Genomic DNA, 60948 nt, shown 5'->3' on the forward strand with positions numbered 1-60948 from the left:
AATCATGTTAGCAGACAAGGTAAAGTAATAAAGTTTAATAAATGTTGTGTATATTTGTGGTCCTGAAATAAGTGACTGCTCGAAACAACCTAGTGGCTTGCTAGACGCTACACACTTCTTCTGCATTTGTCAAAGACTGTTATGTGGTTTCTACGTCAATAAAGATGGTAACAAAAGGGAACGCAGATTTGACGCCATTGATACTACTGCACAGCCCCTTGTCACTAATTAGAATGGAGATTTTCACAGTATTAACAAGTAGTTGAAAACTTTTTATATATTATGAGTACTCAGCTGAACAAAATATATAATACTGGCCTGGAGGTTTTTGGATATTTTACTGCAAAGTTGTTACAAACTTCACCTTTAACTGTCTTCTTTATCTTTAATTCTAATTTAAGAAAAGTTAATAATGTAATTTAAGCTTTCCTTTAGCTCAGTGGTATGAGCAAGGTTGTGGGTTCGATCAAAGGGGATTGCATATGTATAAATGTATAGGATAATGCAAGGTAATTCGCTTTGGATAAAAGTGTCAGCCAAATGCATAAATGTAAATGAATAGCATTGAAATGGTTTAAGTCTTATTTATCTGACCGTTTTCAATTTTCAAGTCCAGTACGGTTTACCACAAGGCTCAGTTTTAGGGCCTCTACTCTTTGATTTATACATGATACCTCTAGGAGATATAATAAAGCGACACTGAGTTAGCTTTAAGTGTTATGCTGATGATACTCAACTTTACAATTCTCAAAGCCTCATGAAATAATAAAGTTTTACATTGTAAAATTGTGTTTTTCCATTTTAAGGATATTTCTAAACTACGTCATATGCTGTCACTGTCAGATGCAGAGAAATTAATTCATGAATTCATGACATCAAGACTAGATTACTGTAATGCACTGTTAGGTGGTTGCCCTGCAGGCTTATAACTTAAACTCCAACTTGTCGAAAACAAGGCAACATTTCAAATGCTATTAGATTGTTAATGATAATCTTAAATCTATCATTTTTATTTTTTTATTTTTAGTTAGCCTTGTTGTGCAAGCACTGTTGAGCTTGTGCAGAGGCAGCAGCTTTTGCCAGAGGGGAACTGGAATCCCCTGGTTGGGCCTGGGTTCTCCTGAGGTTTTTTTATTCTCGATTGGAGTTTTGGGTTCCTCACCACCGTTTGCATATTGTTTTGCACTATCTGCCTGGCCGGGGGGGCTGCTTTAGAATTCAGAAGTTAGACATAATTAATATTGCATATAAGAATTTATAGTATGTTTAATATTTGACCAGTTGTTCTCTCTCCTTTATCTCAAATGTGTGCTTTCACTGTGTGTGTGTGTGTGTGTGTGTGTGTGTGTGTGAGTGTGAGTGTGTTTGTGTGTGTGTGAGTGTGTTTGTGTGTGTGTGTGTGTGTGCGTCTATGTCAATGTGTGTAAGTATGTATTCATATTGTTTGTGTGGAGCATTTGTATGTCTGTCTTTGTTGTTTTTCACCTTTTTCTTGTTTTACAGGTATATGCCTTTAGTTGTTTTTCTTGTATTCAATGTGTCTCATGTACAGCTGCTTTGTAATAATGAAAATTGTAAAAAGCGCTATATAAATAAAGTTGAGTTGAGTTATAAATTGCTTTGTAGTTGTGCACGAATGAACAACCTGAACACACCGTAATAAGAAATAAGCTCAATTTACAAGATAGCAAGTATATTTTTGTACACAAGACCTTTTCATATAGTAGCAGGATAGCTAGGTGTTCATCCATTTTGGCATGTTCTGGCTATTTCAGTTTGGGCGATGTTGTGTAAGCTTGTCAGATATTGATTTGTGTTTGGGTTTGTGTCTTATTATTCTCTCTGTTTTCCTCTTTATTTTTTTGCTGGATTTGCCACGGTGATGGTTTGGAGACTTGTGTTGAACTGGATTGTTTTGTCGTAATATAGGTGTTAGCTATTCTCAGCCTGAGATGTCATGCCCATGGACTGTTGGTTAAACATTTGTTTGCATAAGGCACACTTTTCTGGAAACACTTTAGCGTGTTTAAAGTAGTGATTGTTTGAATTTGAAAGGATTTCTGGGAGATGTGCGTCTGTCATTGTGTAATGGTCGGTCTAATCTGATCTAAGGTGTCGTGTTTACAATGGTTGCTACAAGAATTCATCAGGATTGACTAAAGTAACTTTAATTCTTAAAAGTTTGCGATATTTCTTATAATAACTTTCTTGTTGTTAATTTATGACACATTCGTGAATAAACACATTTCCACGTCCTTAAATGTAACGCAGATCAAAGCATGATCAGTGGGTTTACATGTCAGTTATATGGCTTCTTAGGTGGGCCTTGGTTAAAGAAAGGGGCGATTAATTGCAGACCTTGGTTATGCAAGATTAGCTGTTGGCTAACTTTACACAAGTTATGAGTGAAATGTGACATATGCTGTCAAGCAGATGATGGGTGGGGCTTGTGAATTTACCAATACACCAAAGTTACAAGTTTAATTTCACTTTATATAGTTTATATATAGCCTGTTTAGGGAGTAGAGGCAGTACAACTACAATTTAGAGAGATTATTTTAAAGTTGAGAACAGTCTAAAGTTGTTTTAAAAGCCTTTAAAGCATGGCTTTTTGTGGATTATGATTGACTCAATCCAAATATCATAAGTAGAGAATTTTGTAATATTGTCCATAAAAACATGACATATTGTAATGATCAGAATCTCATTTTTGATTTTATCAGCTAATATTTTGAGATATTTTGTAGTCAGTTTATGTTTAATGACATAGTTTGATGGTTTCTGTAAATTAGAATTTTGTGTATTTTGAACTAGTATATTTATCTTAAGTATTTTCAAGTAATTATAATAATAATTATAATCAAGTTGACATCATTTCCATATTAACAATGAATTAGACAGTAAAATTGCTTTCCATTCATTATTTACACTAATGTGGTCTGTTGCAGTAGAATTCTTGGCATGATTTGTCTTTCTAGTGAATCATTTTTATTATTAGAAAGTGTTTTCAAACTGTGCATTTTGTGAACAATCAGTTATGGTGAGAAAACGTGTGTTTGTAACAGTATATTAGATCTGTGCTTTAACTGTTAACTAATAGTGTCTGTGCTTTCTTGGATTTGTTTGAATTTGAGAAAGATCAGCGTGTCAACATTTAGGTTTGCAGTGAACATGGCGGCCCCTGCTGTTTAAAAAATATATTGAGATTCAGTTCACACTTGAACCGAATTGAATCTTCACACATTATAATCGATTTTCAACCGCCTCATGGTTAATTGTTACATCCCTACTTTTAATAACACAATAGTTCCAGTTGTTGTTTTTGTATCTCCAAAGTTAAGCATCTGTTCCTCACAACAATAACATTTGTATTTGTTTAAAACACCCTCAGGGCGAGTCAATGGTGACAGAATGTTTAATTTTGAGTAAACTAGGTTTTATATTACTATGTGATGTTATCCAGTACCAAAGTTTCACAATGTTGTGTGTAAATGAGAATAATGGTACACAAAACTTGCATTTGTAAGGATGCATACCTTTTCATCTACAGTCAGAGGAGTACATTCTTTAGGCAGTTTATGTGGGAATTGAACATCAGTTACATCAATTGTGCTGTCTCTTGTGATGAAGATGTCAAATGTGATGTCATCTGTGAGGCCTATAAAGTGTAAAACAATACACAATTACAACAGATAAAGGTAAAAAGGACTATTATTACTAAGTCAATACATTAATATTCTATGTAATGTATTATCTTAAATGTATTACTTTTTATTTTAAATATATCTGAAAAATAGTGTTCTTATATTTGAGGTATATGATTTTTAATTGTTATATAGCTGTTGCTTTAGGTAAAGTTAGGAGTGAAGCCACCAATTAAACAGATAACTATAACAGAAAAATGTAGTTTTGTTGTTCAGTTTTTATCATTTCATACCACTTCCAAAAGCACAATAAGTTTTCACTGAGACCAATTACATCATAATCTCACTTTTCAGAGAGGTGGAATCTGAATCATACATTTATATCTACATCTACATGTACATATATATTATTATTATTATATTATATTATTAATATTATAAATATTATTATTTGTTTATAGGAATTTAATCCACAACCTTTTGTGTTGCTAATGCTATACTTTACCAATAAGATATATGGATGGTACAGAAAGTTGTCCAGATTGTCAGGAATATATTTGTTTAAATAATTAAAAATAATTAAAGATATTAGTAAAACATTCTTATGAATATTTTAGACTTAAATTTACAAAATCAGCGCCTCCAAATCTGAGGCCATGGTTCTCAGTCGGAAAAGGGTGGCTTGCTCACTTCAGGTAGGTGGAGAGTTCCTGCCTCAAGTGGAGGAGTTCAAGTATCTGGGGGTCTTGTTCACGAGTGAGGGAAGGATGGAACAGGAGATTGACAGACGGATCGGGGCGGCTTCTGCAGTAATGCGGTCGCTGTACCGGTCTGTCGTGGTAAAGAAGGAGCTGAGCCGCAAGGCGAAGCTCTCGATTTACCGGTCAATCTACGTTCCTACTCTCACCTATGGTCATGAGCTGTGGGTCATGACCGAAAGGACAAGATCCCGGATACAGGCGGCCGAAATTATCTTTCTCCGCAGTGTGGCCGGGCGATCCCTTAGAGATAGGGTGAGAAGCTCGGTCACTCGGGAGGAGCTCAAGAGTAGATCCACTGCTCCTCCACATCGAGAGGGATCAGCTGAGGTGGCTCGGGCATCTTTTCCGGATGCCCCCTGGACGCCTTCCCGGGAAGGTGTTCCGGGCATGTCCCACCGGGAGGAGACCCCGGGGAAGACCTAGGACACGCTGGAGGGACTATGTCTCCCTGTGGCCTGGGAACGCCTTGGTGTCCCCCCGGAAGAGCTGGAGGAAGTGTCTAGGGAGAGGGAAGTCTGGGCATCCCGGCTTAGACTGCTGCCCCCGCGACCCGGCCCCGGATAAGCGGAAGAAGATGGATGGATGGATTTACAAAATAAATACAAATCACAGTAACCCATATGTTAGGGTATTATTTATTCACAGCTGTCATTCAAGCTACATTACATTGTATGTTGTATTTGGTGGAAATTTGATTAAAAATACAATATTTCAATATTTTTTATTACAAATTCTCTGTACTTTCATTTAGTAATATTGTTTTCATCCAATAAGAATAGTGATGTTATGTTTGTGAAATTATTTTTCTTTTTGAACTAATCTATTTAGTGAATGAATTGTACTCATATGCTCAAGCACAGCTAGAGTCTTAGTTTAATAGAGCGTCTAAAGCACAAACTAATGGTGTTCAAGTCTGAGCTTTGGCAGAGTATATGTGTGGTTAAATGAATGAATATGTCGTTTACTGAAAAATGCAGCTCAAAAAAGCTGCTGTTTTCAATTTGTACATTAGAAATTTAGTTTGAAAATGAACAAAGGGATTTGTTGTTTTACATTCGTGAATGACATGAACGATCAGTTAGCTGTTTTGTACACAAACTGATAGGCTGCTGTGAATGAAATTAAAGATGAGATTCCTTGTTAACAAGTACAGAAATGGACACAATGCAATGATTGTTTAGAAAATTAAATCTTGTTGGTGTCATGTGTCTTGTTATTATGCTAATACAAATGTTTGTACTGTAAATATCATGCTTATATGAATCAGACATCTTGTTTGTGAATGAGGTTGTAGTGGAGTAGGTGGGGCGAGACTGTCGTTCGAGGCCGGTGAGTAATTGTTAATTAGCGCCAGTTGTGCGCGCACAGGTCTCGTATCACGCAGGAGATTGGGAGCATAAGAGAATGAGCGACCGGACCGTCGATGAGAGAGGACCGGGCCCGGACATGTTTTACGTTTGTATTTATCTTTGTATTTATGTTATTTCGCCGGCGGTCGTCCGTGAGGGGCCGCCGGCTGTTATTGTTTATATTAAAACTTTATTTTAAATGTCTGTCGGTTCCCGACTCCTTCCTTCTCTACTTTGAATCTTTCTACAGAGGTTATGCTGACCAAATATATATGAGAAAGCATGTTGATCACTTAATACTGCACATGGTAAACTCTTATTCACAACACCAACAGATGTTATCTTGTAGTGTAATATGCATTACCATTATACTTATGACTTGTACTATATAAAAGGCATGGATTTTCCCCACCATATGCATTTAATATAGGATGAAATGGTCACTGAACCAATAAGTGAATGAGTCTTAAGGAATCATTCCATTTAATGAATTGACTACGACAAATCAATCAAATAAATCTAAATTCACACCACTTCATTAAAGTTATTTGAGTTATTAAAAAGGGATCAAATTAAAGAGTTTGGTTAGGAAAAATGTAACTACTTAGTTTTTTCCTGGCATTATGGACTTTAATGGGCATTCTGTTTCTTTCTGCCAATTTGAGTTGTTCGTGTTTATCTGGTATGAAGACCACAGTGTTCTGATATTCATGTCTGTCGGTTTGAAGTATAGCTTTGAAATATCTGTTGCTTTTTAGATGTCTTCACAGGTGAGACACAGTGGAAGAACCCTGTAACACTTTCCCCAAGTCTGTTGTAAACAGCGGTTTTAATATCCATGGTTTAATGTTCCTCTTGATAATTCTGAAAAGAATAGATAAAATACAGAAAATGAGTGAAGCATAACTATATTAATTGAAACAGAAGTTCATGATAATATATGGTGTCGTGGACATGATCCCTTGTTTCCAGTTGAGAGAGAGGCTTTTGGGCCTTTTTGGTCACATCTGGGGCCTGTACCATGAAGCCGGTTTAGGTGGCTAGCTAGGTAAGTTAAGGATTACTTTGCGCCAACCCTGGGTTTTAGGTACCATGAAAGTAACTCAGCTTTAATCGCTGTTCATCGCCATGGTAACTTACACTGCACGGCTAACCTGCTCCGGAGCAGGCTATGATCTAGATTAGAGATCTCACACCGAAAATAAACCAATCAGCGGCGAGCAGATTTACATATAAGTGAAGCAACTAAGGCACAGTGCGTGTTACAATAGCTAGTTATTTTTAATAATGTTTAATAAAATAAAAATACTAACATAAAATGATGTAAATATATATTACAAATATAAAATCAAATAATGGTGACTATATAAGTAAAATCTGATTTTAGAGATGACATTTGCTGGCTTTCCCTTACACATGAAATTAAATGTATTTATACTGTTATTGTACTACATACAATATGTATTTCTTTGCATTGCATTTTTTACAATCTTGTCTGTGGTGCAGAACATTTAGGAACACTTCCAGTTTCACTGTGTTGGGTGAAACATTTATCTTCTTTGTCCAATGAAGAAACCTTCTATTAAACAGCTACAGTAAGATATAGACAAAACCATAAATTCACCGGTGACATCACATATTTTTTAACACTGCTATTTTAATCTTTTTGTTATCAAGTTAAACTTACAATGAACCTAAATAATGCATCATACAGTAAACCTACATTTTTAAATGTATAAGACGTTTTTAATACTTCTAATGCCTACAACATTCCCTATGCATCTGTGTTTTTGTCAGTGCTTTAAGGAAGGTAAAGTATAACAGGGCTGTTTGATAGCCTGTTGGTGGGAGACGGGGGTCCATATGTATGCCAGAGGTTTTTGCTATCCTGACCGCAGAACCAGTTCAACATGGCCCTCAATCAAACCAGATGTCATGAACTCTCATATGAGACATGGCGTGAGAACCCAAATGCAGGCAACACGGGGATGAAGGGGTTTTAACAGGGGTTTATTAAACAATAACAAGACTATAAAACACAAAACAAAACCCACGCGGGGGAAAACAAGACAGGAATATAAATATAAACATTAACAAGGACAGAACACTGACTAACTAAACTATAAAACAAACACTGGTAACAAACACTAGACTAAACTCACTTAGACACGGGAAACAGGAACAAGGTAAGACGAAATGGCAACGGCAACAGGAACATGAACAGCAAACAACTTGGTAGCATAAAGCAACATGTATTCACATTCAATGCACGAGCAACGAGACAGAGAAACATGAGGGCTCTTTATAGGGGAAGGTAATTAACACTAACTATGAAACAGGAGGGTAGGGCAACGACGACGCGACTGGGGAGAATATGGAAAGCCACAAGGGTCAAAAACATCTCTCCCCACATAAAACCATCAGGCAATGCCATGGCTCCACTTGAGACAAGAATAAAACATGACATGGTAGTGGAACCATGACATAAGCCCCCCCTTTAATGAACACCTCCAGGTGTTCATCAAGGGGTCACTAACAGGACAAGACCGACTGGGAAACAGACAAAAACCAAACAGACAAGGTGAACATGATCAAGGGCATACAAGACAAGATAACGAATGGGTTGGGATGAGATAACAAAAACAACAGACAAGGGAGGGGGGGTGGAGGCAAACGAGGAAACTTGGGAAGTCCAGAAGGGGGAGGGCTGGGTGGGAAAGTTCCAGCCCTTGGGGACGCGCCAGGGCGCGGAGCCCCAGGGGGCTTGACAGGGGTAGTCCTGGGGGGAACTGTTCTTGTCCCCTGCAGGACTGCAGGGCTTGATGGCGGCTGGGCAGCCGGACTGGACGGCGGCTGGGCAGCCGGACTTGACGGCGGCTGGGCAGCCGGGCGTGGTTCCGGCTCCTGGAACGGGCTTGGTTCCGGCTCCTGGAACGGGCTTGGTTCCGGCTCCTGGAACGGGCTTGGTTCCGGCTCCTGGAACGGGCTTGGTTCTGGCTCCTGGAACGGGCTTGGTTCCGGCTCCTGGAAGGAATCCGCGGCCGGAACGGCCACTCGGACCTTCACCTTGCCACGGCGCCCCCCCAAAAAATATTTAGGGCTGGATAATTCCGGACTGGATAGCTCCGGACTGGATAGCTCCGGACTGGATAGCTCCGGACTGGATAGCTCCGGACTGGATTGCTCCGGACTGGATTGCTCCGGACTGGATTGCTCCGGACTGGATTGCTCCGGACTGGATGGTGCCGGTGGCTGGACCGGACTTGGTGTCGGTTGATGGGGAGAATCCGCGGCCGGGCTGGCCGCTTGGACAGTCACCTCCCCACAGCGCCCCCCCAAAAAATATTTGGGTAATGACACCACAGGACTCGGGACCACAGGACTCGGGACCACAGGACTCGGGACCACAGGACTCGGGACCACAGGACTCGGGACCACAGGACTCCTGTCTGCCCTCCGTTGTCTCTTCTTGTTCAGCCGAGCCACCCGTCTGGTGGTCGGCTGAAGGAAGGACGTGAAGGGCAAAGCTGGTTCGGGGTTGGAGGCCTCAGAGGAAGACCCCGAAGAAGTTCTCCTCCCCCGCTTGCCACGGAGACCAGATGGTGGTGGTGGAGCTGCTGCGGATGAGGCGGAGTGAGCGGTGAGGCCCATAACCCCGACCTGCAGGGTACGACCCTCAGGGATAGCGACCAGCGGAGATGGAAAACAGGACTGAACTGGGACCCTGGACTCCGACCTGTTCGTGGCATACCGCCACACGACATCGAAGTCCAGCGGTCTCAGCATCCTCATCTCCGCTGGTGACAGAGGATCCCTGAGGCCGCGGCTGAACAACACCGCCAACTCCTCCTCCCCAAAGACCACCTCCTCTGCGGCATCGAGGAACCTATCGACGTAGGTCCCCAGGTCGTCGTTACCTTGGCGGATACCGCAGAGGTGGCGTGCCTGGCGGGACCGCAAGCAGTTCACCTCTACTGCCTGCTGGGTTCGGTTTGGCTCGTGCATTCTGTCATGAACTTTCATATGAGACATGGCGTGAGAACCCAAATGCAGGCAACATGGGGATGAAGGGGTTTTAACAGGGGTTTATTAAACAATAACAAGACTATAAAACACAAAACAAAACCCACGCGGGGGAAAACAAGACAGGAATATAAATATAAACTTTAACAAGGACAAGAACACTGACCAACTAAACTATAAAACAAACACTGGTAACAAACACTAGACTAAACTCACTTAGACACGGGAAACAGGAACAAGGTAAGACGAAATGGCAACGGCAACAGGAACATGAACAGCAAACAACTTGGTAGCATAAAGCAACATGTATTCACATTCAATGCACGAGCAACGAGACAGGGAAACATGAGGGCTCTTTATAGGGGAAGGTAATTAACACTAACTATGAAACAGGAGGGTAGGGCAACGATGACGCGACTGGGGAGAATATGGAAAGCCACAAGGGTCAAAAACCTTCAGGCAATGCCATGGCTCCACTTGAGACAAGAATAAAACATGACATGGTCGTGGAACCATGACACCAGAGTCATGATTGAGATGACCATCGGATTTTAAAATGAACACTTCAACTGACAACTAAGTTCACATACTGGTATTTTTTTTATTGAACCTTCTTTATTAAGAGTAAGCTTCTCTAGTAACAAAATACATGTGTTACTTCTGTAACCTTTGGAGGTAGACACTTCAGTTTCTGGGGAAGGTTGTGAAATGTCCTACAATAACAGAGACACCAGTAACATAAAATATAAATCCTCACATTCACACTTGTGCCATAATGAATAGTACAGTACATTTATCTCTTTAACTTTGTCAGCACACAGATCGTTTCACTTCATCATGTGCTTCATCCTCATTAATAAAGGTAAACTAAATGATAACTAATGTTAGCAGGATATGTTCATCCACTGTGGGGGCACACACACACATAAAACACATCATATTACATTACTGTAATATTTGCCTTACTACAGTATACTACAGTAAATGTGTGTACTATATAGTCGTTCAACTTGTGCATTAACTCAATCAGCAGTGTTTCTGAAACCGTTCTCTCTTGTGTAGACAGCAGAATCAGTATAACTCCGTGGCTGAAATACATTTTTGTGTTACTAACATTCGCGCATAATTATTTCCTAAGAAACCTACGGAACTCCCTCTATCCATGTTGAACGCGATTGGTTTAGCGATCCCGACGTCACTCGTTCATGTGCACGCGCGCACAAACTAATCTTAGCTTCAGGATCAAAGCTTGAGTTGACAAAGAAACTCCTGGAGCTGCTTCATGGTACCAACAAAGCTTGATCACTTTGGTTTGGTTTTGACAACTCAAAACCAATCCTGTAACCCAGAGTTTGTTCAACTACCATCATGGTACAGGCCCCTGGTCTCTCTCTGAGTCTGTGTTTCCCGCCCTTTCGTCTCATTGCTGATTGTTTATTAGTTCATACCCTGCACATGTCCCTGTTGATTTTTACCCCTTTAAGAGTCCTCATGTTTCTTTGTCCAGTGTGCCGTCATTGTTCATGTTGTTTATGGATACCTTATACCTTCTCGTGCATTTGACTTTCTGTGCATGTTATTTACCTGTAACTTTTTGCTTGTTAGCCTTGTCAGGCTCTTATGCAAGTTAGCATTTAGCTACTTTGTTGTGTTACCTGTTCGTGTTCCTGTTACCCTTATGTTTGGATGACCTTTCCCGGTCTGGATTATTTTGGTTTCCTGTTCCTGTCGTCTATGATGTTGTCCAGTAAGTGTTTAGTTTATTTGAAGTGTTGTTTATGTCAGTCCATTGATAGTCAGTCTAGTGTCGTTTTATCTTGTTCTTATTTTCTATCGTGTCTTGTTTATACCCCCTCGTGGGTTTTTGGTTTGTTCCTTTGTTTAAATAAACATCCCTGTAAACTCTGTTACCACTGCTGGCTGCATCTGGGTTCATCTACCTCCCGTTTTGTGACAATATAGAATATTTTGTATCATTAAAGTTGTAGAAATATAGAACCATACATATAGAAACAACAGTCTGAATTACCATGTGGTTATTAACAGTTGAACAGTGTTTTAAATTAAATATTCATTATAAAAAATCTGTTATATTGTCTTGAGTATATGATTAATCTTTAATAAAGATAAAGTACTTATGTTAATATTAAATTAATTCTTTGTATACTTGATTAGTAAAAAAAATTCTGCTCTCAACTTATTTCTCCTTTCTGTGAGCTTAGTTTGTCTTTGTCTTTGTCTTTAATAGCGGATCCCAATGAACATAAATACATGCATATCGCCACCTAGTGTTTCAGTGTTTCAATCAGGATTATAACATGTAATTTAAATAAAATACTTTCTTATACTGCTTTTTGAAATACAAGCATAATGGCATTACTTAATGTGGCAATGAGAACCTGCTAATGTATTTGCAATTTAAGTCAAATCAGTAGAAGGACATGAACATAATATTTACTATGTGCAGATAAAGAGTTTAAAATATGATATATTATGTTACTATTCTTAAAGTTATACTATTTTTATAGCAGCTTTTTCAGGTGTTATTGTAATCATCATTTGTATCAAAACGTTTACGTCGGAAGTAAAACATTGATTTAACATCGATACTATCTGATCGGAACCATAACCTTTTTTGTAAACTTGGTGGGGAGGAGTAGGAATCCTGCGAGTGCAGACTATACGGCTAACCGTCACCGGAGTAACCATCTGGGGCAGGGGTGTCCAATCTCGATCCTGGAGGGCCATTGTCCTGCAGAGTTTAGCTCCAACTTGGCTCAACACACCTGTTTGGAAGTTTCTAGTCTGCTTTGTGAGACCTTGATTAGCTGTTCAGGTGTGTTTGATTAGGGTCGAAGCTAAACTTTGCAGGACAACGGCCCTCCAGGACTGACTTTGGACACCCCTGATCTGGGGTGAGCAATATGGTTTGATTTTACATCGTTTTTATACTTTAATATAAAATATTTGACCATTATTTTGTTGTTGGATTAATTTGTTATACTGTTTAGGATTTGGAACGTTCTTGTATTGTGAACTTGTAATATCAACGTGTTAGCAGACGGTCTGTTTGAGGTGAGCCGTGCTTTTGGTGTAACTCTGTCTAATATTAAACATGCATGTAATTAGCTAATATCGTCATAAATAACTAACATTAAACCAACTTGTTTTTTGTCTGTTTCTATGTTTTGTGAATGAATATTGAAAATATATGTGTAAACCAATCATTGTGTTTTAGCATTAATGTAACGTTAATAACATTGGTTAGCATTTTCATTTTAAAACGAAATAAATTGTAATTTGTGTACAGTATGTTTGGTGTTGTAATAGTGTTAATAGTTCTGTTTGTTAGATGGTTAGAAAGTATGGTAAGGATTCAGTGCGTCACGCGTTTTTTGTCCGTCGTTGTAAATAACTATATTTTAGTTTTCAGGGATAGTTCATATAAGAGATTTTTCATTTAATCTCCCTCTTTTATATTCTGATGGCAATGAGATTTTTATCAATAGACGTTACTATACACAAAAAAACTATTCATTGGTTGAACTCGATTTAATTGAGGGCAGGCTTTCCATCCAATAAATACATGTTGGTCAAACTCAATTTTAAGAAATACAGTTTCGATAAAACTTACAGACTTATACAACTTGATTTGGTCAAATAGAGTTAAAAATGAAAAGTATGTTCATGATCTTTAATGCCTGATAATTCAAATAAAACACTAGAAATGTAAAATTGTGTGAAATTCTTTTTTTATTGTTCCACTTTAAAGACAATTATGTAAACCAGCTTTAGCTTTAACTTTCTGTAACAGCATAAATGTACACATTTTAAGAAATGTTTAAATGCTTGTCTGGAAATTTGTAAAACGGGTAAATATTAAACTGTACAATCTTTTACAAAAGTAGCTGTGAAAGTACACATTGTAACAATTTTCAATGGCATGTCAGTTAATATGTAAGTTGAACAATTCATAAAACAGGTGTACAAGTTAAACTGTAAAATGTATTAAAGTACCTATGTAAGTACATTTTTTTTTTTAAATGCACGACTGAAAAACTATTCATAGTTTTTCATAAGATAACGGTTAAACTGTACACTTATTTAACAAAATAAGCTACATTATGTTACAGTCAAAGAACACATTTTAAAACATTTAAAACGCCTCTGTTAATTTCCAGGTGACAAACATTAACAAACCTGACAACAAAAGTCAAAATAAATTTGACCATCAATAATAAAACTAACTTCTGTAGCCTAATGACTTGGACTTTAAACAACTATAAATACCCGTTCATGTGGATAAACTAAAGTACAGGCAATAAAGTACTTATTCATATATATGAAAACATGAAAAAACCAGCAAGAGCAGTTTGTAAAAGATGAACCTGGATTAAGGGATTGTTTTTGTTATCATGTACAATATTTAAAATTGATTCAATCTTTCCTATACAACCATTTCTTAGCAGAACTGTAAAACTGTTGTGTTTGTATTCCTTTCCGTATTTCTCTGTTGTAAACAGTTGTCCATTTACAATGGCTCTGTCATAAATCTCTGCAGAGTGCTCATCATTTTCAGAGAGATTACAGACTTGGAGCATTAAGAACCTATCCTTGTGATCCAAAGTTTTTTGTCGAGAACAACCCAAAAAAACAACACCTTCCATCTTTTGTGCCCTAACAACAGGAGGATAATCACCTAGCCATTCATTGACAAGTTTGTCCACTATGTTTGAGACATCAGCATTACTCTTTGTTTGCTTAAGTAGTCTAGGAATGGACTGACGTATGTTAAAGTGGCGTGCAGTTTGAGATGGAATGTAATTCGTCCCATGACATAACCTCTTCAGTTTTTGGTTGTGACCCTCAAATGAAAATGCAGATGTACACCAAAGGGGACCAAACATCTTGACAGAGAAAGGCAAGTGCGTGAGTTGATGTATGTTGAAAGACATATTGCACAAGTCATATGTCTTTGGAATCTCCTGCACAAATGTTGCTATTTTAGATGTTGCAGTTGCCATGTCACTGTCTGTGATGATGTCTTTAAGAAAGCAAAAAAGAGCAGTGGCTACAAGTAACCAATGTTTCAGAAATGTTGCTGGAAGAATCTTGTGTATAACAGGCCCACTGTTAAATAACAGCCAGCTTCTGCATTCTGCACTCCATCTCTGTGCTACTTTCACACTCCGTGGCACTCTTGGTATATCAGATTGAGGTTTGATGGTAAGCAGCCTTTGATCAACATGTTTCTGTGATGTCCCAATATACCAAGGGCTTTCCTGGTACTAGCTGTTAAACCACAAGTCCAAGAATTGCTTTGTCAACCCCAGCAGAACACAGTGCATGTAGTCAACTGGAAAACTATTGACAATGTCAAAACCAGTGGAGGGATTCAGAAGGACTAGAGGTGATATTGTCTTCACCCCACACACATGATCAACCTCATTCTCAATGGCCCTCTGTCCACAATCAATGACATGACAATGAGTTATTTTCTCCACCTCAGTGGGTGGATACACTCTGGCATATCTTCTTCCCTTTGGCACAGTTTTTCCTTCATCTAAGCAATGGCCACATCCATATGCACCATTGAACTGATGTATACCTTGAAGCACACATCGGGCCACTGCATCACATGAGCATATGATAGGTAAACTTTAGACACCACAGCTGTTTTAAAAAGTGGATGCATCCATTTAACGCCATTTGAATTTATTTTTAGAATGTCATCAACAAATTGTTTAAGGTAGGTAGACATGTCAGGTTTGCCACGGCCAAACCAAACACCAGCGAGTATTATGTTTTTGAAACGAACATTCGGTTGGAGCTCATTAATAACACATCTGATGGGCCACAATGAGAAAGATGAAGATTTAAACATCGGAATGCCATCACAGTTCCAAAGCAGAGATATGTCGTTTGCTGTGAAATTAGGGATTGTCTGATACATTTCTCCCATTCTTACATCATTCATTCCATTTTCTTCAGATTGCAATGCACGTTCTTCTTTTTGTAGAATATTTCTTAGCTGATCCTCAATTGAGAGACTTATATAAAAACTGCCTTCTTTTTGGGTCATTTATCTCATTACACTCTGGACAGTCACACTATATATTAATATTTTTGTAAAAAGTAGCAAAAAAGACAATTCTTGGTCTGCTTTTATAAGCTTTACTCTTCGGAATGTTACTAGCCCGTTAACAGTAACGTTATCTGTTCTCTTTAAAAAATAATAACCTAAGTAATTATTGCCAGATACTTACACAACACGTAGAAATAGTGTCTATTCGGTTCGTATACGTTTTTATTAACTTTTAACTCCTAAGTACCGACTAAGTAATAACTAGTTTAGCTTCTTGTGAGGCAGAATGGCGGTAAGCGCGCGCCGGTACCGTTGTCCTGACAACAGATAACGGTTGATTGTTATTATGAAGGGAATAAGACATTCCAACACATCTGTATGGGCGATAGGTCGATAACGTTTATTACTGTGCATTTTTACACGATATCGATAGAATGGGCCCCAGAAAAAAACTTAACTGAAGCCGAAAAGCTGAGATAAACCAGCTGACAGTGAAACTTCATACGACATGCTATACTGTTTATTAGTCGTTTGTATTAACTTCAGAATCTTTAGTGGTTTTCAGGTTTTTAGTATATGTGCCTCTCGAGGATCGAATCCATAATGGTTTTGTTGCCAACAACTTAATATTTTTATAGCAATGTCTCTTTTAAGATATATATATATATACCCACACAGAGGGAAAGTATGTATCTTTTTATCAAATATCATATTGAATCCATATATGCCCAAATAGAAGTGGTCCTGAAGAGGTAAAATCATTCTTGGTAATCCTATAGGAATGGTTCCAAAAATAATATCAATTCTTATTAGAATCTAGTTCAAATTTCTTACAGGAATCCTATAGAAATAGTTCCAAAAATAATATCAATTCTTATTAGAATCTTCAAATTTCTTATAGGAATGGTTCCAAAATATGATAGAAATTGTAATTACAATCCAGTACACATTTCTTATAGGAATCCAATAGGACTTTTTGACAAGGGTCAATTCATGCAAATGTCCTCAAATGTACATGTCATTCAAACACCTTCATTTTAAGCTGCTGGGTCTTTGTGGTCAGTTTATGTCCATCCAAGTTCATTAGGATTTTCTAGATAAACTCAAAGGTGTTCTTAAGGTTGTCGGGAAAGCTTAGGTCAAGAGCATAAATTAGACCGCTCAGCATGATGAATGCCAAAATCACACAGTCTAGGTTGCTCAAAACCTTGATGCCCTCGATCACAATTCCTACATCATCTGGTTTTGTAGAACCGTCTCCTCGGATTGTGTAAATCCCCATGACAGTGCTTGCAATTCCCTTTTCTGCATCCTCAATGGCTGAGGCCTAGACAAAACACAGAACATTACATGACAAGGTTAATTTTGATACAACAGGTAACTCTAGTTTACATTAGGGCATCACTTTTTTGCTTAAAATATATTATGGTTTTCTTTCGTATAAACATAGCATTTTGTTTCAACGTTATGCAACACCACTTCATAAACTAAGTATAAAGAGAATTTTAAAATGACATGACGACAAACACAGATGCAACATTTCCTTTAACAGCAGCATGTTCTATACATCATTACATGATTATGTCACTTCGACATCACCTTAAAATACGAATGTAATTTAATTTAATTAATTGTTAACGTGTCCGCCACTGTAAGGTGAACTGAATGTGGTAACTTAAGTTACTTCTCCATGCCGCTCGCGGTACAGAGTAGGCCCTGAGAAAGAGATCCGTCCGGTGGGAAAGCAAGACCTCGCGCTCGCGGGGCAGTACTGTCAACAATTTCCTGCTAAATGAAGGCTGAGGTTTATCCAAAAAACACGCTAGATTTGTTGCCATGCGCTTCTTCTGATCAAATTTTGCTAAAGGGGTCGACAAAGTAGCTAAATCTTGTAAAAGAGACTTGCCAACACTGGCGGTACAAAATATTTTATGGAAAACATGGTGTCATCGAAAAGCTGCATGGGGATTTGAGCACTCTGACACTTCAAGTCCGTTGGTTTGAGTTTATCTTGCTCATGCGCAAACAGAGCCTCCAAAACCAAATTAATTTGAGTTGGTCAAACTACAATAAATCTCATAGTTGACACTATTTATTCATTTAATGTCAGGATAAATCAATATTAACACGTATTGCTATTAATTAAAACAATTTTTTAATAAAGTAAACTCAATTTTAATGTTTCTTGTGAAAGACGTGCTTGAATCGTTTTTTCAGTGTATCGTGTACCCATGCAAAGTTGGTTAGACATTTGATGTTGTATATTTATGGAACGCGAACGGGGACAATAATTTTAACACGAAACACGTGAAATTTGGATGCTTCAACACAATCATTTTGTACACGTAAATACGAATGTTAATTTCGGGTGTTCGCGTCAGACTGTTCACCAGCTAATAGCTTTGCTCTGTTTAAGATTACATTTGTATTTGTGATGCGATAGCACGTTGCTATACACATATATAAACATCAGACGACAATTATTTGCGTGAGGAATGATGCGCTGTTAGGTAATCAAATACATATGCAAACGTCACACGTAACATTTTGCGAACGAGATCGTTATTGTGCGTTGGCATGTATGTGGGCAAATGTATAAATTCTGAGTGAAACGTTGGTTGTGATGTCAGTACTATGCCATGGCCTGTCTGTCATCTCATCTTTACGTCCCAGAATCCCCCTTTTAACTTTAGCAGTGTTTATCTCCTCATGTGGAAAAGTGAATTGCTTTTCTAAAATGGCTCTTAGAAGTTTTGTGATAGTTGTTTAAGGTTTTCTTGTTTGTCCTGGTCCATTAAACTGTTCACTGGTCTTTAATTTTTTAGCATTTTCTGCATGTGACCAATGTCCAGCTGTGACTATACAATGTAAGATTAATCTTTACAGACTGACAACAATCACTCATACACAACTCTTATATGTCAGAGTGTAAAGATAATCTCAACATCAGAGTTACTGCTGTACAGAGGTCAGACATGCAGAAGATGCTGAACATCAGAATGTGTAGGACCTGGAGGATTTCTATAAAGATCAGTGTACAAGTTAAATAAACAAAAACTCTTAAACAACAATCAGACAACAAAAAAACTATAATTGATTGTCCAGGTACATCATACAGTATTATATGAATAAACAATATGAATAACTTTGAACATGATTTTTTTCACAACTTTCTTTATTATTCTGTTTTATGGTGTATATGTGAAATTATTTGTTCAGGGCAGAACTAAATTAAAAACAAATCTTCAAGATTACATTTCTTTGAATAAATTACATTTTATTAAAACATTTTCTGGATTCTGCAAGGTGTATGTAAACTTTGGGCCGATGTGTACATTCCATGTGTTATCATACAAGTAATTACAATGACATCCGAACACATTTATTCCTTTATTCTGTACAATGCAAGAAGCTGAAAGTTTTTAAGACTATGGGGGGAATGGTTGTCCTTTTATTGGCTGTTTATCACTGCTTTCTGAGTCAGTACAAAGGTCTCTTTAATGTCCTTTGGTATTCTAACCGTGACTTTTATTGTTTCCTTATCCACATATGTGCATGGTGGTTGAAGCATGAAATACATAGTTTGAACCCTTTTCAATAAATACATTTTATTTAGGAACATCTGTAAAATTCAGTTTTAGAACTTATATAAGACATAAGTGATGAAATATGCTGTAATACACAGTGTTTGTGTGCAGTGACCTTTAAGTTGTATATAAAAAACGTAAATATACATATATTTATATTCTATTTGTATGGTGTATAACTTATAAGTGTACCACAAAAGACGCGAGATTAAATAAATTCAAATCACTAATTTAATGACTTTTTTTGACCTAACTAAAAGAGAAAGATTAGTATGTCACGCAATAAAATAAGAGTCAAAATATTACACGCTCAAAAATGACCTGTTTACACAGAAATTATTTTTGTTTAAACACAACTAAAAACACGGCTAAAAATATTGTGTTATGGCGATACAAACGATCGTGTCTTTAAACAAAACGCCCGAAAACTTTGTCCAAATTACACGCGTTTCGCGTTCCAAATATTGTCCCCATTCGCATTTTTTCAAGATCCCACATAGGACTACATGAGTGGCTGCTAATTATTTACAGGTAAGTAACTTTACAAGATACCAGTCCAAATTATAACATGATGATTGTACTGTGTTCTATGGTCACACAATATGTATCAACAATGAGGAATTGTAAAGAGAAACATTTGGATATCAAAAATGTACAGGTTTGAATTGCATCAAGTTGTGATTCTTTCGGATGTATGAATACAACCCCGCCTGAATTAAACTTGTATATCGAAGAGTTACAGACTATTTAAGATGGCATGAGCGCTAACATATAACCAGACATTCAGATACATTTATATGAAAGGACAGTTTAATCACATACGTTCCTATTGTCAGAGAAGTTTCTCTGGTTAGCCTCAGATGTTGAGTAAGAGGTGAGACAGACACGTATCATCAATGCTTTGAAGCTAAGGAGTCGTAAATATCCCACAGAGGAACCAAATGCTAATCACACTATCGGTACGAGTTCCAAACGCAAAACCAGACCCCATGGACCCAGGTCTGCTATGGTCTTTTGAAGATAGTATCTAGAAACGAGATCAAAAGGGAGTGACAGGTTTTATGGCTTTTCTCACAATGATCCAGTCACTACACAGCTCTAATCCCCCATTTACTGCCATAGTAGGCAAAATAAATACTATAGGAGTCAATGGGGGATAAGATCTGACATATTCAGATCTCAAAATATCTTCATTTGTGTTCAGCAGAACAAAGAAACTTATACAGGTTTGGAACATCTGAGGGTGAGAAAATGTTGAGCCTGAGAGCATCTCACGACTGCAGCAGAATACGATACGTGTTCGTGGCATAAGGGACACAACGTCTCGTTCCCTCCATCAAGGAACTGAGGTTACAGACGTAACCAAGACGTTCCCTTTCTGTCGGTCTCTCGACGTTGTGTCGAGAACGACAGATGGGGTTGCCTATGGAAAACGCCACAACGCTGTATCGCGTCACAATCTCTAGCGAAGCGACGGTATCAGGCCTGGGCGTGTCAGCTCGATGCTTTCGCCGAATTGTAATCTTCCAGTGTGATGGTCGAGGGGGTTCCAGAGCTTTCTTGGAGAAAGATGGGTACAGCCCTGACCGGTAACCTTTAACGGATGGGGCCTTAGCTCTCTACTGGCGAGAGGCCGTCTGGCTCGGGTTTACACCGGGTAAGCGCCACCTCCTTAATCAGGGATGCGCTGCAGAAGCCACCTCCTACCCGTGGGGAGGAATATGGTGGATATAGGTATGGTCTCGTCCTTGGAGGAGAACGCATGGAACGTGCGGACTGAGTAGTTAACCGCGAGGTGGAGGCCGACCTGGGGAAGCTCATGGGTTACCAGGAGTGGGAACCATTCTCATGAGGATACATCAGACGGAACACCCCATGGAGGGGGTGTTACAGAAGTCCGGTAGCACTAGGTCCGGTTAGAGCTATCTGTGATAGCTCAGATGGTTTCCCGGCCTAAGGGGGAAGGCTGCTCTGCCCAGCCAGCCCCCAGGGGGTGCATGTTTGGTGATGGATGGAATGCCTGTTCTTAACCAGTGTTTGGGTAAGAAGGGAGGTTGGTGAGGTACCAGTATCTTAGCCATGTGTTTGGGTAAGAAGAAAGGTAGATAGCACACTGACCCAACCTGTTAGAGGGTGGAAAGGTGCTTTCGCAGGCATACGCCCCCCCGGATACCAGTCCTACATGTCGCCACGCAGGACGTGGAATGACAGCGGGTTTAAGTGAAGGTTGTCAACCCTTGCGAAGGTGTTTGGGCGTAGCCCAACCCGCAGCTCTACAGATGTCTGCTAGAGAGGCGCTTCTGCCAGTGCCCAGGAGGTGGCTAAACTCCATTGGGAGATTCTGAGATCGGAATGTCATCGTAACGGCGTCCACGACCCAGTGCGCCAGCCTCTGCTTGGAGACAGCCTTCCCCTTCTGCTGTACTCCAACAGACACGGAGCTGGTCAGATTTTTAGAGCTCTGCGTGCGATTCAGCACGTACTGGACACAACACTAATCGGGTTGGGTCTTCCTCCCTGATGGGTAGCGCCTGCAAGTTCACCCCGGAGGGAGTAGTGGGAACTTCCTGGGCACGCATCCGGGCCTGGGTCTCAAGATAACGTGAGAGTTTCCAGGGCCGAATTTAAGGCAGTCCGGGGACACGGAGGATGCTCGGCGGTCCCCTACCCTCTTGAAGGAAGTGAGCGCCGTCAGGAGGGGTGTCTTACTCTGTGAGGAAGATCGGAACCTCCGAGGGGCTCTTGGGAAGCCCTGAGATTCCCCAGGACCACTTTAGGGTCCCAAGAGGGAATGGAGTGGAGATGAGGCGGATTCCGCCCTCTCCCGCCCCTTAGGAACCTGGTGACCAGGTCGTGCTGCCCTAGAAACTTTCCATCGACTGAGTCGTGATGAGTGGCAATAGCGACTACATACACATTCAATGTGGAGGGGAGATGTTAGTCTCCAGTCTGGTGAGAAGGACAACACAATCCTGATCGAGCACCTCAGTGGGTCTTTCTCATTGAGAGAGACACCAGGACGAGAAGAGGCGCCGTCTAGAGGCGTGTAACAGCCTAGTAGATGGGGCCCTAGCCTGGGTGATGGTCTCTGCCATAGAGGGGGAGTAACCATCTCCGGATCTTCTCGTCCCGTCTAGAGACCAGACATGGGTGTTCCAGAGGTCTGATCTGGGATTCCAGAACATGTCCTTCCCCTGATAGAGCAGGTCCTCTGTCAGGGGAATGGTTTAGGAGGAATCGCTGTCCAGAGCATCACCTCTGAAGCCAAGTGCGGTTAGACCGGTGTGGTGTAACCATTAACACTTGGTGTTCCTGCTCCCTAAACTTGCACATTGTCTGTGAGGGAACGGGTCACTTGTTGACTCCACCGGACGAGGCGTTGAGCAAGTTGTGTTAGCTGCTGTGAGCGAACGCCACCCTGACGATCTGTGTACGCTACAGCTTTAGTGCTGTTCTCGGACCAGCACGTGCATGTCTCGCACGAGAGGTCGTAGCCTGCTCAGTGCAAGTAGCACAGCCCACAACTCTTGGCAATTAATATGCCAGCGCAGGCGGGGGTTCGTACAACGCCCCGCCTGTGTGCCCGTTACACACTGCACCGTACCCCTGCAGGGAGACTTCAGTTGTCACCACGACCTGTCTCATAACCTCCCCAGAGGGACCTGAGACGTCGAAAAAGTCATGGAAGACTAGGGGTTATTGTGCGTCGGCATCAGGGCGTCATCACCATGTGCCTTCTGCCGGAGTGCCACCCTCTCCTCGGAACTCAACTCTGAAACCAGTGTTGGAGCGGTCTCATGTGCATCAACCCGAGGGGTATTAACCCACGAGGACGCCATGTGTCCCAGGAGCCTCTGAAATTTTTCAGGGGCACCGCTGTCTGCCTGAAATGTTCATTTCAGACAGTTCAACACTGGTTGGGCGCATACTGGGACAGTTGCGCCAACATGATGACAGAGTTGAGTTCCATACCGAGAAAGAGGATGCTCTGCACTGGGGAGAGCTTGCCCCTCTCTCGGTTGACCTGGAGTCCCAATCGGTCTAGGTGCCGGAGCACCAGGTCCCTTTGTGTACATAACAGATCTCGCGAGTGTGCCAAGATAGGCCAGTCGTTGAGATAGTTTAGTACCTGCACACCTTCTCCCCTCAAGGAGAAAGGGCGGCTGGGACAGGGACAGACCGAAAGGGAGGACCTTGTACTGATATGCCCGTCTCTCGAACGCGAACCATAGGAACGGCCGGTGTCGAGGAGGATCGAGACATGAAAGTAAGCGTCCTTCAGGTCGATTGCCACGAACCAATCCTGACACCTGATAGATGTCAGGATGCGCCACTGCGTGAGCACCCTGAACGTCAGCTTGTGAAGGTGCTCTGTTCAGCGTACACAGACCTATGGGGCGCAACCCACGGTCTTTCTTGGGAACGATGAAGTGCGGGTCGTGACCCACTGAACATCTTGGTTTTGAGGGACGAAGTCGATGTCTGCTTTGCCAGAAGGGCGGTGACCTCTACCCGAAGTATGGAGGCGTCCCTGCTTCTGACAGAGGGAGAGATGATGCCCCGAAACTTGGGAGAGTCTCTCGCAAACTGGATCGAGTAACCAAGACGGACCGCCCTCATTAGTCAGCGAGACAGTGTGGGCAGCTCTCGAGCTCCCAGGGACTGTGACAGGGTGACTAAGGGGACGGTCTGCTTAATCATTCCCACGGTGAGTCGTTTGTCGGCTGGGGGAGCTAAACATCTGTCGCGGGGGTCCCCGGAGGAAAGGAAGGTTGGCTCTGCCTTTTTACATGCCTGGCGGGACAGCGGCACGCACTGTCGGTTTGAGAGTGGTGACAACTGTCGTATGTGTACGACCTCACGCCTCGCCAGGGTGTGAGGTCAGTTCGACGAGCACAGTCCAGTGGAGTGTGCGATCGGCTGCAAGTACACCCGGGGAGAACGAAAAAACTCTGGGCGCCAGGCTCTGAAAAGGGCCCGGCTTTGGTGACAAGGCAGGAGTCGTCCCGTACCGACCGATCAGCGCCGTGGCTGTGAAGGTTCGGGCCCGATGTTGTTCTCCCTGGGGCCTTACTGTCAGTGTCCCTTCTCACAAGAAGGTTGCTGACGGGGTGGAGGTTTCCCCCTCGACCTCTGCTACCGGGGTGCCGCCTGTGGGGGCACAGGAACCGGAGCCGATGTCGAAGGGTTCCTGGGTTGCAGGGAAGCAGACGTCACGCGGGATCTCGGAGGCCTGTAGGCGGCCGAGTCGCGGCGTGAAAAGATGTGGCTAATTGCCACTGTCTGCTTCACCATCAAAAACTTCTGAGCGCAGTCCTCGACGGTGTTACCAACAACCCACCCTGCGAGATGGGTGCATCAAGAAAGCGGACCTCCTGGTGTCACTCCTCTGCACAAGGTACAGCCGGGGATGTCTCTCCTGGACCACTACCGTGGACATCGTCCGACCCAGGGCCCATGCCGCCGCCTTGGTCGCCCGTAGAGTGCTGTCAGCGGCGGCACGGAGATCCTGCATTATACCCGCGTCGGCCTTACCCTTGTGGAGCTCTCTCCACGCCTTGGCCTGGCGGACCTGCAGGATGGCCATGGCGTAGAGAGAGGAGGCAGCCTGGCCCGCGGCATCGCAAGCTTTCGACTCCAGTGATGCCGAAGTCTTACGCGCTTTGGTAGGTAGGCGTGGCCGATCCCCCCAGGTGGTAGCCGTCCGCGGCACAGGTGCAGCGCGGGCGGACGTTCCACCTGGGGATCTCGATGTAGTCCTTGGCTGCCCCACCATCCAGGGAAGTAAGGGAGCCGGAGCTGGTTTCACTGGAACAGTCCGTGAGTGGAGCGTTCCAAGTTTTACAAAGCTCCTCATGCACCTCCGGGAAAAACATGGCACCCGGGGTGGGCGCGGTTTGCACTGCGCTCCGACCTCAGGAACCACGTATCCCCGGGTTAGCACGGATGACATCACTTCTGCTTCCCCCTGAACTCGACCGCTGGGGGCAGACCTCGGATTCGTCAGAGTCGGATGCCAGTCTCCCTCTGATGCTGCCAGCGACATCTCATCTACGTCACACATCGTTTCCGAGTGTGTGCGTGAGGATCCGGACGGTATGCCACCGCCGGTTGGGGAACGTTCAGAAGAGCGAATCGGGGTGCGATCGGCCCGTGAGCACTTGGCTGGCGGGTTTACGTTCGCAGAGTTCCCCATATCACTAACGCTGCTAACGTGGGTGGTCATCGGGGCCGTAGCCACAGATGTCACAGCCCAGGTAGCAGACGAAATGGTGGCTGGTTCCCGTAGGAAGACAGTCACCCGTGACCGCAACTTCTGAATGACAATCTGCCCGCAGTGTGGGCGGATGTGTCAACGAACTCTGCTTCAGCGTGCTGGTCGCCCAAACACCTAACGCAGCGATCGTGTCCGCCCCCCTCCTCGATGAGGGTGCCGCACCCAAGAGAACAGCGGGACATGCCGTGCTGGAGAATGCTCAGTCAGTCCTGAAAAGGACTTTTAGAAATAAATCTCTAACACCTCCGGAACCGCCGAGACGCCCAGGGGAAGGTCGCTGCAGGTAGGGACGATCCGCTGCTCATCGTCGTAGATCCGGCAGAAGAAGAAGAATTCATTGAATTCGTTCTGTTGGGAGTCATGAGCGAAGGCTCTGAAGAACAAAAGGTAAATGAATGCTGCACGCCGACTTCCTTTTATACCGGACATCCGGGGGCGGAGACCGGCATGCAAATTTCATTCGCCAAACTTAATTGGCCTTTTCTATAGTAGTCTAACTTCAATAACGGCACTAACTCATCTAATACACTGTAACTGTATTATCTGCATCTACTCATGTATTGCACTATAACTTCAATAACTGCATTAACTCATGTACTGCACTGTACCTTTAATAACCGCATTAACTCATTTACTGCACTGTAACTTTAATAACTGAATTATCTCATCATTCATAGTACAGACCGACTGTCATATTTTCATAGAACATTCCTTCTGTAAAGTATTTTCATAGTACATGCCCATTGTAAAGTATTTTCCTAATATTGTATTATGTATTTATTAACACTGTATATCCTGCACTTGCTAATTGCACTTCTGGTTAGACCTAAACTAGTTACACTGTACTTGTATATGTGTAATGACAATAAAGTTGAATCTAATCTAATCTAATCAGAGTTGATTGGTTCTCAAGGGCGAACCCCATCTGTCGTTTTCGACACAACGTCGAGAGACCGACAGAAAGGGAAGTTGTATTCTGACAGTATAACCGTGGACAGTTTGGCTGCACATGGGCAAGACAAGGATGGGTCTTTGGTCTGTTAAAAGTACACCACAGTAGCCGAAGACCTATTCTTAAGGTGGTCCCATCACGATCACGCAGAACTCAGATTCCAATCATTAAACATTAAACGTGTGAAGAGGTTCAACAATTTACAGCGGTTCCTGGCGGGCATATGTTCGGTCCCTGACTATACAAGGATATCGTCACTATCCAGTTAACCACATAAACAACTTTGTGGATCCACATACTGGCAGCCCCCCACATATTAAGAGGTGTTGGGAAACAATTAAAGGACAAATTTGGAGACTAAGGGGGAGCCACACACAGAAGATGCCAAAAAGTCACCTGAATTTTATTGAATGGACACACTGGCTGGGAAAGAGAAGCAAAAGCATCTTTGGAAGGCCCATTACTGACATAAATCAAAAATACAAAGTGTGAATGGATAAGGTGAATGTGTATATTTGCTAAACTATGTAAATATCTATTGTTTTCAGGATTTTTAAGCAGAAATAAATTCACATTGACTTTTTTATTCAAAATGTACACTTAGTGTTTTCATGCAGCAGGATATACCTGTTAATTTATCATATAATTTTAGCTCTGTACTATTGAGATCATATTTTTTATTGCAGTGGCCACAAACTCAATCAAAACTCCTGAAGTCCACTAATCTACACAGTTAACCAGCTCCAACTCACACCTTCTTGGAAGTTTCTAGTAATCCTGAAGACATTGACTAGCTAGATCGAATCCAAATCAAATCTCTTTATTGTCACTCAACCATATACACAAGTGCAACTGTAGGTGAAAAACTTGGGAAAACCGATTAAACAGTCTTTCCATATAGAAACAATCAGAACTATCAGCAGGCAGTGGTCCTTTGCGTGTGAAAATAATTCTACAGTGATTTAAATAACTTGTCTCAGATCCGTGGCACATATATTTGTTAAATGAATCTTTGACTTAACCCTCGAACACTAAACCTTTGTCAGACAAAATTGCCATGTTTAGTCAAACAAAAACTCACATTCGGACCCACTCCTCCATGACCAGGAAGAACCTGACGAGTTAAAGATAGTTTATGGCACATTGATAAGAATGCAGTCCAAAGTCTCAAACACCTTCATCATGTGGCAGATAAAAGTCAGTTCAAAATCGAATGTAAAAACATCCATGACGGTTCGCCATTTCAAAGATTAAGACTGTCGTCAAAAAAACACAAACTACACGGTAAGAACTAAACCATAAACTTCACTTCAGCTTCTGATATAATGTCTTTATATGTGTTCATGTTTTTATTTCATTGTATAGTTAATCGATCTGAATACTTATTTAAACCGATGAGATGTTGAAGAGCTCGAGGATTATCATGAAATCAAACATCAGATCACATCTGAAATAAACACATGATACTAGAGTGTTTGATGTTATACTAAATTATTCAAATAATTGACTTTGTTTCATGGTGTTTTGGGGAAAACTATTAAAGGTGCAATGTGGAAAAAAAGAAGGATCTATTGACAGAATATAGTAATTTACATACTGTAACTATGTCTTCAAGGGTGTACAGTAGGGATGCACTGATACCATTTTTTGAAGACCGAGTACGAGTACCGATATTTTTTTTCTGGTACTCGCTGACACCGATACCTATAACCGATGCCTGTATAATGTACAATTATGTTAATAAACCAGTATCTTACCGGTACATTTTCTTTTGTTTTTAGGTCTACTTAAATGTAACTAAGTTCAATTCTTTTATTGATAAGAAGCAAAATTTTACTAGCACATTTACTTCAGTTTGCTGAAGTAAACAATATACTCTGTGGTCGAATTATTAAAAATTCAAGGGGGTGTGGTAAAATGTGAGTGTACTATAACTTGTTCAAGTCAACCGGACTTTGATTTTGATGGGACGCCTCACAGGTGTGTCATTACGAGTACGAGTACATGAGCTTGGCATCGGGCCACTGTGCTTCAAAGGGAGTGGTGAGCGGTGGACTGAGCAGGTCGGTTGCCATTTAGATGCCACTAAAATCTTCACATTTGCTACTTTAATATTATACTATGAAAGTAGGCCTCGTGATCATGTGAACAAAACAGTTATATGATGTGTTATTATTTTGTCATTGTAATTTCTTGTTCTATGGACTCCCTTTACCCAATCCTTAAACAAACATTCTATTAGTCACTCTCTGACAATGAAGAGTCTCCACCACTATACAACTGTCATGAGTCTGCCTCATCATGTCATGTCTATTCTTGGTCTGGTGGCAGATTCATGACGAAGCCTTATGTTTTATGTGAGAGAGAGATGTTGACCCTATCGGCCTTCGATACTCTCTCTCCGGTCCTCGTCTTTGTTCCCGCCATCTCGTTCCTCGTTACCTTTCCCTGAGTGTTTCATCCCCTACACCTGGCCCTTGTTAATTATCATTTGTCTGTCTCCCCATAAAACATCCTCATGTTCATTGTTTTGTGGTCGTGCATTGTATTTTGTGAACCTTGTATACGGTGTACCGCCGGTCCTGTTGAGCTTTATCATCTTTCCAGAATAGTAATTGTTCTGTCTAGTTTATGTCAAGTGTAGTTTTAGTTAAGTGTAGTTAGTCCTAGTCCTGTATTGTCTTATTATTATTATTACCATGTTCTGTTGTCATACCCCCTCGTGGGTTTTTGCTTAGTTTTATTGTTAAATAAAACCCTTTTGTTATCCCGTACGCTGCCTTGCAATTGGGTTCTCCGGAGCGATCCGTGACAACAACACAACCCCTTGGGAAGATAATTTTTCAAAGAACTCTGCGAGTCACCTTTTATGGTGCTGTTTATCTTGTCTTGAACTGTGTTAAAGGTCTAGAGTGGGATTTATAGCGGCCAGTAGCGCTGATTTACAACCAATCTCTCAGTCCATACACAACGGTGGCCACCACAGTACAAAAAGATGTCGTCGACTGAGACCGCTTGTTTTCTATTGTTGACACAGGGAAGAGATCATGCGGCCATTAGAAAGACTGTAGAAAGAGCGATGTCTTATTTATTAAGTAAAATAAAGGGTCTGTGGATTTTAAGTATTAGTTTTTAAAGGCATGTGCTGAAGGCCTTATCAAGTTAAAAAGTATGTCTAACCAGAATTATTTTGGATTACCAGGAGAAGAAGCGTTACTTGGCTAAACTTATATACAACAAAGTTACACGACCCATTCAACAAATAGTCTAGTTGATTTAATCAAATGAATATACAATAAAATACAACAGATTGTTATTTCAATGGAATTATTATTAGTGTTTTCAATCGATTAAAAAAATAAGCTGATTAATCGCACATTATATTATTTTAATATACGTTTACATTCTGATAAATTCACATTTAATTTAAATTAATTTAGAAACAACAGATTCCTTTACCAGCAGCATTTTATAAATGAAAGCCAACATTCTGATACTAGTACTGTAACTGATTTTTATTTTTTTATTTAATTGTAGCCATTCAAAAGTAAAATTGAGAGCTATCATTTCTATAATGTAGGAAGATACAGAAATTGAATAGAAGTTTTCAAACACTTTACAGTCTTTAATAATATATTGCAAATGAAATACAGAAGAATTCTCAATAAAGCTACAAAACAAATGTAATTCCTCTTTTCTTTTGTTTTTTTGATTAACATTAGTGACAGGAGTCACAGCAGTAGATTTAAGAACGCGGCCCCTTTAAGAACTGTCTCAGCACACCACCCTTATTTTTACAACTCTGCATTCATTAAAAACTTGATTTAACACCTTGAAGTCTGTGCTTATGAAAATGCTAGACAAAACGAGCTTTCTGTCATAATCGTGTGTGGTTTTATTAATTCAAGCACAAAAGAGACCTTAATGCTGGTGCTCTGCTGTCTGACAGAGATTCACTGATGTAGCCTTGAGCAGTGACTGTATACACCAGACTGGTTGACAGTTGCGTTCAGTGTTGCCAACTCTTTTCAAAGGAAAGTAGCTAAAGCCTGCCCGAAAGTCGCTAAATGTTACTAGATGACGTCATCACGTAGTATCTGACAAGCTAAGCGCTTCAGGTCTGCTTCATATCTCTACTCTCTAAGCTGTTGTATATAGTATTATATTAAAACAATACAATAAATGACCAATAAATAGGTTATTAAGTTCTATAATTACAACAAAAACTATGTAATAGTGAGTGAACTCGACCCCTTAAAACAACAGGGCACTAGTTATTTTTGTTGAACAGCTAAAATCCGTCTTTTTTTTTGTTTACATGTCCGTTTCATCACGTTTCGTAATCATAAATGCTCAAACAAGTTCAATAAATGATTAGTTCTTTGAAACACTGTTTGTACATGAAAACTGCGAATCTCCTCCACGCGTCAGTCCGGTGTTCAGCTGCTTCTATCTGGTGGGCGCTCACACTGTACAGAGTAGACAGAGAGGCAGTAGAAGTGAAACAGAATGTTTTCTTAGTCGCCAAAGCTTATTCAGAAAGTAGCTAGATTTGTCGCTAGTCGATTTTTGAAAAAGAAGTCACTAAAGGGGTCTGAACAATCACAAAATATAGCGACAAAGTTGGCAACACTGGTTGCGTATTGCCGCGTCCAACAGCTAGAACCTCTCCGTCTTTATGGAACGCCAACGGGGACAATATTTAGAACGCGAAACGTGTGTAATTTGGACGCGTCATCGTGACTATTTTAAACGTGACTTTTTGTTCCGTGTAAACGCGAAGTTTTCAATCGTATTTATGTGAAGTTTTTGGGCGTGTTTTTTAAAGACACGATCGTTTGTACCGTCATAACGCAATATTTTTGGCCGTGTTTTTTATTGTGTTTAAACAAACTTTTTTTTTTTGTGTAAACAGATCATTTTTGAGCGTGTAATATTTTGACTCTTATTTTAATGCGTGACATACTAATCTTTCTGTTCTAGTTAGGTCAATAAATAAATTCAAATAACTAATTTAATTGCTTTTTATCTCGCGTCTTTTGTGTTACACTTATATTTATATTCTATTTGTATGGTGTGTAACTTATTTGTATATGTACGTTTTTTATATACAACTTAAAGGTCACTGCACCCAGACTTGTATATTACAGCATATTTCATCACTTATGTCTTATGTAAGTTCTAATTAGTGGTGGGCTGTTATCGGCGTTAACGTGCTGCGTTAACGTGAGACTCTTATCGCGCGATAAAAAAAATGTCGCCGTTAATCTATTCTCAAAGTTGGGTTGGGAGCTATGGAGGACCAGGAGAGTCTTGTGTAAAGTAATAAAGCATTTCATTGTTTAATAACGTATTCTACAATAAAAATAGGCATTAATCCATTTGTTTTTAACTTCATTTTTTAATTCAAATATAAATAGACGAAATTATAAAGTCATTTATTATATAATGTTTTAATGGGCAATAAAAATCTTGATTTTATTAATCCATCAATAAATACTTTAAATTAAAAAGGGATTTTTAAAAATAAACATAAAGCACAAAATAAATACATCATTTTAAAGCGCATTAATGAATTCCTTTATAAATAGTGGAATTTCAAAATCTATTTGAAAATGCAATTTAAAAAGAGGAATAAATAATTGGAATTACAAATTGAACTAGAAATAAAAGTTTAAATCCGTCATTTAAAAGACTATTTCTTTAACCATTTGCATTTCCATTTATCCGCTTTTTTTCTTTTCCGATTTGCTATTCGATTAGCTTAGTCATTTAGCTTTTCCTTTTAGCCTCTCTATTTACCCTTTCCCTGACACTCTGGGGCCTTGCATTGCTAAAACAAGGTTAAACAATGCAAATTAGCTACGGAGAGAGACATGTTACAAGCTCTCTGATTGGCTAGTTCCTTGTACGTCATGTTCAGAGGTATGTCAGATGAGCAATGGAGAAGACAGGATAGTCTATTGTTCACTACACGTGTAACCAGCGCGTTATCACCACCTGCTTATTATCTAACAGTGGGAGATGGTGGTCTAGTGGGTTAAACCACTGAACTGGTAAATCAAAGGTTGCTGGGATGTGGAAGGAAGGAAGCGCCGGTTCGTCGCTGGTCGTCGTTGCTATTGTGGAGCCCTCATTCCCGTTCCGGGTGGAGGAAGAGGCAGCAGTATAGCGAGTGGACACAAGAAGAGTGAGTAAAAGAACCAGACCATTCAATTTGGTTGAAGAGGAATAAATGCTGTGGATAAGGATCTAGTAGAAAACGAAAACGGATGTGAACGGATGCCCCCCACGTATGAGAATACTCCCTTCTGCTGTGTTTTCCCTGGCGATGTGAAAGCGAGAGGCCGACAGGAGCATTGCTCTATTATATCAGAGCTTCATCCTGTCTCGGCTGTGTGAGAGAAGAGGAGCTAGCGTGGCCGGTGGGCAGATTTGCATGTGGTAGTGAATTAGTGAAGTCAATGTGGTTTCTATCTCCTTACTACTATCAGACACTTCGACTCCAGGAGACGGGTCTCGGTCAAGGCGGCAGAGTATAAGCCCTACTTAGCTGTGAGTACTTGGATTTCAGTTTGTGTGTTTGGGATAAATTACACGTGTGTATTGCAGCGGATTGGTTTAACTATTATTGGAGTGTGTGGAGCACCTGTCTTGCCGATGTCCGTACCTGTGACCGTGAGTATCGTCTACTTGTAGAGCTGAAGTTCCCCACTAATGACCTGGAAATAGCTATTACAAGAAAGCCCTGTCTGGATCTTCCATTGTTGCTTATATAAGGAAGCCCTTTGTGTCGACCGCTGTTTGCCCATGTTGGAAAACCTGTCTGCATACTTACCATTGCTACTTGCATATGAACGTCTCTTCTGCTTCCACTACTGTGTGTTTATGAACAAAGCCCTGTCTGGATGTCCATTGTTGCTTATATAAGGAAGCCCTTTGTGTCGGCCGCTGTTTGCCCATGTTGGAGAACCTGTCTGTATATCTATAACTGTTTGTGTACACAGGAAAGCCTTTTGGTACCCATTGTTGCTTGCTGAAAAAGGAAAGTTTCGTTCACATACCTATTGTTGCTCTCTGAGAATCCCCCCCTCTAGCCTACCGGTCGCTACGTACCTGCCAAGGGAAGTCCGCACCGTATACTTACTGCTGCTGACCTGTAAGGGAAGTTCCCTCAGCATATCTGCTACTCTACACCTGCCAAGGGAAGTTGATCTGTATACTCACCGTTGCTGATCTGTGGAAGAAGGTCTGCTTTGTAGACTCACCGGTGCCGACCTGTAAGGAAAGTTGGATTTCCTTACAGGTACCACGAGGTGGTACTGGTGTCCGGGGCTAGAGTAGTGGTGGTCTGCCCCGACCTGCGACATATGTGTAGCTAGAGATGGCGGCAATTTTACCTTACCAGTTTGAGCCCGAGTCTGACGAAGAAACATCCGAAGACGCTAATTTACAACGAATTTGTGGATTAGCCAAACATTGTGGGTTTGTTGAAGATTCAACATTGTTCAGCATTAATTTGACGGTGCAAAAGGGATATTGACCATTTTAACATTGACTCGATGCTTGTTTACTATTGAGGTAATTAATGTTTAGTATTTTGTTCTGTTTGTATTTTTCAAGGTTTTTGGTACTTTGGTATAATACAATTATTTATAAGTGTTGCTTTGATCAGAAGACATTATATCGGTAATGCAAATGCATTGATTGACTGTTGTTTTTATGACAACTCTGAGCATTGAGCAAAATGTAAAACAACAGCTACAGTTGGTTTAATGGTAAATATAAGTTATTAGCATAGACAGTATTTGTTAAGGTTGGTCCAAAGTTTTTTTCAGAGATAAAATCGGTATGACCCACTCCTGTCTTTGAAGAATGTATTATAATCTGACGTGTTTGTCTTTCATTTTGTTTCTGTGCAAAACAACCAGTCGACTGTGACTGTAACACAAAGGATCTCTTTCTGTGCTGATAAATCACAGACATTGTTCTGTTCATTTGAAGTCAGATTATCATGAATTTTGCTCTTGTGTTTTGTCATCGTAAATGTTAAAAGCATCACCCAATTGCATAAATGTAAATGTATGTAACCCTGTATGACAGGTTTAAGTCTAAAAAACCTTGTTTGCTGTTTATTAGTTTACTTCACAAGTCATATTTTGCAACAGTAAACTTTATTCTTCAGGTCAGTCATTCATTTGATCATTTGTGTCCAGCACTCATCATGTCTACTCACAATAGAACACAGTTTCATTAGGTCTATAGTCACTTTATGATGTGTGGGTCAGATCAGACAGAGAACACAGGTGTAAACTGAACTCAACTTTACTACAGTATTTGATTTATATCATCAAATCTCTCCACCATCTGACAAACATGTTGAATGTGTTCATTATGAAGAGACAGAAACACATGCAGAACATCAACAGCTCACTGTTGTCTTCAATGAACCACATTCTTGGTTTGTAATTTACACAGTAACATCATCTGAGCTCCAGAAACTGACTGAGATGTTTTTCTTCTCGTCCTACAGAAGTGAGTGAGTGCTGGATGATGGCGTCTGTTAAAGAGCTGCTCATAGACTCACTGGATGATTTGGATAAAGCTCAGCTGAAAAGGTTTCGGTGTTTCCTGAGGAATGATTATAAGTTTCCAGATTCTGTACTGGAGGGAGCAGATGTCTTAGATACAGTAACTAAGATGGTGGAGCGTGAGAAACAAGAAGGAGCTGTTAAGATCACACTGGACATCCTGAAGAAGATAAACCGGAATGACCTGGTTGAAGAACTAGAGAACAAACACAAAGAAGGTAAAGAAAAAGAGTTTCATCTGATGTTAAAGTTCATGAGTCTGTTATTCTCTCTCCTTTATTTGACTGTGAAGCTGTTGATTGTGATTAAAGTGAGTTCAGAAACAGACTGAAGAAGATCTTAAAACAGAAACATGAGCGCTTATTGAATGGTGATGTAGAGACTGGACTGTATCAGTCTGAATAATGTTTAAACTGATCTCTACATGCTGGAGAACAAGACTGATGGAGCAGTGACATCTCACATACACACATCACATTATTGTTCTGTCGCATCTTCAGTCCACACAACCAGTTTCCCTCAGATCACATACAGTAAAGAATAACAACCCTTAGATGACTCAGATCTGGATTAAACACACACATGAGCCACAACTGAGCCAAATCTCAGCCGAGAGATAATTTATAACTGGACCAGAACAAACTGAAATGAATTCTCTTTCAGCAACAGATGTGTTTCACTCAAGCCATTCTCACAACTCTCAGAATAGATACATGTATGAAAGAAATATTTAAGTTTAATTTCAATGTAAGATTCATTCTAATAAAATAAACTTAAAACTAAACCAAAGACAGCTGACTAAACAGCTATAGACTGTAGGTGCTGCCTACTTCTATTGTCCACGACTACAATGCAAGTTTGAGTTGTCTTAAGTGACATCTCGTGTGGTTCTGTGTGATTTGGATGACTTCAAGTTTACACCCCAGTCTTTCAGTCCACTCGTTTAAAAGGATAATTCACCTGAAACTCATTTACTCATCCTCAGATTGTTCAAAACCAAAACTGTATACATTTCTTTATTCTACAAAACACAAAGAAGAGATTTGGAAGAATGTCAGTAAACAAACAGATCTCATGTTAGTATTTATTTTCTCTACTATGGTAGTCAATTTGTACTTTTATTTTAAGACTGTTCCGGACACTCTTCCAAATATATTCCTTTGTTCCTGCGCTTTCCGTCAGGTGGTTCTTGCCTTCCACATCGTGCATTAAAATCATTTTTATTCACGGCTAGCCCTGCATTAAAAGATTACTTATTATAAGACCGTACAGAAGAAGTGCTTTTTGTGTACATGTGGTTTCAGTTGTCTCAAAATGTTTCGTAAATTCAGAATACATTTAAAAACAAATGTTTTGTTGAATGATGATTTGTTCTTAAAACAGTTCGTATTCACATTTCAAACTTAATATCTAAGCTGTGAATGAGACCCAATGACTTGATCCCACCTCTGATCTATTGTATATAAAACATCTGAACAATAAACACAAAACTAACTGAGAAAGTAAGATTCTGAAGACTGGAGACGGGACAGATATATAAACACATCAGATATATATATATGACTCATATTTTCTCACTTTTCATTTCGCTTAAATACATTTTATGCCCTATTTATTTAATCCTCCCAATGTTATGATGTGTTGAACTGTTCCATGTGAGATTTGTTTCATTTGGTCTGTGATCCTCCATTAGATGAATTTAAATGTGTGAATAATGATGAACATGCTGGTGTGAATAACAATTGTGTTGAATCATTTCTCTTTTCTTCTCGTCATTTATAATAACAGAGACTTTAGGACTGAAAGAGTTTTTCAGAAGTCATAAGATCTACATGAAGGAGAAATCAAAACGTATTTTTGAGGGTAAGAAGGAAAATGAAGTCGATCTGAATGAGATTTACACAGATGTGTTCATCACAGAGGGAGATATGAAAGAAGTCAACTGTGAACGTGAGATTCTGAAGATTGATGATGCCTTCAAAAACACAACCAAGACATCAAAGGACAAACACATCAAATGCAATAAGATATTTCAGTCACTGAGAGACAAGAAGAAGATTATTCTGACCAAAGGCGTCGCTGGAATTGGTATAACAGTATCTGTGCAGAAGCTCATTCTGGATTGGGCCGAGGGAACAGCCAATCAGGACGTAGACGCCATGTTTCTGTTTCCATTCAGAGACATGAACCAGATTAAAGACAAACACATCAGTTTTCATGAGTTTCTGCAGGAATTTTATCCTGAAATAAAGAAACTTGAGAAAACAACTGTAATAGAGTTAACAAAGAAATATAATGTGGCGTTTATCTTTGATGGACTCGATGAGAGTCGCTTGAATTTGGATTTTAAAAGCAAAAAACTGTTGAGTGTTGAGGAAAGATCATCTGTAGATGAAATGATTATAAATCTGATCAGAGGAGATCTGCTTCAGTCCTCTCTCATCTGGATCACATCAAGACCAGCAGCAGCCAATCAGATTCCTTCTAAGTTTGTAGGTTTGTTCACTGAGGTGAGAGGATTCACAGACCAGCAGAAAGAGGAATACTTCAGAAAGAGAATCAAAGATAAGAGTCAAGCTGATCAAATGATCAAACACATCAAGAGATCTCGTAGTCTCTACATCATGTGTCACATCCCCGTCTTCTGTTGGATCACAGCCTCAGTACTTCATGACATTCTCATCCAGAACAATGAAGAAAACATTGACACGACGCTCACTGAGATGTACATTCACTATCTGCTGATTCAGATGAACATGAAGAACCAGAAGTATGATGAGAAAGATCAAGAAGACTATAAAAAGCTATTCAAATCCAATAAAACCACCATTCTGAAGTTGGCTAAGTTGGCGTTTGAGCAGCTGATGAAAGAGAACATCATCTTCTATGAGGAAGATCTTGAAGAATGTGGTATTGATGTGAGAGAAGATTCAGAGTTCTCAGGAATGATCGCTGAGATCTTTAAGAAAGAATCTGTTCTTCACGAGACAAAAGTCTTCAGCTTTATTCATCTGAGCGTTCAAGAGTTTCTGGCTGCGCTGCACGTCTTCATCTGCTACATGACCAACAACATGAAGGACCTTGAGTTTTTCATGACACCTGAACAAGACACAAAGATTTCTCTTCATGACATTCTGAAGAAGGCCATTGATAAAGCCATGGAGAGTGAGAGAGGACATCTGGATCTGTTTTTACGCTTTCTGATGGGCCTTTCACTGGAGTCTAGTCAGAAGCTTCTCAAAGGTCTGCTCACATGCACTGAAGACACCAGAGACAGCATCACAGAAACAACTCAATACATTGAGCAGTTACAGGATCATTACAAAACCTCAGATGAAGCTAAAGTGAACCTGTTTTACTGTTTACTGGAGCTGAAGGATCAGTCATTATATGAGAGAATCCAGAAATACTTACATCCAGATGATTCAGATTCAGTCATATATCTCTCAGATTCAATGTGTACACTGATGATCTATGTGCTGCTCATGTCAGAGAACGTGCTGGATGAGTTCAACATGAACAGATATGATGTAGAGGATTACGAGAGACTTGTTCCAGCTGTGAGATGTTGTAGACGAGCGCTGTGAGTTCATTCAGTGTTTTTACGGCTATCAAAATAACAATATTCACTCTGTGAAAGTACAGGCTGTGAATGAACACTGGAATATAATCTAGATCAATCTTCTTCTGACAGATTCTCTGGGTGTGATCTGACTGCTGAGTCCTGTGAAGTTGTGTCTTCAGCTCTTCAGTCCTCTGAGTGTCCTCTGAGAGAGCTGGACCTGAGTAACAATGATCTGAAGGATTCAGGAGTGAAGCTGATCTCTGATGCTCTCAACACTCACAACTGTCAACTACACACACTGAGGTCAGACACTTTCACCGAAAATACTAAAAAATAATATATGATCCTGTCTGTCATACACTAGATGTTCTTTATTCACTTCAGCTGAAATGACTGTGTGGTTTACTTTATTATATTGGTGTAAAAGAAACTTACTGTTTGTTTTTAAAAAGTCTTGTTTGACTTCAAGCATCAGTGGTTCATTTTGAGCTTTTTTAAACTTTATCCTCTTCTGGGTTTAAAAATCTATTATATATATATATTAAAAAATTTTTTTTGTGAAATACAAACATGTTATTTGTGGGGGAAGGTCTTCTTCACAGAGAGTGATAAATACATGACAGATGGGGAAGGCCAACTGGAACTGCAACTTTTTTGCGGTGGCCGGAGCTCATGTGGTTAAGTTCAGCTCAATGTGTCTCATTTAGAACACAAACGGCTGAAGGGGATGTGTCCACCGAGGTGTATTTACACAGCTGAAAACAGCAGGAGCTCGGCTGAAAACACTCGCTGCGTTTCGATCGCCGGCTCCGATCGTGGGAAAAAACACATAGCACCAGCGCTGAGCGGAAAAAAACACGCCGGCCGCAGTCGTAAACGCCTGAAGGGTGAGAACAGACACAGCGGGATCCATGAACACTGGGATGAGATCACGAGCAGGCGGATGGGAACCCTGTGTTTGGTTGAAAATTAACTACTGACACATAAAAACTGTCTGTATGTAACAACCGTTTTTTGTGGGGGGGCTTTTAGAAAATGGAGACATGTGACTTGCTCATGAGGGCTGTGTGATTGTGCGACCGTGACCTGAGGACTTTTCATCTCTTCCAATGCAGTAACGGTCATTTTTGAAGTATATCAGGTTTACTGGTCTTTTGTCAAAAATAACCTCATGACCTCATGACCCTTTAAAAGCTCATTTCACTCCCCTTGAAATGAAAAATGAAAAGACACAATTTTGTTGAAGGTTTATTTTTGACAACAGAGGTTTATCATGTCACATATGATGACATCACATTTGGTTGATAATGTGATTTAGGCTGAGTTCACACATCATTTTAGCCCCAATTCACTCACCGACAGGTTTTGCGAATTCGACGACAAATGGTCGACACTGGAGGTACATCAGTGCTCATTCACATGAGTGATAATAACACAGTGTGAATTATCAAAGACGTGATCTGAGAGATCAGGTGACAAGATGGTGACAAGATGGCGGCGCGTGAACATCGCGAGGCTCAGCATCTCTCCAGTTTTAGCAATTACATAGTGTTTTTCTTGCTCATCTCGGGCCTGTTCGTTAAGAACAGTTGTGCATTCACAACGTACACCCAGCATGAGCTTTTGGATATCGGTTTGCGCATTCCCGGAAGTTATATCAGCAACATTCAACTCGTCCCTGAGATCGCCAAAACCCCGATGCTACGCACCCCATACGGCCGGGCGGAAGTGCTCGCCGGCGGCGTCGAGATCGTAAGCAAAGGCGGGGGAAGCACGGAGGGCTAAGAGCTAAGCTACAGCTAACACCACACCGGCTCTCTTTACCCAGCATTTTCCTTGCTAACTTACGATCATTAGTGAAAAAAATGGATGAGATTCGACTCCGCATCATCAACAACAAAAGACTTTTGAACTGCAATGTCATAATCTTCACGGAAACATGGCTACACTGCGGCATACCGGACAACGCTATTGAGTTAGCGGGCTACAACACACACCGCGCGGATAGAACGGCAGAGGAATCCGGTAAGACAAGAGGAGGTGGACTGTGCATTTATGTCAATAAAGCTTGGTGCACGAACTCTGTTATTGTCGGGAGACACTGCTCGGCTAACCTTGAGTTTCTCATGGTTAAATGTAGACCGTTTTATCTGCCACGGGAATTCACTTCCACTATTATAACGGCAGCTTATATTCCACCGGATGCTGATGCCAAGCTTGCTATGAAAGAACTTCATGCAGCCATCAGTAAACAACAGACTGCTCACCCGGAGGCTGCTTTTATTGTTGCGGGAGATTTTAATCCCTCTAATTTAAAGACAGTGCTCCCTAAATTTCATCAGCATGTTTCCTGCCACACAAGAGGAAACAAAACTTTAGATCATGTCTATACAAACATGGCTGAAGCTTACACCGCAACCCCCCTCCCCCACCTGGGTCAATCTGATCACCTTTCTTTGTTCCTCACCCCCAAGTATTCACCTCTCATTAATCGTGTGAAGCCATCAGTGAAGACCATCAAGGTGTGGCCTGCGGGGGCTGACTTTACACTCCAGGAAAGGTTTCTACACACAGACTGGAGTATGTTTGCTTCTCAGGCCACCAGTGGCTCTCACACGGATATAGACATAGGACCTGTCCTGGACCACCAACACCTCATGCCTGGTCAAGAAGGCTCACCAGCGTCTCTTCTTTCTGAGGACACTGAAGAAGAACCAACTGTCTTCAACTATCCTGGTGAACTTCTATCGCTGCACGATAGAGAGCATCCTGACCAACTGTGTCACAGTCTGGTAAGGGAACTGTTCTGTTGCTGAGCGCAAGGCACTGCAGCGGGTGGTGAAAACAGCCCAGCCTATCACAGGAACTACACTCCCTTCCATTGAGGACATCCAGAAGAAACGCTGTCTGCGTCGAGCTCGCAGCATTCTCAAGGACTCCTCTCACCCCGCTCATAGACTGTTTACTCTCCTGCCTTCCGGTAGGCGCTTCAGGTGTCTCCGGACAAGAACCAGCAGACTAGGAAACAGCTTTTTTCCCAGAGCTGTTTCATTATTGAACTCTGCTCCCCACTGATTTCACTACCCTCATGACTTTAACTTAATGCTGCTATTACAATGTTTACATTGCACTACGGGGCTGCCATGCATGACTGAACTGTACACACCAGTACTTCATGTATCTGCTCACTTCGGACTGTTTACACACACACAGCATCATTTGCACTCTAAACTGCTCACTTCCACACCAGGAGTATTACACTGAATGCTCATTTGCACTAATGGACTACTTTCATAACTGCATTAACTCATCTACTGCACTGTAACTTCAATAACTGCACTAACTCACCTACTGCACTGTAACTCATCTATTGCATGATTGCATCTATCGCATAACTAACTGCATCTACTCATCTATTGCACTATAACTTCAATAACTGCATTAACGCATCTACTGCACTGTAACCTTAATAACCGCATTAACGCATCTACTGCACTGTAACTTCCATAACTGCACTAACTCACCTACTGCACTGTAACTCATCTATTGCATGATTGCATCTATCGCATAACTAACTGCATCTACTCATCTATTGCACTATAACTTCAATAACTGCATTAACTCATCTACTGCACTGTAACTTCAATAACTGCATTAACTCATCTACTGCACTGTAACTTCAATAACTGCATTAACTCATCTACTGCACTGTAACTTCAATAACTGCATTAACTCATCTACTGCACTGTAACTTCAATAACTGCATTAACTCATCTACTGCACTGTAACTTCAATAACGGCATTAACTCATCTAGTGCACTGTAACTTCAATAACGGCATTAACTCATCTACTGCACTGTAACTTTAATAACTGCATTAACTCATCTACTGCACTGTAACTTCAATAACTGCATTAACTCATCTACTGCACTGTAACTTCAATAACGGCATTAACTCATCTAGTGCACTGTAACTTCAATAACTGCATTAACTCATCTACTGCACTGTAACTTCAATAACGGCATTAACTCATCTAGTGCACTGTAACTTTCATAACTGCATTAACTCATCTACTGCACTGTAACTTCAATAACTGCACTAACTCACCTACTGCACTCTAACTCATCTATTGCATGATTGCATCTATCGCATAACTAACTGCATCTACTCATCTATTGCACTATAACTTCAATATCTGCACTAACTCATCTACTGCACTGTAACTTTCATAACTGCATTAACTCATCTACTGCACTGTAACTTTCATAACGGCATTAACTCATCTACTGCACAGTAACTCATCTATTGCATTATTGCATCTATCGCATAACTAACTGCATCTACTCATCTATTGCACTATAACTTCAATATCTGCACTAACTCATCTACTGCACTGTAACTTTCATAACTGCATTAACTCATCTACTGCACTGTAACTTCAATATCTGCACTAACTCATCTACTGCACTGTAACTGTATATCTGCATCTACTCATGTATTGCACCGTACATTTAATAACCACATTAACTCATCTACTGCACTGTAACTTTAATAACTAATGTCTGTAATTAATGCACACTTAAGTCACTTGCACTATTGTATAGTCTATATTGTTATCTGTTCATAACCTCCTGTACATTAATGTTCACAGTATATAGCCTTCTGTTTATATTGTTCATAGTACATACCGACTGTAAAGTATTTTCATAGTACATGCCCATTGTATAGTATTTTCCTAATATTGTATCTGTATTTATTCACACTGTATATCTGCACTTGCTAATTGCACTTCTGGTTAGACCTAAACTACATTTCGTTACACTGTACTTGTATATGTGTAATGACAATAAAGTTGAATATAATCTAATCTAGGGCTGCAACTAACGATTATTTCAATAATCGATTAATCTATATATTATTTTTTCGATTAATCGATGAATCGGATAAAAACCCCAAAACAAGAAAAGCATTCATTTTTAACCCTTTATTCAAAAACAGAACTAAAATCTTCAGAAAGTGCACAAACATGTTGCTCCTTGATCATCCCTGAGCTGTTATAATAATAATAAAATAAAATAATAGTGTTGACTAACACAAAAAACAAACACATGTTTGCCCAATTTTTTTTTTTTAAATAAACTGCCACCTGAGGTGCCAGAACAATTAATAATTTATAAAAAATAAAGAACAATACAAATCAGAAAATTTAGCAGGATTTGTTTGAATGTCAGAACTTGTTCCCTACACTACACTGCAGACGCACACACAAGCAGATGCACAGACGCACACACAAGCAGATGCACAAACTCTCACACTTACACACACACACACACTCTCACACACACACACACTCTCTCTCGCTCTCTCAAGTTCACTTGAAGCTTATTCATTAAATTATAACCATCATTGTAGTAAGTGTAAGGTTCATTTATACACCACATTTAAACACAGCTTAAGATGACCACGTGCTATAAAATAACTTTAAAATTAAATTAAAAAGTACAACACACACACATATATTTGTCAATAATAACCTATATGGGACAAAGCACAGAATATACACTGCATACATTGCTTTTCTAATTTAGTAGTTTTGTCCTGTTGTCAGTCCAAATATCAAAAAAATCTTAAATCAAGATACATTTACTAGACACATGAAATAGCATAAGAAAGTATGTCAAAACACCTCAAAATTAAGTGATTGTTTGCTTAAAACAAGCAAAATTATCTGCCAATGGGGTGAGAAAAATAATCTTAATGAGATATAATCTCAAACATAAATTTTAAGCATCACCTAATTTTCTCATGCCATTTTTCTTGTCAAGTAATCTCGATTTAAGATTTTAGATATTTGGACTGGAAACGAGACAAAATTACTAATTAAGAAAAGCTTTTTTTGAATAAAAACGTGTCTTTAGTCTTGCAATGCAAAGTGCAAAGTAGCTATACCATTATTTATACGTGCTTTATACGGTTGTTAGCGAGCTAACGCTAACTTGTCATGCTTGTCCATCTGGATAACGAGTAAACATTATGTTCCTCACTTCAAAACAGAACAAAAGTAGGACTCTGTAGTGACTTAACCTGCTGTTGAACTCCCTTCATCCTCATCAAAGACTCCAACATGTTTGCGTTTCAGGTGCTGGATCATTGCCGTGTTGCTCCCGTGTCATGCCATGTCGCTTTTGCATATTTTGCAGTTAACACACTGTTTCTGTTTATTTAATGTGGAATGCTCCCACACCTTGGATGACTTGGGTCGCGCGGATTTCTCTGCATCCGCCATGTATATTTCCTCCGCTCGTTTTTTTATTTTTGCTCCGCCCCGTCTATGAGGCGCCGATTCGCCGAACTCTGCTAGCATCAGTGCGCGAGAGAGACCGAGTGTGTTCACTCCGCTCCGCGCTCAAATAAAGTTTTTCTTTTATAATCAAACGTCTCCGTGTCGCGCGACACAACGAATCGATAATGAAATTCGTTGCCAACTCTTTTAGTAATCGATTTTTATCGATTTAATCGATTCGTTGTTGCAGCCCTAATCTAATCTAATCAATGACACTCATCACATATGTGGATATGTGTGAACTTTTCAGTGTAAACAGAAGTCTTCTTCATTTAGATCAACATGAATCTGAGAGTGATAATAACCTTAATGTTTATTAGTGCTTTGCTTTATTAAAGCAATAAGCCCCGCGAAGCCGTGGGTTACAGTGCATTTTATAACAGCTAAGGGGCGTTGTTAGGCACGACGCGAAGCGGATATTTAGGCTATGTGGTACGGTCAGCCGTTATATATCGGGGTATTTTATAACGGCTTAGAACTCCGCTAAGCCAATCAGAATCAAGGACCAGAACTGGCAGTTTTATAACATCTTTCTTGCACTAATAAACATTAAGGTTATTATCACTCTCAGATTCATGTTGATCTAAATGAAGAAAACTTCTGTTTACACTGAAAAGTTCACGCACATCCACATATGAAATCACTATCCATCCAAACTAAAGCGTGTCATATTTTGTATGTATGTGTGAGTGTTTATAGGTGTGTATGTACACAGAGTTTATATGTATGTGTGAGTGTTTATAGGTGTGTATGTACACAGAGTTTATATGTGTGTGTGAGTGTTTATAGATGTGTATGTACGCAGAGTTTATATGTGTGTGTGAGTATTGTATAGGTGTGTTTGCATGATTTTATATGTATGCGTGAAAGTGTACATGCATACATTACTAACATAAGATGTATTGGTATGGATTTCAGATAAGTGTGCACATTTTTCATATGTGTTTGCTTGAACATCCAATAGTATACATGTATATGTGAGCAATGTATGTGTGTACATATGTTTTCATAAGTGTGGTTTCATTTAAACCCTATACGGCTCCTTATATTGAAACAATAACAAATGATGTTAATGGTTCACTAACGACTAAGAGAGTTCAGAAGAAGCCAGAGCAGATATTCAAGAGCGGCTGGTTCACAATCATCAGTCATAGACTCTACTCTATCAGCTCAAGCAGACAAACATTCTTACCTGAAGTCATCTCTAAAGGATCACACATCATCTGCTCAGGTGAACTCTTGAATACGTCACACGCAGCACACTCAGAGTCAACATGTAGGCCAGTTTGTGTTAACGTGTTAGGATATTTTTGCGATGTGTAAACGATGTGTAAGTGAAGCCACAATATTCACGAGCAAATAAGAAGAAGAACAAGCAGCAGGAGGAAATGACAAAACTTTAACAAAGACACTTTGTGGCGCAATTGCTGCCATTTCTGTACGGAGGTGTGTGTGGATGTGAAGTCAGAGTCAGGAGTGTTGGGATTGTGATGTGAAGAACTTTACTCAAGTTGATTTCATGCACAATTTCAGGATGTCAAGGGCTACTTTTATATCTGCCAGCGCCTCTCCAAAGCACTCTCACGGCATGACACTCGTACTCTCCCTCAAGGGCTGGTTATACTCCACGCATTCACTAGTTCACTTGGGTGTGCGGCAAATATGACGTCATCGCGGTGTTCGTGAAGTTCGCTTTGGGTGAGCACGAGCTCATTTCGCGTGGCGTTGTGCACAACATTTTTTGTGACTCGAGCGAACAGTTCACACGGCGCCGCAGTCAACATGAAAGCTTTGAAGAGATTTTGACATCTTTTATGATCAATGTGTCTGTTTTATATTGTATTCAGAATATTATAATCATCAATGGGTAAATCTATGGCAATGTACAGCAGTCCCTAACCAACAGTGTGTAGAAATGTGTCTGCATTATGCACAGAAATGAAAGAGTGAACAAAACGTTTGATATAAAAATTTATTAAATCAACAAACAATAGTTTGAAATGTCTCCATCACGTGCATCTGCTTCACAAGAGTGATGTTTTCTACATCTCCATGTTTTGTGGCATACAGTAGGCGAACATTCCATCTCCTTTTTGCCCTTTTTTTGATAGTAGCAACAACACGAAATCTTGTTGCTACTATCAAAAAAGGTTGCTGGTTCGATCCCAGCAGCCACCACCAGTGTGTCCTTGAGCAAGACACTTTACTCCATGTTGCTCCAGGGGGATTGTTCCTGTAATAAGTGCACTGTAAGTTGCTTTGGATAAAAGTGTCTGCCAAATGACTAAATGTAAATGTAAATTCATGAGTCACTAGCGGATGAGTTACACCACACAATATACACAAGAAGAAGAACAAGAGTGACGCTTTACTACACAAACACCACCAATACATGAGAGTGTGTGTCATACACTAGATGTTCTTTACAAACTAACGTTTGTGACTTTTGTGTCATTTTGTTTTGTTTGTGTTTAGATTGTCTGGGTGTAATGTGACTGAAGAGTGTTGTGTAAGTTTGTCTTCATGTCTACAATCATCATCGTCTCTGAGAGAGCTGGACCTGAGTAACAATGATCTGAAGGATTCAGGAGTGAAGCTGATCTCTGATGCTCTCAACACTCACAACTGTCAACTACACACACTGAGGTCAGACACTTTACTAACATCATTTAACATGATTTTTGAATGTTGTTTTATCTTTAACACAATACATGTCAAATAATCTCTATGAATACATTTATAATGATGTGTCAGGTTCTTAGAGGTCATAAAGCATCTGGCCCACACCACGTCTCAATCAGGTTGATCTAAACCGTCACTTTCCCATGAGTTAGTAGCTGGAATATAAGAATACTACATGAAAAGAAGTGAGTTCTAGACCTTAGAAAGTAAAGCAGTAAAAGAGGTCTTATAGAGTCCAGCTGCTCCCACAGAGGTGTTAGAGACCCAGGGAACACCATCAGCTTTAACAGCTCATCTCAGTCTGAAAGAGAGAAACTGAAATGATTTGAGACTCTTGTCACTGAAAATATCTTTCAGGGTATAATGAGCACAATCACCTCAGGCTTTAAAACACAAGGTTTTATTACTACAGGGATCAATGGAGGAAAACTTTTGGATTTGAGTTTCTCTGCATCTTTAAGAGACAATAAAGCTGATTTATTATAATTAATTGTGAAACAAAAATGTTGAAAAGATTGAAGCATTCAGGAACAGACAAAGAAATATTGGAAACAGAGCAAAATCTTGTCATCATAAAGAGAGATTTGATGTGAGGTATTGACACAAATAATAAGTTGTATAGTTGATGACGGCTTCAGCCAATGACTCCACTGACAGAATGAAAAGCAAACGCCATAGAGGACGACCTTGAGGGGTATCATGACCAAGAGCTCAACATGACCACACTGAAGAGCCAGTGAGAATGTGAGCTATAGAGTGTTTCAACCATTCTGATAAATCTTCTCAATGAGTGCTGAGACTATATCCCAGATGACAGAAATGATTTCAGGGGGATTCCCTCACTGTCTGGACCTTTGTTCTTTGGCACCGAGTCCAGGACCAGTTTCACTTCATCAAGGGACAATTGAGCATCTCCTGATAGTGTTCATCAAGTTTAGGAAGATGAAACTGCTTAAGGACAGATAGATGGAAGTGTTCAGAAGAACTTTTAAAGCTCTGATTTATATCTCAGGGTTGGGTGAAGAAAACACCGTCTCTCTTTACAACATGTACGTTTGCTCTAGATTCCATCTGTTTGATCCATCATGCTCATCATTTACTTGACCTCTTACCAATGAAATCATGAGATTCTCTCGTGTGATGTTGAATGAATTCAGCTCTGTGTTGATGGATCCAACTATAGATATGACTCGCAGATCTTATAGATTCAAAGAGTCCAGTTTCACTAGATCGGACTAAATCTGTACTTAAATATCAGCTCTGTTGTGAGTGAATAGTTCAAATCAACCACAAGGCAGATACAGAAGAGAAGAACAACAGCGTGACACCAAGTGATGTGAATAAAATGAAAATAATTCAGTGAATAATCTCAGTTGTGCTTCAATGCTCAGTTTAGCTTCGTCTGACTAGAAACAGATTCAATATGTATTATTATAAAACTGCCAGTTCTGTTCCATGATTCTGATTGGCTGAGCGGAGTTCTAAGCCGTTATAAAATACCCCAATATATAACGGCTGACCGCACCACATAGCCTAAATATCTTTGTATTTACTTTATTTAATGAAACCTTGCTACGCATATGGAGTAACTGTTTTATAAAAGAAATAAGCCCCGCGAAGCCGTGTGTTACAGTGCATTTTATAACAGCTAAGGGGGTTTCGGCACTCCGCTTCGCGTCGTGCCTAACAACGCCCCTTAGCTCTTATAAAATGCACTGTAACCCACGGCATCTTGGGGCTTATTGCTTTATTATACCACACAAGAATGAGCTTTTAAAACATTGTCTCGTGACGTTATCATGAACCTTGAAATGGAGACGGAATACAGCACCCAACATAAGATTCAACAAGATTAAAAATAAGGACAAAATGTGACAAATAATAAGAGCTAGAGTGAATAATAACATGATCAAATAAATGAATGATTATAAAGAATATGATAAAAGAAAAGTACTAAATGCATACAACTTAGTAAATATATAATGGAATTAATGATCAATGAAATAAAATAAGAAGCAAATGTATGTTTCTGCTCAGATCTATGGGTGTAAAAGTGTAATCTTCAGCTCAGATTTAAGTGAAGGTCATTTCTCTCTTTGTTTGACAGAAAGTGTTTTTAAGGTTTAGTTGGTTTGGTTTGGCGTGGCTTAGCATCTGCCAGTTGATGACACTCTTAGCTATGAGTGAAACGAACCAACCCCCATGTCTCTACGATGTTCTGATGCAGAGACATAGGTATTGCAAAATAGTTGCTATGCTAACCTGTTTGGTTGCTTTAGGCGTGGCTCGGCATCTGCCTTAACAGTATATGATACTCTTAGCTATGAGTGAAACGAACCAACCCCCATGTGTCTACGATGTTCTGATGCAGAGATATAGGTATTGCTAAATGGTTGCTAGGCTAACCTGTTTGGTTGCTATGGGCGTGGCTAAGCATAATGATGTGTCTGTGATACTGATTGGTTGGCTGAGTGAAATGAGCCCACCCCCATGTCTCTAAGTGGTTGTACTGCAAAGTTATTCAACATAAGAGATTTATAATGACTTATATTCACTAGATGCTCTTTACAAACTAACTTTTGTGTCTTTTGTGTCTTTGTGTCTTTTGTGTCTTTTGTGTCATTTGTGTCTTTGTGTCTTTTGTGTCTTGTGTGTCTTTTGTGTCTTTTGTGTCTTTTGTGTCTTTTGTGTCATTTGTGTCTTTTGTGTCTTTGGTGTCTTTGGTGTCTTTTGTGTCTTTTGTGTCTTTGTGTCTTTTGTGTCTTTGGTGTCATTTGTGTCTTGTGTGTCTTTTGTGTCTTTTGTGTCTTTTGTGTCATTTGTGTCTTTTGTGTCTTGTGTGTCTTTTGTGTCTTTGTGTCTTTTGTGTCTTTTGTGTCATTGGTGTCTTTGGTGTCTTTTGTGTCTTTGTGTCTTTTGTGTGTTGTGTGTCTTTTGTGTCTTGTGTGTCTTGTATGTCTTTTGTGTCGTTTGTGTCTTTTGTGTCATTGTGTGTTTTGTTTGTGTCTTGTGTGTCTTGTGTGTATTGTATGTCTTGTGTGTCTTTTGTGTCATTGTGTGTTTTGTTTGTGTTTTTTGTGTCTTTTGTGTCTTTGTGTCTTTTGTGTCTTTGTGTCATTTGTGTCTTTTGTGACTCTTGTGTCATTGTGTGTTTTGTTTGTGTCTTTTGTGTCTTGTATGTCTTGTGTGTCTTGTGTGTCATTGCGTTTTGTTTGTGTTTAGATTGTCTGGGTGTAATGTGACTGAAGAGTGTTGTGTAAGTTTGTCTTCATGTCTACAATCATCATCGTCTCTGAGAGAGCTGGACCTGAGTAACAATGATCTGAAGGATTCAGGAGTGAAGCTGATCTCTGATGCTCTCAACACTCACAACTGTCAACTACACACACTGAGGTCAGACACTTTACTAACATCATTTAACATGATTTTTGAATGTTGTTTTATCTTTTAACACAATACATGTCAAATAATCTCTATGAATACATTTATAATGATGTGTCAGGTTCTTAGAGGTCATAAAGCATCTGGCCCACACCTCGTCTCAATCAGGTTGATCTAAACCGTCACTTTCCCAGGAGTTAGTAGCTGGAATATAAGAATACTACATGAAAAGAAGTGAGTTCTAGACCTTAGAAAGTAAAGCAGTAAAAGAGGTCTTATAGAGTCCAGCTGCTCCCACAGAGGTGTTAGAGACCCAGAGAACACCATCAACTTTAACAGCTCATCTCAGTCTGAAAGAGAGAAACTGAAATGATTTGAGACTCTTGTCACTGAAAATATCTTTCAGGGTATAATGAGCACAATCACCTCAGGCTTTAAAACACAAGGTTTTATTACTACAGGGATCAAGGGAGGAAAACTTTTGGATTTGAGTTTCTCTGCATCTTTAAGAGACAATAAAGCTGATTTATTATAATTAATTGTGAAACAAAAATGTTGAAAAGATTGAAGCATTCAGGAACAGACAAAGAAATATTGGAAACAGAGCAAAATCTTGTCATCATAAAGAGAGATTTGACGTGAGGTATTGACACAAATAATGGGTTGTATAGTTGATGACGGCTTCAGCCAATGACTCCACTGACAGAATGAAAAGCAAACGCCATAGAGGACGACCTTGATGGGTATCATGACCAAGAGCTCAACATGACCACACTGAAGAGCCAGTGAGAATGTGAGCTATAGAGTGTTTCAACCATTCTGATAAATCTTCTCAATGAGTGCTGAGACTATATCCCAGATGACAGAAATGATTTCAGGGGGATTCCCTCACTGTCTGGACCTTTGTTCTTTGGCACCGAGTCCAGGACCAGTTTCACTTCATCAAGAGACAATTGAGCATCTCCTGATAGTGTTCATCAAGTTTAGGAAGATGAAACTGCTTAAGGACAGATAGATGGAAGTGTTCAGAAGAACTTTTAAAGCTCTGATTTAAATCTCAGTGTATATACCATTGTGTTAAGTGTCTGGGTGTTTTTGTAGATATTTGTGTATGAAGTTTATAGATTTAGTGTATTGGATGAAGAATGACATGTTTGTTATTTGTTATGCATATAGAGTGTATATGGTGTCATTGTTTGTTAAGGTGGGAGATACTAGTAACTGCGGTACTAGTATCAGAGAAATGCATACTTACCTGGGTAATGGTATGGCCCCGAAAAGGGGCGGGGTTTGGCCTTTATAAACCCAGGAAAACCCCCAAATCAGGGCTTGTTCTGGTGAAGCAACTCAATGCAAGAGTACTTTACTAGCTACTGTAGTGCCTCACGCAAACCCTAAAAAACGGTTCTAGAGAGTGTGAATAGCTGTTTTCTTTGATACTTATTGGTGAAGGTTTAATTTGCTACTTTGGTCTTCTTTTCTCTTTTATTATTTCATTTGATTCTTTGGATTTTATTGGTAACCAGGACACTGTAAATGTACACCTTCACTGTGGATTCCTTTTTGGCACTGTAAATCAGTGGTGGACGAAGTACACAAACCATGTACTTGAGTAAAAGTAGAGATACCCAAGGAAAAATATTACTGAAGTAAAAGTAGAATTGCTGCCTTTAAACTTTCACTTGAGTAAAAGTACAAAAGTATTTGCCTTCAAATGTAATTAAGTATCCAAGTACTTTTATTTTGATTAAAGACAATAATAAAATATATTTTATGTGCTTTTCTTTTAGCATGTCATAGGAAATACAGAGTATATACAGAGTATATTATTTTCAGCATAGGCTTAGTTAGATCTGTCTTTGGAAGCTTTTGAAAATAACAATACCTGTTAATAAGGAGCACTCCACTCCACCAGTCAACTGTTTTAGCATCATACATGCACCAATGCAACATTTTCTTATAATATAATCATTGTGTTCCTAACTTGTAATGATTACTTTAATTAGCTCATTGTTTCCTTCTTTAAATTAATACATGTTGTTAGCTATAACAGCATGATTTGTATTATCTTAAAACTGTACATTTAGATAACTTAGATAGTCACCTCTGATAACAGATCCCTCAAAATATTTATGTAGACAAATTCAAGCTGCTTTGAAACTATATGTATTGTGAAAAACGCTAATACAAATAAATGTGAATTGAATCGGTGCAGCCTATAGTCAAAATATAATTAATTTAAATTCCAACATAAAATGTTAAATTCGATTGATTCCCATTTCACAATATCAGAGCACTAATCTTGAAAAGTTTCAAATTAAAATATGAAATAAGGTGAAACAGCTAAGTTTACTTAGCCGACGACGTGTACAATGTTCAGGGTAGCGTAACAGTCTATATTTGTTCTGCAAGCTACTGTTAGGTTTATATCTCTTTATTTTAAATGAGGGAAATTTAAATGGCTTACCTCTATGTGTTCCCTTAGATTGGAAGGAGAATTGTTGTATGAAGAAATTGTACAGGACCGAGGCAGGCAGAGAAGGCACTTATAAATGAAAGACTCGTTCTTCTTTTCAACGATTTAAAAAAAATCGCGTAAATAAGGCCATGGGTTTTGGGGCAAGTTAGATTCTGCAGTTTCTGCCATGATTTCAATAAAGACAATAGCAGTCGAAATGTTATGTTGTTGCAGACAGTTGCATTGAATCTGATGTGTTTAATCGTATTTTCGCGCTAAGTCGATAAAGTGACCAAGGCGACAACAGGGCAAAACAAAACAAATTCAAAATAAAGCGCGCAATGTACTGTGATTGGTGTCTCGTTTTACCAGTTAAGTTTTTACTGACTTATCATCTGCCTGTTGATGACACTCTGAGCTATGAATGAAACGAACCAATCCCCATGTCTCTATGATGTTCTGATGAAGAGATAAAAGTATCGCTGAATGGTTGGTAGGCTAACCTGTTTGGTTGCTATGGGCGTGGCTTAGCATCTGCCAGTTGATGACACTCTGAGCTATGAATGAAACGAACCAATCCCCATATCTCTATGATGTTCTGATGCATAGATAAAGGTATTGCTGAATGGTTGCTAGGCTTACCTGTTTTGTTGCTATGGGCTTGGCTTTGTAGCTTAATGATGTGTCTGTGATACTGATTGGTTGCCTGCGTGAAATGAGCCCACCCCCTTGTCTCTAAGTGGTTGTACTGCAAAGTTATTCAACATAAGAGATTTATAATGCGTTATATGGGCGTGTTCCCTGTCCCATGTTAAGTCAATGGGGAACTTTTGTGAGTTGTGAGTGATGTTTTTACAGAGTCTGATAGTGTCTTCAAATGTGGTGACCCGCATGTTTCTACACAATTCTCACTCTGAGCTACGACTCGTCAAAGTTTGGCCTCAATGTTAAGTCAATGGGATTTTTCAGGTGTTTTTTTGCCCCCTATAGAAGCCTGATCACTTATAAAAGTCCCATCACACCTCTCCTCAGTAAACACACCATCTGAGCCTCATTCAGTGGAGATGGTGGTCTAGTGGGTTAAACCACTGAACTGGTAAATCAAAAAAGGTTGCTGGTTCGATCCCAGCAGCCACCACCAGTGTGTCCTTGAGCAAGACACTTTACTCCATGTTGCTCCAGGGGGATTGTTCCTGTAATAAGTGCACTGTAAGTCGCTTTGGATATAAGTGTCTGCCAAATGACTAAATGTAAATGTAAATTCATGAATCACTAGAGGATGAGTTACACCACACAATATACACAAGAAGAAGAACAAGAGTGACGCTTTACTACACAAACACCACCAATACATGAGAGTGTGTGTCATACACTAGATGTTCTTTACAAACTAACGTTTGTGACTTTTGTGTCATTTTGTTTTGTTTGTGTTTAGATTGTCTGGGTGTAATGTGACTGAAGAGTGTTGTGTAAGTTTGTCTTCATGTCTACAATCATCATCGTCTCTGAGAGAGCTGGACCTGAGTAACAATGATCTGAAGGATTCAGGAGTGAAGCTGATCTCTGATGCTCTCAACACTCACAACTGTCAACTACACACACTGAGGTCAGACACTTTACTAACATCATTTAACATGATTTTTGAATGTTGTTTTATCTTTAACACAATACATGTCAAATAATCTCTATGAATACATTTATAATGATGTGTCAGGTTCTTAGAGGTCATAAAGCATCTGGCCCACACCACGTCTCAATCAGGTTGATCTAAACCGTCACTTTCCCATGAGTTAGTAGCTGGAATATAAGAATACTACATGAAAAGAAGTGAGTTCTAGACCTTAGAAAGTAAAGCAGTAAAAGAGGTCTTATAGAGTCCAGCTGCTCCCACAGAGGTGTTAGAGACCCAGAGAACACCATCAGCTTTAACAGCTCATCTCAGTCTGAAAGAGAGAAACTGAAATGATTTGAGACTCTTGTCACTGAAAATATCTTTCAGGGTATAATGAGCACAATCACCTCAGGCTTTAAAACACAAGGTTTTATTACTACAGGGATCAATGGAGGAAAACTTTTGGATTTGAGTTTCTCTGCATCTTTAAGAGACAATAAAGCTGATTTATTATAATTAATTGTGAAACAAAAATGTTGAAAAGATTGAAGCATTCAGGAACAGACAAAGAAATATTGGAAACAGAGCAAAATCTTGTCATCATAAAGAGAGATTTGACGTGAGGTCTTGACACAAATAATAGGTTGTATAGTTGATGACGGCTTCAGCCAATGACTCCACTGACAGAATGAAAAGCAAAGGCCCTAGAGGACGACCTTGAGGGGTATCATGACCAAGAGCTCAACATGACCACACTGAAGAGCCAGTGAGAATGTGAGCTATAGAGTGTTTCAACCATTCTGATAAATCTTCTCAATGAGTGCTGAGACTATATCCCAGATGACAGAAATGATTTCAGGGGGATTCCCTCACTGTCTGGACCTTTGTTCTTTGACATCGAGTCCAGGACCAGTTTCACTTCATCAAGAAACAATTGAGCATCTCCTGATAGTGTTCATCAAGTTTAGGAAGATGAAACTGCTTAAGGACAGATAGATGGAAGTGTTCAGAAGAACTTTTAAAGCTCTGATTTATATCTCAGGGTTGGGTGAAGAAAACACCGTCTCTCTTTACAACATGTACGTTTGCTCTATATTCCATCTGTTTGATCCATCATGCTCATCATTTACTTGACCTCTTACCAATGAAATCATGAGATTGTCTCGTGTGATGTTGAATGAATTCAGCTCTGTGTTGATGGATCCAACTATAGATATGACTCGCAGATCTTATAGATGCAAAGAGTCCAGTTTCACTAGATCGGACTAAATCTGTACTTAAATATCAGCTCTGTTGTGAGTGAATAGTACAAATCAACCACAAGGCAGATACAGAAGAGAAGAACAACAGCGTGACACCAAGTGATGTGAATAAAATGAAAATAATTCAGTGAATAATCTCAGTTGTGCTTCAATGCTCAGTTTAGCTTCGTCTGACTAGAAACAGATTCAATATGTTTTATTATACCACACAAGAATGAGCTTTTAAAACATTGTCTCGTGACGTTATCATGAACCTTGAGATGGAGACGGAATACAGCACCCAACATAAGATTCAACAAGATTAAAAATAAGGACAAAATGTGACAAATAATAATAAGAAGAGTGAATAATAACATGATCAAATAAAATAATGAATATAATGAATATGATAAAAGAAAAGTACTAAATGCATACAACTTAGTAAATATATAATGGAATTAATGATCAATGAAATAAAATAAGAAGCAAATGTATGTTTCTGCTCAGATCTATGGGTGTAAAAGTGTAATCTTCAGCTCAGATTTAAGTGAAGGTCATTTCTCTCTTTGTTTGACAGAAAGTGTTTTTAAGGTTCTGTTCCATCGCCTGATCTTATCTCTTCAGCTCATTTCTGCCGCCGCTCCTAAAATCTGAGCAAAAGAAGAAAAACACACACATTTCCCTCTAATAAAATATTTTGTTACCTCCCAAAAGGATGGAGGATTATTTATCAAGTTAATAAACTGGACTAGAGAAGTATACAGCTGTGATAAAAGTTCTTGACTGTGGAGTAAAGATCGATTAAATCTCTAACGGATTCATTTAGAAACAGCGTTGTGTGTTGTTCAGAGTAACACAACAATTCTGCTTTGTTAAGAATGATTTTTATCAGCGAAATAGTGAGAAAATAGTCATTGTTTACAATATGACAATGAAATCTAATAAATGTTTCTTGTTTATTAAACTGTAGGACATCATTTACTTTTACAATGGGGATGATGTTAGGAATCATTGATATTAGGTGTCATTCTACAAGGCTTTTGCGTCCTTAAAAGGCAAAACAAAAAGACGGCGGGACTTAAAATGGTGATTAATGCAGAAAATCTTCAACACTAAAAATTAATATTTTTGGAGAAAAATGTGAGTTGTGGTTCATGGCAAACTGCGGCACAGGGCATTCACTGAGGTGAAGAAAAGTTAAGCCACGAACCAACCTAACCAATTGGCATGTCTGTAAAATTTTCTGATGCAGAGATATACGTCTCGCTAAATGGTTGCTAGGCTAACCTGTTTGGTTGCTATGGGCGTGGCTTATCATCTGCCAGTTGATGACGCTTTAAGCTATGAATGAAACGAACCAACCCCCATGTCTCTACGATGTTCTGATGCAGAGACATAGGTATTGCAAAATAGTTGCTATGCTAACCTGTTTGGTTGCTTTAGGCGTGGCTCGGCATCTGCCTTAACAGTATATGATACTCTTAGCTATGAGTGAAACGAACCAACCCCCATGTGTCTACGATGTTCTGATGCAGAGATATAGGTATTGCTAAATGGTTGCTAGGCTAACCTGTTTGGTTGCTATGGGCGTGGCTTAGCATAATGATGTGTCTGTGATACTGATTGGTTTGATTGGAGTGAAATGAGCCCACCCCCATGTCTCTAAGTGGTTGTACTGCAAAGTTATTCAACATAAGAGATTTATAATGACTTATATACACTAGATGCTCTTTACAAACTAACTTTTGTGTCTTTTGTGTCTTGTGTGTCTTGTGTGTTTTTTGTGTGTCTTTTGTGTCTTGTGTGTCATTGTGTTTTGTTTGTGTTTAGATTGTCGTTGTGTAATCTGACTGAAGAGTGTTGTGTAAGTTTGTCTTCATGTCTACAATCATCATCGTCTCTGAGAGAGCTGGACCTGAGTAACAATGATCTGAAGGATTCAGGAGTGAAGCTGATCTCTGATGCTCTCAACACTCACAACTGTCAACTACACACATTGAGGTGTTTGTCTCTACACACTGATGTCACAATAGAAAAGTGAAGAGTGTGTTGACATGTTTGTGTGTGTTTGTAGGTTGTCAGGTTGTATGGTGACAGATGAAGGTTGTTGTTCTTTGGCTTCAGCTCTGAGTTCACAGTCGTCACACCTGAGAGAGCTGGATCTGAGCTACAATCACCCACAACACACAACACAACAGCTGCTCTCTCACACACTCAATGATCCAAAGTACACAATCAAGTATGACACACAACACACACACGATTCACACACACCAGACCAATGTCACATCATGTTTCTGTCTTTAATGTGTTTGTGTTTGTGTAGTTTGAGTCATGGAGGAGAGAGAAGAATTACAGCAGGACTACACAAGTGTAAGTCTACACACACAGACACACACACACACACAGATTGATTTAGTGATTGTTGTGTTGTTGTGTTATAAATGTGTGTTCTTGTGTTCAGATGCGGTTGATCTCACAGTGGATCTAAACACAACACACACACACACACACACAGATTGATTTAGTGATTGTTGTGTTGTTGTGTTATAAATGTGTGTTCTTGTGTTCAGATGCGGTTGATCTCACACTGGATCTAAACACAACACATACACACAGATTGATTTAGTGATTGTTGTGTTGTTGTGTTATAAATGTGTCTTCTTGTGTTCAGATGCGGTTGATCTCACACTGGATCTAAACACAACACACACACACAGAATGATTTAGTGATTGTTGTGTTGTTGTGTTATAAATGTGTCTTCTTGTGTTCAGATGCGGTTGATCTCACACTGGATCTCAACACAACACACACACACAGATTGATTTAGTGATTGTTGTGTTGTTGTGTTATAAATGTGTCTTCTTGTTTTCAGATGCGGTTGATCTCACACTAGATCTAAACACAACACACACACACACAGATTGATTTAGTGATTGTTGTGTTGTTGTGTTATAAATGTGTCTTCTTGTGTTCAGATGCGGTTGATCTCACAGTGGATCTAAACACAACACACACACACACACAGATTGATTTAGTGATTGTTGTGTTGTTGTGTTATAAATGTGTGTTCTTGTGTTCAGATGCGGTTGATCTCACACTGGATCTAAACACAACACACACACACACACAGATTGATTTAGTGATTGTTGTGTTGTTGTGTTATAATGTGTCTTCTTGTGTTCAGATGCGGTTGATCTCACACTGGATCTAAACACAACAGACACACAACTCAAAGTGTCTGAAGAGAACAGAAAGATCACACATGTGGAAGAGTGTCAGTCGTATCCTTATCATCCAGACAGATTTGTTGTGTGTCCTCAGGTGTTGTGTAGAGAGAGTCTGACTGGACGCTGTTACTGGGAGACTAAATGGAGCGGATCACATGTTTATATATCAGTGTCATATAAAAGCATTGAGAGGAAAGGATGGAGGAGTTATGACTGTTGGTTTGGATGGAATGATAAATCATGGAGTCTGAGGTGCTATAATAACACATTCACTGCACGTCACAATAATAATGATACACACATTAGTGTATCTCCAGGTGTGTGTAAGAGAGCAGGTGTGTATGTGGACCAGTCGGCCGGCACTCTGTCCTTCTACAGCGTCTCTGACACACACACACTCACACACTTACACACATACTACACAACATTCACTGAGACTCTCTGTGCTGGACTTGGTGTGTATGGTGATGACACCTCAGTGTGTCTGTGTGACATAAACAGCCTCTATAGAGCCTCCTGTTAAACACAAGAGTGTGTGTGTGTGTGTGTGTGTCTCTGTGCAAATACATCACAATAAGTGTCAATAATGAGTAAATCTATAGATCCTAACACACATTATTAATGTGTTTGTGTGTCAATATTTGTCACGTCAGACTTTTAGTCACTAGTTTGTTTCATCAGAGACAAAAGTCTTGTGTGAGTGGAGGAAGATTTTCTTTGTAGTTTTCATCAGTTTCTTGTTTGTGTGTCACTGATGTGAAAGTTCTCATGAACAAGAGCAGATTCATCTTCTTATAATGTGATCATGATATTATTCACTGGTGCAGATCAAGTCTTTTCAGCTCTTTTACTCTCTTTATCTTTCACTATTTCTTCTTTCACACTGTAAACAATCAAACAAGTGTTTTCTCTACAAAGATAAAAAAGTATCTTGAATATTTAGTTTTTTGTTAAAGGACTCAAGTGATTGTTTTTCATATACTGAAGAAAATGAGCCGAACCGTGTTTCTAATAAAGATTCTTTTGTTGACTGGACTTAGATTCTCAAGTTTTTGGCCAAAATGAAATTTACAAAACGAGGGAATTCTTAACAAACAATAGTTCAAAAGTTTGAAAGATCCCAAGATGCATTGCAGCATGTTCAGTTTGATGTTTCTTGTGTGTTT

At 39.8% G+C, this 60948-nt stretch overlaps 1 protein-coding gene across 1 annotated transcript; it reads left to right on the forward strand.

Moving 5' to 3' along the window:
• The first annotated feature begins 35231 nt into the window (after positions 1–35231).
• Positions 35232–60732, forward strand: LOC130420438 (NACHT, LRR and PYD domains-containing protein 3-like). Its single transcript, XM_056747724.1, has 8 exons — positions 35232–35487; positions 37058–38852; positions 38964–39137; positions 47653–47823; positions 58382–58552; positions 58626–58790; positions 58878–58924; positions 59740–60732. The coding sequence occupies exons 1-8, from the start codon at positions 35232–35234 to the stop codon at positions 60303–60305; spliced, it is 3345 nt and encodes a 1114-aa protein (XP_056603702.1). The 3' UTR covers positions 60306–60732.
• Positions 60733–60948: the final 216 nt, after the last annotated feature.

Source organism: Triplophysa dalaica, chromosome 5 (assembly GCF_015846415.1).
Source record: "Triplophysa dalaica isolate WHDGS20190420 chromosome 5, ASM1584641v1, whole genome shotgun sequence".
In the NCBI taxonomy this organism is placed as follows: Eukaryota; Metazoa; Chordata; class Actinopteri; order Cypriniformes; family Nemacheilidae; genus Triplophysa; species Triplophysa dalaica.

Excerpts from the sequence above, each read along its gene's own strand:
- LOC130420438 (XM_056747724.1), top strand. The coding sequence starts at position 35,232 with ATGGCGTCTGTTAAAGAGCTGCTCATAGACTCACTGGATGATTTGGAT. Across the intron at positions 39,138-47,652 it reads TGTCAACTACACACACTGAG|ATTGTCTGGGTGTAATGTGA; the intron begins GTCAGACACTTT and ends GTTTGTGTTTAG. Across the intron at positions 58,925-59,739 it reads TACAGCAGGACTACACAAGT|ATGCGGTTGATCTCACACTG; the intron begins GTAAGTCTACAC and ends TCTTGTGTTCAG.